Source organism: Melospiza melodia, unplaced genomic scaffold, assembly GCF_035770615.1.
Source record: "Melospiza melodia melodia isolate bMelMel2 unplaced genomic scaffold, bMelMel2.pri scaffold_54, whole genome shotgun sequence".
NCBI classification, from domain to species: Eukaryota; Metazoa; Chordata; class Aves; order Passeriformes; family Passerellidae; genus Melospiza; species Melospiza melodia.
The window spans coordinates 1,605,726-1,676,386 of NW_026948798.1; the positions used below are offsets into that span (position 1 = coordinate 1,605,726).

The 70,661-nt window shown below is 51.1% G+C and overlaps 1 long non-coding RNA gene across 1 annotated transcript; it reads left to right on the top strand.

Moving 5' to 3' along the window:
* Nucleotides 1–18,093: 18,093 nt before the first annotated feature.
* LOC134413858 (uncharacterized) lies at nt 18,094–47,060 on the top strand. Its single transcript, XR_010026600.1, has 3 exons — nt 18,094–18,196; nt 20,390–20,525; nt 46,945–47,060. It is a non-coding gene; the product is annotated as an uncharacterized LOC134413858 (long non-coding RNA).
* The last annotated feature ends 23,601 nt before the right edge of the window (nt 47,061–70,661 follow it).

The window sequence follows — 70,661 nt, forward strand, 5'->3', positions numbered from 1 at the left end:
TGATACCCCCCCTGCAATGAAACATCATCCAAGGTCAGGTCAGGAAAATACTAAGGAAACAGAGGTCTGGGTTAAGTATAAGAACCCAAGTTCAGGATTATGGGAAAAACCTGCAAAGGTATTATATTGGGGTCGGGGGTATCTTTGTGTTTCCTCACCTACAGGGCCTTTGTGGGTGCCTGCTAAGTGGACTAAACCTGTTTTTGATGCAGCCTCTGGTGGATCGCCTTACGGAGGAGGACAAGGAGCGGCTGGGGAAGAAACTGCTTCTAGTCCTACAACCACTACTGTTACAATTGAAGGGGTACTCGGAAGCGGTGGACAGAGCACTGACACATCACTACCGGACGGCCCAGGAGTTGATTGGTTTCATTGACTCATTATCAACTTTTCATTTAACAGATCCAGCGAAACTACATTGCCTTGACTGTCACAATTCACATTGTGCTGCCTGGATAGCTCTACGTTGTGGGGGTTGTAAAAGAACTTTTTGGATAGAACAATCATTATTACGGGATTTGTGGTGTCATACTTGTGAACACGAGCATACGTGGGGAAAAAGCTGGCAAGATGAATTACGGAGACAAACGGGGCAAAACGCATATATAGCTTTAAATCTTTATGAGTCTCCTGAACAGAAGGTTCTTGCTTATTATCGATGGGAAATACAATGTATTGTAAATAGAATTAAGGTTCAAAGTAAATAACATATAGTTTCTATAAGGTGTAGGAAATTAGTGCCTTTAACACAGCATTCAGTTGTAGGACCCTTCCAAGGGGATCCTGATAGAGCATTAGATTGCTGCATTGATAAGTTGAAAAAATTAAGTTTGAAAGTGGCAGGACCAGTGAAATTAGGAGCAGCAAGATTGAAGACAGATAAGAAAAAGAAGGCAAAAAAGGGAACGGTCTCATTTGAATAGGGGTATCAGTGATTGCTAATTAATATTCTATGATTAGAACAATTTTACTGTTGTGGGACCCTCGGGAGGATATAGTTGTTGAGGAGGATAACGAACAAGAACTACGATTACGAAATAAGATACACCTTGTGTTAAAGAAAGACCTTGAGCTGTTAGCCTCATATAGTAAAAAGGCTGAAGAGGCTTTGCGATCACCACCATTGAATTGGTTGCTTTGGGTTGAAGAAACAGAATTTTATACTGGTCCTTACTTACATTCGCTTCCTTGTTATGTTTGCAAAAAGGATAAAGATAAATGCTATGCATGGGTAGCTTTGCATTGTGCAGATTGTAATCAGGTTTATTGGTATTCACAGAAGTCATTGGGATATTTATGGTGTACATCTTGTTTTGGAAAGTGGATTCGAAATCATATCTGGGTTAGAGCTCTTGAACAAAGTACTGGCCTGCCAGGACGGACAGGATTACAGCTCTTTGAGAGTGCAGAACAAGTGGTTATAGCATATCTTAGGTGGAAGTTACAGGAAAACCTTAGAATATTTGAAATTACCAAAGCCTCACGCATCATAGCAGCTCGTTGCAAAGCTGATTTGCCTTCAAACTTACCTCGTGCTATACCTGTGAGCAAGGATGCTGATTTAGAATTAGATCAGTATATTCAAAAATTGACTCAGCCTTACAATAGACAATCTAGCGAACCAGGGAAAAGACAGCGAAGAAAGAAAAAACAAAGTAAGCAGAAAGAAAAATGAGGTTTGTTTTTGTAATACTGCTCAATGCTGTAGCAAGTGAAGCAGTAGGAGTAACACACTTTAGTCAACCAAGGGAAAATTTATGGGTAACGCTTGCTAATCAAACTAACCAATCATCACTTTGTCTTAGTCTTGGAGGAGTCACTAACCCATTTCGAACATGCCTGGTGGGACTTCCGGTGTGGTCTCCGGGAGAATTTTGCAGTTTGATAAACAATCAAACCTTATGTATGTCTAACATGTCAAACATCACATTGCCGGTGCAACAAGGGTATACTGCAGGTCAGAGTGATGGCTATCGTCAATGCCTACTAATCCAATCACTTAACACCTCTTTGCACTCTCCTCCTGAGGAATTGGATCTTTTTGGAAGTACAAATGCCAGCATATCTAACACTACAGCTGGTGGATGGTTTAGCTTCAAACTTTCGGGTGCTCAGAATTTAAACCAACCTAAAGAAACATGGGCCACCCTAGATTCATCCCTGAATGTGAGTGAATTCTCTCCACAGCATTACAGTCAATGTAACGGCACAAATATCACAGCACCAATGAAATTACCCACAGGAATATTTTTGATTTGTGGAGACAGGGCGTGGAATGGTATACCAGCTAAACCACAGGGTGGGCCCTGTTTTTTGGGAAAATTGTCATTGTTTCATCCTAATGTGTCCTTGCTAATGCAGCTGAGTCAAAATTCAAACAGGAGAAAACGTAGCATACATGATTTAGACTGCAGCAAGATAGGAGATCCACGATTTTGGGGCACATTCAAGCAGGTGGTGGTTTCAACTATCTTGCCAGGAGGATCTGCCAATAAAGCCATGAATTTAGCAAAACAATTAGGATGCTGGGCAAGGGATGAGCTGAACAAGACATCACAAATTCTAGACATGCTAACTGCAGATGTGCAAAGTGTTAACCATGCTGTTTTGCAAAATAGAGCTGCTGTAGATTTTTTGCTCTTAGCACAAGGGCATGGATGTGAAGAGTTCGAGGGAATGTGTTGCATGAATCTGTCTGATCATTCAGTGTCCATTCACACTAAGATAAAAGAGTTACAACAGGGACTTCACAAACTTAAGGAAGAAGATGGTTTAGGAATTGACGAATGGCTTAAAGGCTTAGGACTTGGACCGTGGCTGAGGAACCTTGTGATCTATGCTATAGGACTGCTGGGTGTAATTTTACTGTTTTTGCTTATTTTGCCTTGTATCTTTAACTGTATCCAAAACATGGTCAGCCGTACAATAGCAAAAACATGGCAAACTAATCTCCTTGCACAAGAAGAAAACGGGGGAAATGTGGAGAGCATTATTAATAATTGGTTAGCTGAGAAAGGCCACACTGATATAATGCCACTGGTTAAACTGAAGGAGAAAAGTCAGCAGTCAGCAAGCTAAAAGGAAGAGTCAGCAGCGACCTTGCTGCAACATGAGGATAGGGAGTTGAGATTAGTCCTGAATATATCCTAAGAATATGTAGAAAGTATCAAAAGTAGAACCATAGGAATGTAGAAGTAGGTGTAGGTGCTGATATGTAAGCTGACCAATCCTGAGCTCAACTTTTGCAATATGTATGAAGCTCATTATTAACTGTATTTAACCCGCCGTACTGATCAATAAAATCGAGCCTGTGATGATCAAACTGATGTCCTGGTTCCCTTCCGTCGACACCTTTCCATGTGCTAATCCTCTGTGCTACTGACTCCCTCCGTGGCTTTTGTAACCCACCTCAGCTCTTACACGCAGCGTTCTCCTCTGAGAAATAACGCTCCACTCGGGCTCGTGAGGGAGGTGAATCAGCTTTAATTAAGATTTGTCGAGCACTTTGTTGATAAGTTCTCAATAGTTGGTTGCTATTTTTTATGAGCACTCAGATATTCTTAGCACCTGCAGTGGGAAGTGACGCAAGGCTGCGGGTCTCTGGGAAGCAGCCCTGCCAAGGGAGACAGCGCCTGCTCACCGTGAGATCCATTCTGGCTGTGGTTCACGAGGCAGCTCAGCAAAACCCCAAATCCCTCTGAGTCTTTGGGAAATGTGAAACGTTCCTGAGAGCTAAGCCCTGCTTTTGCATGAGATTTGTAGCTTTTGCCTCCTCGCTGGGTTTCTCCCAAGCTGCTGGTTGGGTTTGGTGCAGCTGTGTTCTGGTGTCACCTGCTTTGTAACACCTTGTGGCAATGGCTTTTAACAACTGTCCCCTCAAATTAAGGTGTCTGGGGTGGGCAGGGCTGGGTGATGGCCCCTGTGGGCTTCAGGCATTGCAGAGGTCAGTGGGGTGGAAGGGGAGGAGGGAAGCTAGGAAACCATGCCCTCCCCCAGGGCAGCATCCCATTCCCTGCTGGCTTCTCTGCTGCAGCAGCAGGTGGCAAATGAAGCTTGATGAGCTCTGTTAGTGAGGGATAAGGAAGGCGTGAATGGAAATGGTCACAGCAGTGCTGGCTCTGTGTAGTGTGGGTGCCCCTCAGCAGGATGAGGAGCTCTGTTGTATTTTGGGGAAGAGAAGGCTGTTCATTCGGCTTTGTCACTGCTGTAGGAGTAGCCAGATGGAGGATGCTAAAAGGAAATACAGGGCTGGAACAGCCTCCTTGTCCGTGCCCCTGTCCTGAGCCAGGTGAGAGATGCTTGGCTCCAGGCTGGGCAGTGGTGGATGGTAGTGCAGATCTGGACAGGGCCCAGTTCCCTCTGGGCCTTGATGGAATCCCACTCTCAGAGCCTGACAGCCCATCTAACTTGTCCTTGCAGAAAACTGAGCAGCCAGTTTGTGTCTTGCCTTCATAGAGTGGGGAGTCCTGTGGCTGGTTTTCCTTGTGAGTAAACCCTGTTAAAATCTGAGAGCTGGGGCTGGCCCTGGAGGGAGCAGGGATGGAGAAACCCCTCCACAGCTGGTGTAGGGCAGCATGTTTTATACTGCTGACTGCTCTGCTGGCTGCCCAGACCCTCTGGTTTGTGTGTACCTCAGAGCTGATACCAGCACAGAGCCCAGAACTGGGTATTTTATGTTTCTGGATCACAGAGGGGAGCTCAGCTCTTGGAGCTGTGGTGTCACAGTGCTGGCACATTTAGTCTGGTCCCCAGTTTTCCCCAGGTTCCCTCTGTCTGGAGAACTTTACCCTGGACTCTGATGGTGTGCTTGATCTCTGTTTGTGCTGTTTCCAAGTACACTTCTTTGCATTGTTTTCTTAGCTTTTCTTTCTATTGATTTGTTGGTGTTTGGGGAACTTTTCTTCAGTTTATCAATTCCCATCATGACCTCCAGAGTGCCTCCAGCTCTTAACTCCTGGGCATCCTTTCAGGTTTTATAAAAGTGCTTTCTCTTCTTTGTTCAAACTATTAATGGAAAGGTTGAACAGAAGCAGACCTGGGCTGAGCTCCCAGGGCTCATACACAAGGATTTCTCTTGTGGTGACAGGGAATTGCTGATGGCTACCCCTCAAGTGTGTGGGGTTGAGTTGCTTTGGTTGGTCTTTTTTTTCTTATTAATGAGCACTGGGCCTCGTGAAGGTGAGCTTGCCCAGACCCAGCTCCTCTGGCTATTGAAAGCATCAGATGGATAGAGTGAAAAACCTGCTTTGTGCTGGTCAGAGGTGTGATGGGCAGGTCTCTGTAGGGGAGGATTGTGTTGTGCTCTCCTTCTGAAGACTGAGGTGATTTTTAAGAGCTTTCATGAACTTTGTTCACCTGGGGCTTCTTGCTGATGCTTGCTGGGGCTGTCCCAGCTCTGGGACAATCCTCAGCCCTGCTTCCCGTTCAGAGCTGCCTCCGCAGTGGGCTGTGCATGGGGGAAGTTGTGTCCAGCATCTCCTGCTCCCCTTTTCTCTCTATAAGTCTCTCCTCAGTGAGAGTTGGGCTTGTCTGTATGTGGCTAAGGTAGCAAAAATACATTTTTCTTCTCAAGCAATTCCAAGTTCCTTGTATGGTTGCTCTTCTCTGGAAAAGATAAAACTACCTGCTCTGGAGAAATTAATGACGCTCATTTTTATTCCTAAATAGTGTGTCATGGTGGGTGTGGTTGCAAGACACCTCACTGCACCAGGCCTCTGCTGTCACCTCAGTGCCAACTGCTTAAGGAAGAGCTGAAATAGATTTCACTGGAGCAAACATCTCTGCCTAGCTCTACCCTCCCTGAGTTCTGTGAGTACTGAGCTGCTGGGCTCAGCTGCCTGAGGTTCAAGAATTGGTCCTTTTCTGAAGTGCTGTTCCATCTTTCTTTGCACATGGGTGTAACTGTGGGGCGAAATTTGGGCCCCACTGAATTTAGGGACAACACAGGGTGTTCATGTCTTCCTCCTCTCCAGGCTGGTAACTTGTGGTACCCAGCTGTTCAATCCAGCTGTGCTTCAGGGACACCATCAACAGGATGGAGATGCTGTGCCCTCTTTCTGTTGGTCTGTGGCTGATGGTAGAGTCATGGAATCATGGAACATTCTGAGTTGGAAGGCACCTACAATCATCATTGTGTCCAACTTGGTGGATGCCCTGACCTAATTTCAGTTCCAGGGCAGAAAATTCAGTCTCCCTAAAACCTTCCTATGGCTTCTGTTGGATTCTTCCTCACTTTTCTCCAGGGGGCTGTGTGCTGTAGTTAAATATGGATGGAAAGGTTGTGTTCCACTCTGAATCTCAGTGGTGGATAAATTGCATCCCAAGTCTAGTTTGCAAAGCCCTTTGGGCTTCATGGGCTGCAGGAAGCTGTATTTTATTCTGGATGTGTGTTTGCTGATAATTCTATAGGATTTGCAGCCAGCAGGTTGTAAGGGCCCTGATTATACTGGTTCCCTGTGCAGTCAGACTCTGCCCAAATAATTCAAGTGCCTGCTGCAGAGAGAGGGAAAGGAAGATGCAAGGATGATTTAGAAATCTCTGGAGTAGAAGGGAAAAAGATGCATATGTTGATCTGAAGGAGATACCAAGCCACATATATGTCTTCCAGCATCTAAATAAAAGTCAGGATTTTTTAAATGGTTGCCTACTTAAAGCCCAAATAATTCCTTTAACGGCAGGTTTTAAAGGTTTAACCTAGTTTTAGAATTTTTATTTCAAGTATCCTTCCATAAAATTAACTTTTTGAATGCAGAATGCTTTAATGTCTTCCGTGTTGGTGCTCATTTTCAAGAAATCTCTGCACAGTTATTTCTTATGTACCAGTTAAATCTATCAGCCAAGAGATGTCAAGTGTAGCAAAAATGCTATAATAATATTATGGTCTAATAATAGTTATAATGATTCTAATTACCTGGTGCAGCTTTAAAGAGAGGCAGATTCAGAGATGAGTGCAAAGGAGGTGTTTAACCTTGAACTGCAGAGGCAGGGCTCTTCCAGAGGTGCCTGTGCTGCGCCCTCTCCCCCCATCAGACATCCCCCTCCCTTTATTTCCTCCAGCAGACTGGGAGCAGCACTCTGGTGTGTTTTTAATGTTCAGACCTCATTCTGGCTGTGCTCAAAGAGTGCTGGTGAGCTGAGGATGAGCACGTTTCCTGCAGTACCTGGGAGTGTGAAGCCTGCTCGTGTTCAGCCTCTGTCTGCCCTGCTCCTGGCGTGCTCCCACAGCCTGATGATCGTGGCACTCGAGGATTGCTCCCACCCTCGGAAGCTGCAGAGCCTCAGCAATCTCCATCCTCTCTGCAAGCTGCTTGTGCTGCTCTTAACCATTAGGGGTGGCTTTGCCACAGCCTGGGAAGCACAAAGCCAGAGTCTCCTGATGGAGAGCATTGGGGGTGTGCAGGTGAGTGGCTGAGAGTTGTTGATCCCTACAGAGGCTTTGCTGTGGGGGTAGCAGAGCACTGGGCTGGTGCTTGAGTGCTGTGCTTGCCTTGCCTTCGACAGGCTGGCCCCACAGAGCCTTGTCAGAGTCTCCTTCCCCAGCTGCTCCATGTGCCAGCCCTGTTACATCACTCCCAATGCCCTTTCACCACTATTTTTCCTTTAGGAAGGATGCTGGGCTGCATTTGCTGTGTTCCTGTGGTTTTTGCCCGATGTTGCTGAGTGCTGTTAGTGCCTTGGGGTGCCCAAGCAGGGCTTTGCTGCTGCTGTGCTTTGCCTGCAGTGCCGGAGCTGTTACGAAACAGGAACGAGATGGGACAATGCAGAGCAGTTCCTGCTGCCATGCTTTTGTCCAGCAGCTAAAAGCCTGTTCAGAGGGTTTTGTGGAAGCCTTGTTTGCTTTGGTCTTTTTTTGCTCTTTCTTTAAGTACAGACTTAAAAGAGCTGGAGACTGGAGGCCACTGTAGTTATTGTTTCTTCCTGAATAGCACAATAAATGTGCCATTTGTCAGGGTCCTTGCCTCAGAAAACATGTGGCCTGTTCCCACTGCTGTTCCCCTGGACATATGAGGAACTGCCCCTGCCTGCCTCTGGGTGCGTGGAGATTTCTCACTCCCTCATTGGGGTCAGTGCTAAAACTTGTCTTGACGTGTGACGTGTGTGGTCACTGGAAGTCACTGTGGAGGCTGTCACTGAAACAGCCTGGATTCACAGAGCAGCTTCATTTAGATGGCAGCTGATGGAGGAGCTCTGCAGAACGGCTGGGTAGGAAACCTGTGTGCAGGAGGGGACAGCTGAGGGCTGCAGTTATCGTGGGAGAAGCTCAGACATGTACAGACGTGGTGTGGCAATCCTGTGGTGGATGTGCCATGTCCCACCTGCCATGGCACCACCAGGATGCACAGGCAGCTGCTCAGGATGTTCTGGTGTCTCACAGCAGGGAGAAAGGTGCTGCAGGTGCCTCTTGGATCAGAGCTGAGGGTGTGTGAGGGAACAGCCTGCTGCTCGCTCTGACAGCAGATTTCGAGCTCTTGGCTTTGCCAATCACCTCACAGCAAACACCAAGACATGGGAGTGAAAGTCCCTGTGTCCTTTGGCTGCTGCTTGGGTGTTTGCAGAGCCAGCGTACAGTGACAGCCAGGATTGTCAAAGGAAGAACCCTCTGTGGAGCAGTGCTGCTCAATACTGAGATATGCCAGTCCATGAAATGGCTCTTCATAGGGTGTCTCACCAAAAGGATTTTCCTTTTGAGTGTCTGGATCTCCTGCTGTTGGTCTGAGCTCCAGATGAGAAACGGTGCTTTCACTGGAAGGTACTGAGGTTGCAAACAGAGTAATTGTCCCTTAGAAGAGAAAATTGGGGAGGAAACCCACTCAGAACACGTCTCTGTTCTTCCTCAGAGCAGATTTAGGAGTGCTGTGGCTGAGGGGCAATGGGGATGGAGCTGAAGTTCTGCTGAGTGAACCCCACGGCTCTGAGGAGCAGGGACCCTGGTCATGGAGCCCAGGAGGGACCTGGGAGCTTTACTGGCTCTTTAGTTCTCTCTCCACAAGCCGTGAATGCAGATCTCCTGGGGCAGCAGAGCGTTCCTTGTGAGGGGAGCCCTTGGTGCTGCGGTTCCAGTGGCACGTGCAGGGTCCCATGGCACTGCAGGCAGTCACAGGAAAGCTGTTTCATAACCTCTGCGGGGATTCATGAGATGTTCAGAGACAGGTTCTCCACTTAGTCAACGTTTTATAAGGATTTAAGGCTGAGAAGCTCTTTGAAGCACCGATGCAGCTTGTTCTGCCATGACAAGGTGGAGATGAACGCTGGCGTGACTTCCATTCCCAAGGAAAATGCTCTTTTGCACAGATCACAAGCTGTGGCTCTGCTGCTGTTTGAAGAGACCTGAGGAATCTCAGATCCAGGCACTCTGTACCACATCAAAGCCTTCCCATCTGAAGGTGAGGTGACGGGGAGCTCCAGCTGCATGTCCTTCGTGTTTGGGCAGCAGAAGGAAAGAAGGTCCCTGAACCAGGAGTTGCTTGGAGGATCAAAGCTCTGCTTAGCAGAGGCTGACAGGGCAAAAAGCCAGGATGGCAGCAGGAAGGACAAAGCCTGCAGAAGATCTGGGCCATCTGATAGCAGACCTCCAGAGGGGCCTGGGAGACCTTCTGCTGTGCTGGAGGAGGCAGACCTGCAGTGTCCTGGGCTTGACTGGAGCCATTCCGTGGTGCCTGAGGGATTGTTTAATTAAAAAGAATGCTGCACCATCACATTTCAACTGTTTTCTCCACACGTTGCTGCAAGTAACATCTAAAATAGCTCTAAAAGGCAACAAACCATTCCCCAAAGCAGGGGTGGCAGATGAACAACATGAGAGGGAAGGAATTATGTTCTCTTTCTGCTTTCTGTGTCTGTGCATTTGCTTCTGCATTTGCAGGCCTTGGGGCTTGTTTTAATTTAAATTTCCTTAGGAAAAACCCTGTTGAAGGAATGCTGCCTGCAGTGGCTGGCTGTTCTGCTTTGGCTTTGTCCTGGGGAAGTTTTGATGGTTGGGGAGCAAGAATTGCTTTTCAGTCTTGGTGGGAAATGCCTGGATAGAGGAACGGCAATGACCACAAAGTCACTTCTGGATGGTGGGACTGGCAATCTCTCAGCTCTCCCTTCATGCTCATTCCCATCCCAGGGCTTATTTAATTGCTGAACAAAGGCATCCTCTGCAACCACTGAGAAAGGCCCAGTGCAGGGATGGAAAAAAAGCAAACTTGCAACAAGCCTTTGATCCAAGCACAGGGAGCTACTGCTGCTGACCTCAGTGTTTGTAACCGTGGTGTCAGTGTTGGAATGGAGCAGCTGAGCCCCAGCGTGGGCACTGATGTGTCCAGACTGATGCAGGGACTGGGGACAAAGCCAGGACTGGTCCTGAGGGAGCCTGTGTGGCAGCAGGTTGTGTTCATCCCCAGAGAGCTCCTTCCTCCCCTTCAGGGGTGGGTTTGAGATTGGCTTGTTAGGGCTTTATCCCAGGTTTTGCTGCCAGTCTGGCAGCTCCTGACTGGGTTTGACCCATGAGGTGGATCCCAGTGGCCTCTGCCTTTTCATCTGGGAGTTTGCCACAAAACTGGAAGCATGTGGGAGCCAAGCCAGGGCTGGACATCCAGCCAGGCATTCCATGAGCTCAGTCCGCAAGCTGCTATGCCATGTTATTCCTGTGCACATACCCAGGGCATGCAGCAGGTGAGCCCCACGTTTGCTGCCCGTGTGCCATCCTGCTCCCTGCTGCTCCCGGTCCCCTGGCTTGTCACAGGGAGTCAGAGCTGTCACCACCGACTGGCGCTCTGTGGAGAGGTGAGAAAATGCATTTTTCATGAAGCTCACAGCTCGTGGCTCCTGGCAGATCAATAGGGCAGCTGGAGGAGTCCTTTGCGTGCCCACTGTTGGGGCAGCTCTGTGCCAGTGCTGTGCAGGGACTGGCAGGGGTTCCTTGGCTTGGCACTCCCCTTGGGAAGGAAACCTGCAGGCTGAGCTGGGGCTCCTGACTGAGATTCAGCCAGGGGCAGGGATGGTTGTGCTGGGCAGGCAGTGTGGTGTGGCTGCTGCTGTGGGAGTCGTGTGCTGGATCCATTGCCGCTGAATTTCTGTAACACTGAGCAGGAATTTTTTTTTTCATGGTTTCTTAACCTCTTAATTGAGTTTCTTTATAGGGAAGCTGTCATCTGACAGGGGAAGGAGGTTGTTATTTCTTATGAGAACCATGGGTGAACAGCAGGAACTTGGAAAATACAAAAAGCTGTTTCCAGAGAGGCTGGGAACAAGCCAGTTAAATCTTTGGCAATTCGTGGGCCCAGCTGCAGTGGGACATCGGGATTCTCTGGGACCTTGTTAGTGCAGCATGTGCTTTCTTTCCTGTTAGATTCTCCAAGCTTGGGAAAGCAGAGGGGATAAAAACACACGGAATGCTGGGAGACTCCTGGGATAGTGTGAGGCAACGTGTCACCTTGCAAATAGGAACTGGTGGAAAGGATAGATCTGAGGGGAGGAGAAAACATCACTTATTGTCTGTGCTGTGCATGGGAAATTGCAGCAAGGAGTGGGAGAAGGGAATAGGTATGGGTAGGATGAGAGGTGTTTTGGCTGGGATTCGGGGTGATGGGGAGGTGAAGAGGAAGGGAAAAGCTGTTTCATGTGGTGGAGGTCAGGCAGTGTGACAGCTTTTAGAAAGATGTTTGTCCTGAAGGTCCCTGTGCACTCTCATCTCCAGGCAAGTCCTGAAGTCCTAAATTGGAGCAAATCAGCACCAGTGCTGTGGTGTGGGCCCAGAGGTCCCTGCCAACCCCAGAGCTCTGAGGAGTCAGTGTCATGTGGTGTGCAGGCAGAGCAGAGCCCTGCGAGAGCAGCTGCCAGAAATTCAGAGAGATGCACTGCTTATAAATAATAAATGATAAATTCAGCCTCTGATCTCCAAGGCACGCTCTGCTTCTGCACACTCCATGCTGGCAGAGAAGATTCCCCATGCTGGACTCAGCAGTCTGTCTCTGGCATGGAGGGTCTGGGGGAGGCAGCTCAAGGAATTGGGGTCGCGCTGAGCCCCGGTGGAGCGTGGCCCCTTCTGCCAGCAGCACTAATGAGCGTGGCCCCTGTGCCACGGCCGCTAACGAGGGTGAGGGCAGCCTTGCTCAGCCTTCACACCACCCCAGCTCAAAGCTGTGCTCCTGCCCTCTGGAGAGCAGCGTTTTGTGTGAATGCAGCTTGCTGAATGAATGAATGAAGTCAATTTAAATGATAGACTAAACGATGCTTAGTGTTAAACTGTGCGAGCTGTATAAACAGCAGGGTCAGGGTTGCTGTGGCCGCGTAGAAGGGGCGGTTCTGGCTTTATCCAACACACAACAACCCCTCCCTTGCTCTTGGGGGAGCTGTGGCAGTGCTGGTGAAGCTGCTGGTGCCAGGAGCTGCCCCCACCGTGCCCAGGCACAGCTGGGCTGTCTCCTGCTGCTGGACACATCCCAGTCCTGCTCCTGGCACCTGGCAGGGCTGTCGGAGCTGTGTTGGGTGGTGCCATGGCCAAGCTGCTGCTCGAGGGGCTGATGTGAGCTGATGGCTGCACAGGTAGCCTGGAGGGGTTATTAATATTTATTGTTATTATTTGTTAGCAGCGGTTACAAAGGTTGCATGAGTGCTCAGTAGATGCCAAGCTCTGTAAACATGTGTTTGTGCCATGGTTATCCTGCCCCTGCCACCCTGTGCCCGTGTTACAATTCCCTCCTGTGGGCTGGTTCAAGTTTGGAGCAGGACCTGCTGCCCCTGCTCAGGCTGGGCCCAGCCAGCCCAGTTTATTCCTACCAGCCTCAAAGTGTGGCTTCCTTGCTGTGTGGGTTCTCTGTAGGCAGCAAGAAGGTGTTCCCACAACTTTTCCCTTTGTGTAGGAGTGTTTTTAACATGCCAGAGCAGAGTCCTAGTAGGAGTAAATGATGAGGAGCAGGCAAGAAGAATAAATGTTTTTTTAAAGCCATTTCATAGGTGACATGAATGGAATGGTCTGTGTGGCAGCTACACCCTCTCCACTGGGATCCTGGAGGTGTGAGGGGGCTGGAAAACAACTGCTGCTCCCTGGGCTGCCCTGCCTGGCTGGGGCTTTGTGCCCAGGTGGGACCCTCTGGCAGGGCTGGGGGCTCTCACTGGAGTGGGGCTGGGACACCCACTGCAGGCACAGGGGTGCTTTCCTGAGGACAGGATGCCTGGAGGAGCAGAGCTGCTGGGATCATCCTGGGCATTGGCCTCGGGTGATGGTGTGTGCAGGTTGTCCTGTGTGAAAGCACAGGGTTGTGCACACCCAGCTAGTGGCTGGGGAAGGGCATTAGAATGTGGCCTCCCAGTAATCCTCTGTGGCCTCCCAATAATCCTCTCTTTGCCGTCCAGCTGTTTCCTGTCCTAGGCATAGGCTGAATTTCAGCTCCAAGCCTCCTCTTTCTCCTGCTGCTGTAGCTGTGCGGTTGGCAAGCAGGAGGGACAGCTGGCCACAGAGTGCTCCCAAGGTGTCTGTAGCACACCAGCAAACATGAGTGCTCCTCACAGACCTGGGGACCCTCTTGCTCAGAGGAGGGAAATTGCAGGTCAGGTCAGCTGCATTTCCTTCTCTTTGTCTGTGGCACTGCACATCACTCAGCCTGTCACAGGGGCTCAGCCCTGGATGCCACCGTTGGAAGGACATTGTGTGTGAAGGGGATCTCAGCTCGCTGTGAGTGCACTCTGTGTCCTGAGAGCCTCTCCAGTCCCACAGCCCCCGTGCACGGCTGGCTGGAGCTCATTCCCTGAGCTGCTGTTGCCCAGGAAACTTCTCCTTCAGCCTCAGAGGCTGTGAGTGCCGCCAGGGCTCTGTGCCCTGCTTCAGCTGGAGGTGCCTGGGGGTTCCCATCCCTGCCCTGCTCTCACTGAGGGAGCTCTGTTGGTGCTTTGTGCTGGATGGCACAGTGTGCTGCTGGTGCTCCCCTTGCCATCTCAGTGAGGCTGGCTGGACAGAAACCTGCCCTGAGTTAACCTGCAGACAGTTTGTAAGGCTGTAATACCAATCCTGCTCCCTCAGGTCATCCCTAGGTGAAAACAAGGATTAGCTTATTGGTATTGCTTATTCTTGGAGATAATTGGTGTTTTTGTATCAGCACTGGGGTGGCAGCAGGAGCAGGACAGTGCCTGTCCCCTGTGCTGGCACTGCTGAGGGACCTCCAGTCTTGTGTCCAGTTCTGAGCTCTCATGGCAGGAAAAACATGGAGGGGCTGGAGCATGTCCAGGGAAGGGAACAGAGCTGGGAAGGGGCTGGAGAGTCCCAGCAGTGTATGGAACTGTGAGGAGCAGCTGGGAAAGGGGCTCAGCCTGGAGAAAAGGAGGCTCAGGGGAACCTTCTCCAGGAGGGAGGAGCCAGGTTGGAGTCAGGCTCTGCTCCCAGGGAATGAGGGACAAGACAAGAGGAAATTGCCTACAGGCTCAGGGTGGGCACAGCAGGAATTTCCCCATGGAAAGGGGGCTCAGGGATTGGGAGGGGCTGCCCAGGGGGGTTTGGAGTTCCCATCCCTGGAGGTGCCCAGGAAGGGCTGGAGGTGGCACTGAGTGCTCTGGGCAGGGGACGAGGTGGGGATCAGGCACAACTTGGACTCAATGGTCCTGGCAGTCTCTTGCAAGCTCAGTGATTCTGGAATTCTGCTTCCAGCTGGCTGCAAAGCCAGAGGCTGATGTTGGGGCTGAGGGGCTCTGGGCTGTCTGTGTGCTCTTCTGGAGCAGCATGTCAGGGCTCAGATGAGGCTCCGGGAGGATTTGTTGGAGTGGCACAGGACGGGCAGTGTGGGCTCTGTGCTGGGCTGTGAGGGCAGTGCTGCCAGCAGCAGGAGGCATCAATGACATGTGCTCCTCTCACTGGCTGCCTTGGGGCTGTCACCTGTGGCTGTGGGAGCTGCATTCCCGGGGCTGTGCAGCCCCCTGTGCACAGCTCTGCCCTCACTGGAATGTCCCTGCTAATGGGGAGCACAGCTCTGGGCTGTTTCTGCTGCTGTTGGTGCAGACCAGGATTTCTGGAGCTGTGGAGCAGAACCTCCCAGCCAGCAACATCCCCATCTCTGACAGGAGGGTTACTGCCAGCAGAGGAGACTTCTCAGAGTCTGACCCTTTGCTCTTTCCCTAGTGCCTGATTTTGTTTGACAAAAAGGATTATTGAGAAAAAAACAGCCCCTCCACTCTGCACAAGGGGAATTTGTGACCTTCCTAGTGCAGTTTTGCTGCTGCCTGGCTCCTGTATGTGCTGGATCCCCAAAGATGCCCTCAAATCCAAGCAAACATTCCGTGTGCAGGTGGGGTCACCACGACCACCCTTTCTGCTTCACAGGCTGTGACAGTTGTTTCTGGAAATCCACTGTATCTATAGAACATTCTGTGTGGAAATCCTCTCCTGCTCTCATTGTGTCCACAGAACATTCTGTGTGGAAATCCTCTCCTGCTCTCTGTGTGTGTCTGTCTGTAAGGAGATGTCAGCCTGTGCAGAAGCTCCTCTCCAGGAGCTCCAGAGCCCCTGTTGCACATGTCGGCTCCTCCTGCCTACCTGGGACTGAAGCAAAGTGCTAATTGTTGTGCAGATGTCATCTGCCAGGCAGGGAGGAGGCTGGAGGCTTGGAAGAGGCTGTGCTGTCATTTGCTAGCAGCCTCCTCGGTACACGTGAGCTCTGTTTTTATTGGGAGTGTGCGTTTGCTTTCAGCCACTGCTTTGTTGAATTTCTCTCTCTTTTTTTTTTTTTTTTTTTTTTTTATTTCCAGGCTTGCAGATAAAGTTTGAGGGATACATCTATTTTTCATTATTCCAGTTTTGCTGCTTGTTTTATAACTGAAAAAAACCTCAATCAAACCAAGAAACCTGTTCCTGTGTAAAAAGCTTTAGTTTGTTCTGAGGTGAGAGGGAATTAATTGTGTGTTGTGGTCACACTGGACTGAGGTCAGGACCATGGGACTGTCCAGAAGGGCACAAGGATCACGATCTGGGAGCAGAGGGAGTTTGAGGCTGTGCATTGTGCTCTGGGCGTGCCAGCTCAGGAGCCTGGGTGTTGGCTGTAGCCTGGACTTGCTTGGCCATGTCCCAGGAGAGAGCTGGAGGCTCTGGCCACAGGTTGGCTTATGAAAACAGGGAGCTTTTCTTTTACTCCAGCTGTGGTTTAATAAGGGCTTGTGGGCCCTTGAGGTGATTCTTTGACCCTTTAGGAAAGAGGAGACACTGAAGTAGGAACTGGGAGGTGATGCTTTCCTGAACTGTGTGAGTTAAGCAGGGGGATGCTCATTGCTCGGGGATGCTGTGGGTGTCAGAAATCCAGATCTGTTCCAAAACCAATTAATGAGAAAAATCCAGTTGATGTGGTTGAGGTAGCTCAAAGGAAGAGGCTGCTGCTCAGGAAGACCCTGGCTCAGGAGTTTTTGGAGGCTGCAGAAGTACATCAGGTGCACTGTTACCTCTGCTCTGTCCCTCTCCTGGTTTCCTCTTCCTTTTCTGGCAAAAACCAAGCAGGGAGAGGAAGAAATACCAAAGTGGAGTGTAGGGACAAGGTACCAGTGAAAGGGTGGAAGGAGAGGAGGCTTCCCTCCACGTCCCTGAAGGCTTCTGGGGGCAGAGGCTCTTTGGTGCCGGGAGCTGGTGGTGGGTGCTGCTGTGAGCAGGTTTTCTGCTTTGTGGGACACAAAGTGGTTGCTTCAGTGAGGGAGAGCTCTGCTATCTGATGTGCCACCCTGATGAAGCAAAGCAAGATATTTCAGACTGTGTGTAGGGGAGGAACTTCTTTAAAACCTGGATAGGAGTAGGAGCAGACTTGATGGAGGGATGGGTAATGAAGGAGTGTTTGAATGGAACTAATCAGTCCTATCTTCTTTCCAAAGACCTCATTTAGTTTAATTTAGCAGCGTGTAAATTTAGAGCAAATCAAAGGAAATACTTGTGCAGCCTGTGTGCTGGCAGGCTGCTGCACTCCCTAGCCCAGCAGAGAGCTGAAGGCTGCAGGTGGATCCCGAGCCTCATGTGAGGCACTGGGGGCACACGTGTGTGTGCTCACACGCAGGGTGGGCACAACTGCTCTGTGCCCGGGCACTGGCACCCACAGCAGCCACAGCAGCAGCCTTCATTTCCCCGTGATGTGCTCTGTGCCCCATCAGGGTGGCTCTGTACCCATCAGGGTGGCTCTGTACCCATCAGGATGGCTCTGTGCTCCATCAGGGTGGCTCTGTACCCATCAGGGTGGCTCTGTGCTCCATCAGGGTGGCTCTGTGCCCCATCAGAGTGGGTCTGTGCCCCATCAGGGTGGCTCTGTGCCCCATCAGGGTGGCTCTGTACCCATCAGGGTGGCTCTGTACCCATCAGGGTGACTCTGTGCCCCATCAGGGTGGCTCTGTACCCATCAGGGTGAGTCTATACCCATCAGGGTGGCTGTCCTCCATCAGGGTGGCTCTGTGCTCCATCAGGGTGGCTCTGTGCCCCATCAGAGTGGGTCTGTGCCCCATCAGGGTGGCTCTGTGCCCCATCAGAGTGGGTCTGTGCCATGGCTCTGCTCCCTGGAACACCTGAGCATGGTCAGAGCCAGCTCCTGGCCCCATGGCTGGGCTGAGCCTCTGCTCTGAGCAGCAGGGAAAGCCTTGTGCTGTAGGAACCACTGAGTAAACCTTGCTGACCTCTGCAAAATGTTGTTTTCCTCAAGAAAAACCTACATATGGATTAGATGAACCCCTGCTCCTTGGACAGCTGGTCGTTTTGTTTAATTTGAATTAACGCAGCTACTTCAGTGCTTAAAATGAGGCACAGGCATAAAAAGCCTTCACGGGATTGCACGGCTTTTTATTTTTCCCTCCAGTTGTCATCCATGGCACTGACACAGAGATTTAAACAAGTCTTGCAGGTCTCCTCATATTTTCCAGGAGAGATATCATCCCCTGTGGGGTCAGTATGAGTTCTTGGCATTTCCTGTCACAAACCCCATTAGCAGTGAGCCCCACGAGTCCCTGTGCTCACACCTCGAGGTGTTGTGCCTCCTGCCATGTCACACCCCTGATCCCACGCTGTGTGGCAAAGTGTTGTGTAAAGAGTCCTGAAACCTGCAAAAATGGAAAAAAAAAATACTGTTGGGTTTGTTTTGCTTTGCATTTCAGGCTGGTGGCAATGTCTCCTTGGGCCAGGCTCCTCTCCAGCATCTCCAGGGTCAGCCTGCTGCTGCTGCTGGGCTCTGTGCTCCTCTCCTGCTCCAGCCTGGGACAGAGAGTGCCTGTAAGTTTTGGCTGCTCCGCTTGACTTCAGACTGATAAAACACAGATGCTTTTTGCCTTTAAGGAAATGCCCATTATTCTTTAGGAAATGTCTTTCTCCTGCTTGAATTATGAAAACAAACCAGAAAGGGTTCTGCTGATTTCTGTGTAAATGAAGAATCGCTTGTGTGTGCTGCCCATTTTTGCTAGAAATGCTAATGAAAATGGGGTATTGCAAAGCAGCTGTGGCCAGGCAGTGACAGCAGCACTTAAATGAGCCAAGTCACATCATTTTATCCTTACTGAGCGTTTAAACCCCACACTTTTCCTGAGCAGAGCTGGTAAACATCAGCTGTCTCCATTATGTGTTTGAACAGATCCAGCACTGGGAGGCCTGGTGGTAAATTTACAATAGCCTGTATCACTAACTCCCTCTTGGATAATCACAGAGCTGTGGAAATCAGTTAAGTAATAACTGCTCCACTCACTCTTTTTTAGTCCTGTTGAGTCATGGCTCAGAAAATGTTAACATTGATTTTCATCTGCAGAACCTGGGCTTTTATGGCTGTGATTGTTCCTGAGCTTTAACCATTTGTTATAATTTAAACAATTCCAAGCCCCTGATGCACTCAGCAAAAGCAGGAGTTAAGATCTGGTTCCTTGTGCATTTCTGAAATCGCAGTCGCTTTCCACAGCTGAAATAAAAACATTCTATAGGTTTGTCAGCCTTCCTTGTGTGCTACCACAATCATGGAATTGTGCAATTGTGTAGGTTGGGAGAGACCTTTGTGATGATTGAGTACAGCCTTTAACCCAGTGCTGCCAAGGCCACCACCAGCCCACGTCCCCAAGTGCCACATCCACACTGTTGTTGCTACTCTGCGTGTTTTGCTCAGGTTGACATTTCTGTTGCTCAGAAAGACTCTTCTAGGCTGGAAACGGATATTTATATGCAGAGCATCCAAACTCTGACAGAAAATGTGCATGCATTTTTTCCCAAAGAGTGGAAGAACTGAAGGCAGAATGTGTCCCAGAATTTCCCAGTTAACCTCTGAATTTACTTACATATTTCCCTGTGAAAACATCCTAAGGATTAAGAACCAAACACTTCATGAAGTGAGCTGCAACTCCATCTTAATTGCCAACAATTAGGACTAATCATTCCCTGTAGGGTGGTTAACTCAAATTCCTCAGTGGTGACTGAATTGGTGATCTCAGAAGCTGAAAATATTCCCTTCAGCAGGCACTGAGCTGTGGGGATGATGAGCCTGGACCAGTTCATCTGTTCCTGCTGGAACCAGAACAGCCCAGATCCAGAGTCAGTGCCTGGTGTGAGAGTACAGGTCATTTCTGTGCTCTCTCCAGAGTTTTTTGTGACTCCCACCAGCTCCCTAGGGAGGCTTTCCATTGAACACCAAGGTTTCCCTCACAGCAAGGATTTTTTTCCCTGCTGCTCTTCCCTTGGTGTAACATCGAGCCGCTCGTGCTGGCTGCTCTCCCACACCTCTGCCAGCCTCGTGCTGCACTTGCCATGGAGGTGGTGATTAAATCCCTGCCTCATTGTTTTAAAAGCCTTGGAGAACACTGGAAGAGGGTGGAGAAGAGGATCCTCACATTTGTATCATGTGGGCAGCTCGGTGTGTTTTTTTCCCGTGTCCTATTTTGGAAACAGCTGAACTATTTTAGCTGAAATCTTCTCCTAGCCTGAAATAAGTGCATTTAAGAAAATGCACTTTATTATAAGAAAAAAAAAAAACAACCCAACAAAACCCAAAAAAACTCACCAAACCCCAAACCAACCAACAAGCCTTGAGGCATTCCACTCGTGTGGAAAATTTCAGCTGAAAAAGTTAAAAGTTTGACATATTTTTAGGCAAGGGAAAATGGGGTCTTACAATGTTATGCAACCCTAATAATAGCCAGGGCTCCTGCCTCTGACTGAAATACAGGTAAGGCTCTGTGAGAGCTGGTTTGAAACCTGCAACCTGCTCTGGAATAGGAAATAAGCTGCGTTGCTTTGTTCAGCACAAATGTCATGCTAGTTATGCATGTTTAACCTTTAATATACTTTAAATCTAAATTTAACCATGTGGAAAGAATCTCAGATGTCAAAAAAAAAAAAATCTGCTGGCGAGGGAAAAAATTTTGTATTCTCAGCCAGCACTAAATTACCCAGATGCAATTGCTAATGAGCTGAATCTCTTCTCTCCAAAAGGAGTTAGCCCTTACAAAAATAGAAGAGAGCGACATAAAAGATGACAGTGGGAAGGAGCTGGGGACAGAGGATGACGCTGATCCTGAAGTCCTGGAAGTGTTTTACCCCACGGGTCAGTGGCAAACCCTGCGTCCAGGTAACTGCTAATTATAGCATGCCTCTGGAACCCACCTGCCAGCACTGACAGGAGCCTTGCAGACGCTCCAAGAGCTGTTTGTGCCCATGACAATGTGTGCTTTTGCTGGTGCTCACACAGAGAGGAGGACTCGGTGACCCAGTGCAGGGACTGGAGGTGGTGAGCAAAGCGTCCAAGGAGGGGAGAGGTCGCTCCAGGGCTTTCAGGTCACTGGAGCAGGAGGAGTGGGCTGCCAGCCCCCTGTGGGTGGGGGGCTGTCTCTGTCACTGGCTCCACAGCCCTTTCTCTCTTCATTTGTCAAAGGCCAGGTTTTATAACGTTAGTTGGCACGTGGATTCCCAGGTCTGCTGTGCTCCGGTGTGGCGCTGCTCAGTGGCAAGCTGATTAGGAGCTGTCTGGAGCACTGCACAGCCTTTTAACAATGGCTTTTCTGTTTCTGTTTGAAAGCTAGCTTTTATTTCCATCTGTGCAACCACAAAAAATCTCTTCCCTTTCTTTGGGTTGGTGTCTTTCATTAGACATGCCTGGGACTCTGTGGTGAGAGGAGCCCAGCAGAGCAGCTTGGCCTCTGTGTGCTGAGAAGGCTCTGGAGGGGCCAAACCCATTCAAACACACACAGATGCACATGTGCATACATATTTCAACAATTAGCCTGTCTCTGGGATCCTGAACGAGCTGTTTAATGCACTTGTGCTTTGGTGTCCTCATGTATATGCATGTGTAATACCTTCCCACCTCACAAGGGTGAACTAAGTAGTAATTAATTTTTATAAAGTGCTCTGAATTTAAGAGCTTTATCTTGTGCTCAGTATTATCATTGAAAGAATAAGTATGGGTTCCTTTTGTCTTGAAATTTCTGCCAGATATAGAAGAATGACTTTTCCAAATGTAAATCTTTGTTTAACATAAATGGCTACAAAAGCCCCTGCATTCCACAGAGCTGCAGTATATACTTATATTCCATTTCTGTACCATTATGTATGGAAGGCGTGTGGTGTCCCTGCTCATTATTCAGCCTGGCAGATCCCCACCAGCTTTGTTGGAGCAGAACATGTACATACTTGCAATCATTAGAAACCTCATTGCAGGGTTTGTTCACAAGCACCTTCTCCACTGCTCGGGTGCCTTATTCCGCTTCATTTTTGTAGTTATTCCATGTTGGGCACATGCAGTGAAGGGCTTGTGGAAGTGGAGAGCTTGTCAGTATTCACAGAGGAGAGTAATTTTGGTTACTCTTGTAGAGACTTAAATGGTGTCCTGCCTTATGTTCTGACTGCTACAGACCCCAGCACTGGGGATGTGGCACAAAGAGGAGCCGGCCTTGGTCTCCTGCTGCCAGCCTGGGTTTCTGTCTCCTGGGGCTCTTCTGCAGTGAAATCCCTGTGAGGACTGGCACTGACACCTTCAGCACGTGTTAGCCAAGGCTGGGGCCCTGCTGCCAGCATGAGCCCATCCCTGTAGCCTCTGGCCACACTTTCCCAGTGTGAGCTCAGCTCTGGCTGGCAGGGAGCTGACTGGCACAGCTGCTGCTGTGGCTGCACAGGGATTCACCTTTTGGTGCTGCAGAAGAGCCACGCAACTTGGCAGCGTGTCCATCCCACTGGTTCTGCATCTTGCCATGTTTTCCATGTGGCTGCACTCACTGGCAGCTGAGCAGAGCCTGGCTGGGCTCAGGGTTTGCCTGCTGCTGCCCATGTCTCCAGGACACCCCCACTCCCTCTCCCGTTGTATCCCTGCGGCAAACTAGGCCAGTCTCTCTGGGGGAAGCAAATTCAAGTGTTTGAATTTAGAATTTGGATCTACAGTTCTGAGCACTGGGAGGGAGCTTGGAGCTGCGTTTCCCCCATCTCACTCCTGTTTCAACTGTTCCTGTTCTGAGCTCATGCAGGATTTTGTGCTTCTCTACAATGGCGCAGCAGCTCATCTTTTATAGATGTGTTCCCAGTTTTCCTCTGGTGAGTTTCCAGTTCCGTGTTGCTAATTGCATCAATCCACATTTCCACCGGGACTGCAGCAGTGTCATCAACCTCTAACCTGTCAAATCCCTCCCCAAATTCGATTGTTGTTGTGTCTGTAATGCTTTGGGCGCTTGTTCCTCGCTGTCTACAGTGTGAGCTGGATTTTGATCAAGTGATTCCTTGCACTATGAGCATGCTTCAAGCTGCTGGAGGTGGCTGGATGCAAACACAGAGAGACAGTTGCCCTAAGAGCTGTGCTGCCTGTAATCTGGAAGCAAGATCAGTTGTCTCTTCTGCCAGGCAGCTGGAGCTGACAGCTCTGGAAAGGTTGGTGAAACTTCCCAAAGCCCTTTAACACTTCGTTAGGCATTGCTTCTTTCTCACTTGGCACTAAATAATGCACCAGGTGCAGGCTCAGACTGAAGGGAGATGTGTGCCCCAGAGAGGCTTCCAGCGCCTCTGCTCTTAGACTTTTGGGCATCATCTGTGGGGCTTTTCCTTCTGTCCATGGTTGGAGTCCACAGGAACCTGGAGGTTTTTTGGGGTTTAGTGAGTGGGATTGCTGTTTCCTCTGAATGAAGGTTCACACCCCTGCTCTGACTCCTCATGGTCAGGTAACAGAGTTTGTTTGAAGTTGTGCTTCCTCTGCAGTCTTTTTTCTTTCAGAATACACTTTCTCCATGTGACAGTACCCTTGGGAGCTGGAACATATTTTACTTTTGTTATTTGGGCACCAAATTTCCCAATATTTTGTTCAGCATTCCTAATGATGATTGGAAGTTGGATTTTTCTGGCCATCTAGTTGTATCACTGAGCAGCAGATTTTCCACCCAGCAGTGGTTGGAAATTTTCCACCCAGCAGTGGCTCCTCTGGGGAGAGTTTGCTGTGAAGATTCAGAGCAAGGATATTAGAGGCAGGGGTTTAATTGGGAAAGGAAAAGGGCATTAATCGCCCCCCAGCAGTGGTGAGTGGAGAGCTGGGGCTGCACAGGGCTCTGCTCTGCCCATCCCCGTGGCAGCAGTCCTTTGCTGCTCCCTAATGTGGCAGAAACCCTCTGGCAGCTTTTCCAGCTAACAGTTGGGAGTTAGTGAGTCCAGTTTCCAATCCAGATGGACAAGTGAGAACCTCCACTGCCAAAATATCAAAATATTTCCAGATTGCTCTGCAGAGAGGCAGCAGTGGGGCACAGAGACTGCCTTTGCTGCAGAGCAGCTCCCTGCAGACTGGAGGGATGGAGCAGAGCCTGGCACCGTGACTGGCACGGTGCAGCGTGGATCTCTCTGGGCTTTGGATGGATGTCTCAGGGCAGAGCAGGGAGCTCAGCTGGCCTGCACCTTCAGCAGTGGTTAAAGCTCTGCCTTGCAGAGCTGAACCTGCAGTGACTCCCCACTGTTTGTGCTGCCCAGAGTAATTTTCTGCAGTGCCCAATGATTTCCCAGTTAAAAACCAAGGAGCCACAGCTGCTGCTGCTGGTCAGGCTGCCAGAGTGAAGCTGATGTGAGCATGCTGTTGGTGCTGCTTCTGCAAAGATGAAACCATCTCATGTTCAGCAGGGAGCCAGTGATACATTGCTTGGCATTTAAATATCCATGGCTGCAGCTCCCAAGGATCCTCAGGCTACCTTTGCTGCTCCTGCTTGTCACAGGTTTTCTCCCGTCTCATTTGCTGCTCAAACAAGGTTTTACACCTGTGGGAGCCCAGTTCTGCAGGCAGCCACAGCAGGGAGGCATTTTCAGGGCTGCTTTGAAGGGCTTGTTGTGCAAGGACAGGGCTGAGGATGGGCAGTACCTCGGCCCAGCTTCACTGCCAGTCTGTCCCCCAGGGGATTCCAGTGGCCAAATGAGGCAGCGCTGATTTGGCTGACAGGAGGTTCCTGAGGCAGGGGAGGCAGGAGGCAGCAGGATCTGTGCCAGGCCTGTGCCACAGCCCGTGGGGGTGACCTGGCTGCTGCTGAGGGTCCCCTCACACCTTGTCTGCTCCTGCTGCTTGCTGGGATGTCCTAAGCTGCAACAACTCTTGCTAATTGCTCTGCTGAATTCATCACTGTCCAAACCATTGGCTTCTCACTGACCCAGACCTAACTGACACAGTGGTGGGCAGGTCTCTGAAATATTTATGGCAGCACAGTCAAGAGAGGGCTGTGAAATACAGAGTGAAACCACCAGGGTATGCTTGTTTTTGCAAAGTTTGACATGTCTAATCCAGGAAATAGGAGCCTCATCAGATCAGCACGGTTTTGCATACAGAGGGAAGGCAAATGGAAGTTTAAAAACCTCATCTATACTAGATGAAATGCTTCTTCTCCACGTTTCTTTATAAAACGACTTGTTAGTGATGTGCAGATGGGAGGAATCTCGACTCTGGAGTTGTTATAATCTTGTCTGGCCAGCAACAGGAGAGCTGGAGGATGATTCCAGCAGGTAGGAAAGGCCAGGCTGACTTGAGAGCAAATGTTCAGTGCTTGGAAGCTGAGTTATAGTCCCTGGTAGTTCTCCCTCTACTTGTTTTCAATCTTCTAGCATAGGAGGCTTTCCATCTCCTTAATTTATCTCCTGCCTGTCCTTTTTATTGCCAGCTGCCTTCATGGGCTCCTCTCTCAGCTTCCTACCCTTGTGAGCTTTCCTTTGCCCCTCATCCTCACATCACAGGAGGCACAGTGTCCCTAACACTTGTGCCTAATTCCAAGTCCTTGGCAGAAGTGCCAGGGCTGAAGCTCCAGGTGCTGCTCCTGCCTGGCGTGTGGGGCAGTGCCAGGCAGATGGGGCTCACCAAGCACACCCTCCATGCCCTGGTCCTGCTCTGGGTAAGAGGGACCGTGGTGTTTCCCTCCAGCTGGTGGTGAAAGGACAGGATTGGGGCTCAGGAGATGCTGGGACAGTGATCAGACAGGGGTTCCCAGCCCCCTGCTCCAGCAGGAGGATGTGTTTGAAGGATGCCAGCTCTGGGCAGGGAATCACAGCACAAATGTCCTGCCCTGCAGCTTGGTTTCAGCCTTTCTGTACAGAATTGGGACCCCCAATTCCATGAATTGGGAGCCAGCTTTTGCCCCCCAAATGCAGGTAAAACTTCTCTTCTGTCATTTGCAGAAGTGGCAGTGTCCTGGCAGCACTGATGTGGTGAGAAAGAGCCCTACAATGCTTGCTCAGGTGTAGGAGCAGAGTGGGCTTGGGGTGGGTTTTTGGTGTGTCAGGTCAGTCCTGTCCCTTGCTGGCCATGATGTTACTGGTTTCAAACTGGTTACAAAAGACTTTTGCAGGGATGCTCCTTCTGCCAAAAACTAACTGTGCTTCTGAGCAGCCAGAATAAAATCCGAGCTTCTGTAACAGAGCCATGGGCTAGGCTGTGGGCACTGCCAAAACAAGGGTGCAGGGCTGTGTTTCCATGAGCCAAGCCATGGCTCCTGCTAGTGGTTTGTGGAATTCTGAGCCCTGCAGGGTATTCCAGGTGGTCAGGAGTGGCCATAAACCAGGGGATGAGGTGCTGAGAGTCAAGCAGTGGTTTTAGTGCAACAGGAGGAGATTAAGCTGCAGCTTTCAGAATAATTTCAAACTTCACTTTAATGATGCTCAGGCTGCTGGTGGTGTAATAGCAGCAGACATCAGCAGTGGAACCATTCCCGTGGTTTAATGTACATTGTTTGGTGGGGGAAAAGTGCTTTGAAGGAAGAGAGACTGTTTCCCAGGGAAGACATCTCTCATTCCTTGCTTTTATCTCCTCCCTGCCAAGCTGGGGATGCTGTGAGCCTGTGAGCTGCTGAGGTGCTCAAATGTGTGCTGGGTGATGAGGAATATCTTGCTCTGGTTTTTATGTGCAAGTAGGCTGGATTTGCTGCAATAGCTCCAATAACCTTCGTGTGGCTGTTTAGAAGGATGAACCTCATTAAAGAAGAGGTATTTAATAACAGGCCTATTTTTATCTCTGTCTTTATCTAACAGTCTGCACATTTATTTCAAGCTTGTAACCGTGCTTTGGAAAAAAAATGTTTTCCCTCCTCTGAAATGTTTTGGCAGTGCCTCCAGCCTTGGTTATCTTGAATTTCAGTCTGGCTAGCATCCCTCCTCCTTCCAAAGCCAGCAAGCCACAGCAGGCCCAAAGTTCCAACATTTTCCTTGGGAAATGGGAAATTCCTGGGGGAATATGCTTTCAAAACATGGGACTTGGGTCCCAGGGTTACTGAAACAGTTATGAAGGTTTGATCAAACATAATCACAGCAATTCCCTCAGGCTTCAAATGTGTGATCTTGTGTGGGACAGGCACTGCAGGCACTGCAGTGTTTGGTGTTTGCTGCAGGATGTGACTGACCACACACTCTGGGAGAGGCTGGCAGCTCTGGGGTCAGGCATTCCTGCAGAGATTTTTTTGTCCTAAATTTGTCAACTTTATTCTGTAATTTCATAAATTAAACCCTGACCTATAGATATCTTGCAGACATTGTGTGTTCAGCCCATTCTCCTGTGTTTGCTGTCATTTGCTGGTGGTGAAGGAGGCAGCCCCAGCCCTGAGGGGATGCACCATCTTTCCACCTCCTTCCACATCTGTCCCTTTGGCATTGCTGTCTCTGTACCCAGACCCTGCCCTGACTGAAGGTTTGCTGGAGCACAGGTGTCTGAGCCTGTGGCCAGGATGACCATTTCTGAGCCCTTTTCCCAGGATACATGTGGCCATATGCTCCAGGAGCTGCTGGATTTGGGCCCTGGGATGTGTGTGGCAGTTGTTACAAAAGAACTTGGCTCTAGGGGCTAATCCCTGGTTTTTCCTTGCTGTTCAGTCTGCATCATATACATCCCTTACCCACAGTTTTGCAGAATTATCTTTTTCCATAATTAGGGAGTGTTTTCCATGGTCTTGCTCAGGCCCTTCCTCCCTTCAGTTTCCCCCGTGGGTTAAGGCCTGACTTACTGAAACTTCCACAGAGCTGATTCTGGGCGGGCAGGGACAAGGCCAGAGGGTTTTCAGCAGTCAGCACAGTCAGATGGCTCCTGTGAGGAATATTTCACTTGCTCCTTCACAGCTCTTGCCTGCAAATTGTCCTCTTGCTCAGATGGGGCTCCAGTTTCTTTTTTTTCTCCTTTTTCTTTCCCAAGTTATTCAGTTTTCCACACATTTATTTATAGGGTCACACAAGCAACAGGTCTGCTTTTTCCACAGATCCTTCCAGAGCCACGTGCTGTGCCTGCTCCATTCTGGTGCAAATCACCTTCTCCTCTGAGGAAAACTCAGAATATCCATCCAACTGTCTTGACTGAGCGAGGCATTTTCTCTGAACCCTGCCCTCTGTTCATTTCAGAATCTGCAGGGAATTTGGGACATAAATTAAAAAGCTATTTGATGCTCCTTGAGGTCTAGAAGCTGGTTTTGCATTTGTTCTTACTTGAAAGCACACTGAGACAAATGGCTCTGCTTTACTGAAGCTGCTTCCTTTGGCATCCTGAGGAAGCTTCCCAGTTAAAAAATAAATATGGCTCTGTTTTTCCAGCCCTGCTTTACTAGCAAAAGCTGGGGAAGGAAATGTAATCTCCTTGGGTCTGTCCTGATTTTTTGTACAGCTAATTCCCATTTATTGGAAGAACTCTTCCACACCAGAATAACGTTTAATTTTTTATTATGTGTTTACATTTTGGAAGGAGTAAGGGTGGTGATGTTGGAAATTCTAATGAGGGACAACATGTCTGATTCAAAAGACTCAGGCTCCTCTCTCCTGATTTTTCTGCCTGATCCTTCAGACTGCAGGAAGTTTTGCTTGGGTCATTCACTTGCAGCAGGATGTTATGTGAATACAGAATTAATGTGTGCAGCCTGTCACTTGGAATTGCTGCTGTTCTGCTGCTGGAGAGCTCCCAGGGTTGCAGAGTCCTTGCAAGCAGCAATAACAGGAATGTGCCAGTGATCCTGCAAAGCCAGAGGAGGAGCAGGGAGCTGCAAGTCTTCCCCATCACTGCAGGGTGTGAATAAATAGATCTAATCAAAAATTTACATGTTAGCCCTGGACCAGGGTTTATTTTCAGGATGTGTCAGTCAGCCCAAGCAAAACCTCTGCATCTCAGGCTGGTGGTGTTTCTAAAAGCACCTCTAAGTGATCACTGAGGCTGGATTTTAAACTGCATTTACATTATGATAGAATCTGCTACTTTCCTTATCTGAAACAAAGCCTACCTGATCTTCATTAATTACACTATCATTTCACCTAACCAGGATGCTACTAATTACAGTTATCTGTCTGTTCTTCACCAGATAATACACAAAAAAATTGTTATCCCTGGCTGTATCTGGATTAGCTGGAGCTGTAAGGGGGGTGCACATGGTGATGGGTTTTACAGCTGGAGTGCAGGTATTTATAGACTGTCTGAGGAAATGCTGGATGAGTGGCTGCTGCCCCACTGGCTGTGCTGCCATCCCAGCAGAAAAACATACAGAAAACACTGCTTAAACACAGAAAAATGGTTACTGCAGGGTGGCTGGAGCAGGCCATCTCCACAAGAGAGGTGTTGGAGTCCTGGGACATCCCAGACCCACCTAAGCCCAGCCCTAGGGCTGGAGGGGACACTGCTGGAGCAGGGGTTGATCCCAGAGGTGTTTCCAGGCTCAGCTATCAGGGACTGTCTGGCAGTGCCTTTTTTGAGACAGAAAATCTCACAGTGGCTTCACAGAGGGCTGCAAGCCCTGGTGGTGGTGCTGACTGCTGCCCCACTAACATCAGCTGCAGTCTGAGCAGGGCAAGCACAGAAAGGGCTCCTCTGAAAAGAGGCAGCAGGAAATGTCTGAGCTGCTGGGGAGCTGCGGGTCCAGAGGGCTGGAGCCAGGAGCCACAGGCTGCCGGGAAGGGGGTCCATGAGGGCAGAGCCTTTGCTGGAAGAGAAGCCAAGGGGCTTTCACTTGACTCCTGTTTCATCATCCTTCCACACACTGATCTCTTCAGATGCTCTCCAAACCTTTGGTTTGCTTTCTGAAGGGGAAAGGACTTGTCCTGGAGGAGGAGCAGAGCCAGGCTGCTGAGGAGAGCTGGTCGCTGGCAGCTGGCAAGAGGGGAGGGACACGGAGGCCAGAGCGGGGACACTGGGTGAGGAGATGTTCACACTCAGCTCCATCCACTGTGAGTGCCAAACACACCTGCACTCCTGTTTGTACTGTTAGCTGTACTTGATAAACTGATAGATGTGAGTTTGGGCATTTTTGTTACCTTTTTTGTATTCTGAAGAGAACTAAAGATGGTTCACATGATTTTTTTTGTGCCTTCTGCAGTGCAGGTGATACAGGCAGGGATGGAACAGCAGCATCTTTATACTTGTCAAGTCTCCATCCACACCCAAGGCACTGCCTGAAGCTCAAAGTGATCTTCTTGCAGGCTTAGAACACTACACCAGCAGGGAGAACAAGAAACTCAGTGGAGATTATGCTCCAGAAAAACTGTATTCGTGGCCCAAAAGCTAAATATGGAACCATGGAAGTGCACACTGCAGTGGTAGGGGAGGTGGGAATGCTGAATGGGGAGGTTTCCTGCCCTTCTGGCACCAGGAACCAGGGGTCCTCTGGTTCTCCATAGTTCTCCTTGAGGATCTCTGGTTCTCTATGGTTCTCCTTGAGGATCTCTGGTTCTCCATGTTCCTCCTTGAGGATCTCTGGTTCTCCATGGTTTTCCATGAGGATCTCTGGTTCTCCATAAGGATCCCTGGTTCCCCATGGTTCCCCCCAGGGCTGTGCTGGTGCCTTGCCCGGAGCTTGCTGTGACAGCAGGCAGCAGTTTCAGGTGAGGCTGCTCTGCTGGCAGGGCCTTGGTGTTCCCAGCAGGGCAGGGCAGGGATGCTCCTGTCCCAGCAGGACACTGGGCATGCAGGTACCACCCCACAGCAGCTGCTCCTCCTCTGCATCACTTCCAGGGGCAAAACTCCTGTCCTGCTGCGTGGCAGGGAGCCCTGCAGAGCCAGCACGGAGGGGACAGGCTGGACAGCAGCTGGGCAGCACTGGTTTAATCCTTTTTGCCTGTTCCTGCCATGGAAGCTGTGTACTGGGTGAGATGTGTGTGTTTGGGGAGGGCTGGCCCGACCATTAGCCTGTCAGGGTTTGCAACACTGGCAGCTGGGGAGAAAACTGTTATTAAGTGTAACGTGGCACCTTGGAGACAGAAGCGTGGGGAGACAATAAATACAGCCTTCCAAAATGCCATTTTATGGTGTCACTCTTCAGAATTTATTAAGACTTAGTTGCAGCCATGCCTGCAGCCTCCTGTGCTGGAATCCATAAATTGTGTTCATTATCTCCAGCACTTGCTCTGACCTGCTGTGTTTTACAAGGGGGAGACACTGGAGGCATGGGGACACCCCAGCTGCTTTCTGCAGCCGTTCCCCTGGTGCCAATCCAGCTTTTCTGGGATTGCTGGGACACCCCAGGCAGTGCTTGGCTGCGTGGATGGACCCCAGGTGTGATGTGGTGGTCGAAGAGAACACTGAGGGACTGAGGAGCTGCCAAAATCACCACAGCTCCACAGGGAGCAGGGAAGCAGCTGGGTGAGGGGGGAGCCATGGGCATGTTGGAGCACACTGGCACATTGTCACTCCACTGTGAGACCACCCCAGCAGTCTTGGATGTGTTGAGGATGCTGGAGGTGGAAAAGGGTTCACAGGAGCTCCCTGAACTGCAGACAGGGAGATGCTACACCCCTGCTTGGCGTCCTCTTGCACCAGTGTTCTCAAATGAAAACACAAATGAAATAGTGCTCCTTTCGCCCACTTTTTGTCATGACAAATCTCAGCAGCAGCATGTTTGTGTACCTTCATCCTTATCCTCAGCATTTAGGTCCAGGATGGAGGAAAACAAGTTCAAGCTCAACCTCCTGTTAATTTATTATGTTCCTTGTGCTTAAGGGTAAAATTTAAGTTGCCAAAAGCAGATGTTTGCATGCTCTTTTTTTAGCTCTCAAAGTACTTTCTGTGCTTCATTGATGGACGTCCCTGTTACATTAATAGCTGGGCTTTGCAGAAAGCTGTTATTACCAGGAGAATCTGGTGTGGGTTTCAGTTTTTCTTCTTGCATTGAAAATCCATTATTAATGTCTTTCTGAGGGAAAAGAAAATAAAGGTTTCAATTCAGGCATTTTGCTTTGCTTTCTCAGGCTTCTTCTCAACTGTCTTTACAGTGGTGCTTTTAAAATCAATATTACAATTGTTCTTTATATTTTACTGAGTGGTTGAGGATTTCTGCATCTTGTTGTTGATTTCTGATTGTACTGCAGGACATGTAGGTGCACACAGGTTGTTCTGTGATGGATAACTTCATATGTGTCTTCCTAATCATCACTGAGTTGCCTTTTGCATGTTCCCTGTTGCTGGATGCGGCTGCTGAGCTTGGAAGGCACCAGGAGAGCTCTGAGTGCATTCCTGAGACACCAAACTTGTGACTTCTCATTTAATTCAGTTTGGTTTTCAATCAGACACAGGGGTTGCATGAGGCTTGTGGGGTCTCCTCTTTTGTGTAGTCTTTGCAGAGTTCTTCTGCCCTTGCTTTTCAGGCAGCTTCATGTTGTGTGTTGTAGGAGCAAAACAAGTCATTGTCCTGGCTTTGTGTGGGGTGGTCATAAAGCACCTTTAGCTTCCAGCACTGACCTTGGCCCTTGGGGCAGCTCTGCAGGCTGATCTCAGCATTTCAGAGGTGCAGAGTCATTGGATCCCAGAATGGTTTGGGTTGGAAGGGAACCTTGAAGCTCATCCAATTCCAATCCCCTGCCATGGCAGGGTGTGGTGGTTTGACCAGGAAGAAGTGGGAATTCTGGGATGTTGTGGTCAAACCAATGGGTGCTTGGATTTTGATATTGGCACCTGGGGTAGCCAGTGGGTTTTAGGACACACCTCCGAGAACACCCAGGGGTTAAAAGCAGAGCTTCGGCCCCGGGAGGCTCTCTTGGGACTTCGAGGGACGCAGGTCGGAGCTCTCCCCTGTCCAGCCGCTGCTGCTGGGCGGGGGCGGGGCAGCCATGCGGTAGGCCTGGGCCTGGACAGAGATGGGAGTGAGGAGGCCTTGGAGGATGGAAGGGTGGAGAGCAACAAGAGACATCGGGCAGCCATTCCCCCCCCCCCCCCCCCCCCTTGGAGACAGACAGAGAGAGAGAGAGAGTGCAGCCTGTGTTACCTTGAAATTCAGTAAATATGTGCTGGCAGCAGGCAGCCCAGCTGAGGAGATGGGGGGGGGTGCAGCCAGGAGTCCAGCCGCCTGGAGGAGTTTTTTAACCCTTTTTGGACAATGAAAACCTTACAGAACATTAACCCTTCCTAGACGAGTGATAAGAGTGGAGGAGGATGAAGGAAATGAACGAGTGATGGAGGTCTGGACCAGAGAGAGAGAGTGAGAGATGTTGAAAGAATGGAGAAGATGGAGTGGCATTTTATGCTGGACTCTTTTGTGTAGTCATGGACAGAGCTATGTTTCCGTGAGATACAGAGACTGAGTCCAGCGGGAGAAATGTCCCAGAGACAAAGAAGAGTTAGTGTGGGTACCCCTCAGCCCCAGGGGGTATATAAAATATGGGGGGGACAGATGTCCCAGAGGTGAGAAGGTGAGATACTGTGCTTTTCTGGAACTGGACAAAGCATCCTTAAAAAAAGACAACCCTGGAAGCAGCCCTGATCCCTGTTCGGTGGTGAGAGCACCAGAACAAGGACGGAAAAGGCCACCATGACACATGGAAGGACTCCCTCTCCTCTTGAGGAACTGAAAGTTTGAGCAATCTAAAGGGTGGTGTTGGACCTAGAATTGGTGATTTTGGAGGATGTATTGTATTGGGAATTTAGGGGGGAGGAGGGGGAGAGTGTTTTTTTTGTGAGGTTTTCATTCTCCTCGTGTTTTTTTTTCCCTCTTTTGTGTGTAGTTTTGTAGTTTAGTAATTGTTTGTGTGTAGCTTGGTTAATAAACTTTTCTGTATGTTGAAGTTTGGAGCCTGCTTTGCTTATTCCTGGTCACATCTCACAGCAGACACCGGGGAGAAGGTGTACTCATGGGGGCTCTGGCTTTGCCAGGCCCAAACCATAACACAGGGACACCTCCCACTGTCCCAGGCTGCTCCAGCCCCAGTGTCCAGCCTGGCCCTGGGCACTGCCAGGGATCCAGGGGCAGCCCCAGTTGCTCTGGGCACCCTGTGCCAGGGCCTGCCCACCCTCCCAGGGAACAATTCCTGATTCCCAATATCCCATCCATCCCTGCCCTCTGGCAGTGGAAGCCATTCCCTGTGTCCTGGCACTCCAGGCCCCTGTAAAGGTTCAAGTCTCAATGAAGCAATGCAGAAGCCCAGTGTGCATTGGTAACTGCTGTAAAGCTGGATTTGCAGACTGAGGCTCTTGGAGCACATCAGCACTGATGGCACAATCTGTGTGAGAGCTTGTTGGCACCAGAGGAACCTGTGAGGAGTGACAGGACTGTGGCCAGCACGGGTGCTCCAAAATGCTTCCGTGGCTCCAGGTGGGTGTACAGGGGAAGAGCTCTGTGTGTGTGTGGGCACAGTCCTTCCCAGCTCTGCATGCCCTGGCACAGGCTCCACATCTGCCAGGGGCTGTGGCTGTGCCAACAGGCACTCTGCAGAGGGTTGGCTGTGCACAAACCTCTGCTGGCTGGAGTGGGCTGTTTGCTCCTCAGGCTTATCCTGGACAGGCTCCTGCACCTTCACACATGGAGGCTACACCTGGCTTCTGAGGAACTGGTTGTTGCAGTTTGTCTGTCCGTGCTGGGGACCAGGACAAACACCGGCACAGGAGCTGGTCCTGTGTCCCCGGGATAGCAGGGCTCGGTGGTGGCAGCGCTGGCAGGAGACACGGCAGAGCTTGGGAGGGGACGGGGCTGGCACCCATAACAATGGGCAGGCTCTGACACTGCTGCTGGAACTCACTTAGCAATTCTGTTGATGTTCTGGAAACGAAAATATAATTCAGGCCACCTTCTCCTCCAAGCTGACCCTGAGAATCTGGGAGAAGAGCTACTGAATAATTAGGGGCTTTTTTTTTCTCCCCCCTTTTTGCTGGAGTTACTGCTCAGTGTTGAACTGTCCTCTACAGTGTCATCACTTCCCTTGAACTTACTGCTCCGAGTGTACTTAGCATTAATATAATTACGTAAATTGCAGTCCCATTAATCACTGGGGACTGCAGCACATCCTTGATGTGCTGTTTCATGGCTGGCTTGGCTGGTGGGAACCCCTGGCTAGGGATGGGGGCTGTGGCTGGAGCACTCCCCCTCTGCTCCTGAGCCTGGTTTAGCTGAGCTTTGTGTGTCTCACCCTGCAGGATCTGGAGTGTTTGCCAGCACTGCCATGATTGCAGCCTTGCTGCTGCAGAGGAGAAAAGGGAAAGGTGGGTTTGTCCCAAGGGAGTTTGGCTGGACCACATCCCTGCTGCTGTCCCTGTGATTTGGGTCTGTGGGGTCCCAAAATGCAGAGCCCAGCCTCGTGGCTTGGCAGTGAACACCCAGAGCCCATGCTCTGTGCAGGGTCTGCTGCAGGGCTGTTCGATGATGCTGTGCTTCTGTCTCTGTGGCAGAGCTCTCAGCCTTCCTGGCAATGTAAATTCTCCTGGCTGCATGCTAAAATTACACTGAGTTATTGATTTATCTTTGAGAGGATTTCCTTCCCGAGGGACATTTCTGGCTGCTGTAGTGATTTAGTTCTCCTGCAAGGGCAGAATCCGTGGCAGAGCAGAGCCACCCTCCTGCCCTCGAGCCTGCAGCTCAGGGTCACGCTCCCTCAGGCTTCCTCTGCAAGCTGATTCCTTTTCCAAGGCTGGGACAAGGTTACATGGCTGTTATTTCAGTGTAATAACTGCAAATAAAAGGGCATTTTCAACTTTCTACTGCAGAAGCTGCAAGTCTGGGACAAGCCTTTGTGCCATGGCACCAGCATTCTCCTGGGCATGTCTCCAACCCAGCTCCAAGGCTGGCACGTGGGACATGTGGAGCCATGCCAGCCTTAATATACTTGGACTCCTGGGAATGTTTTAGTTCCTCAGAGTGGGGTATGATGGGAGCAGGCGCTTGCAACACTTTTCTCCTGAAGCTTCAGGGTACAGCCTCTCTTTTCTTTGCTTTCTATTGACTCACCATGGAGCATCTCTGAAAACCAGGCCAGGTGAGTTCCTGCTGCTGGTCCTGAGGAAGCCAAGACAGTTCTTTTCTTCTATCCCCAGTTTTCTCCCCTTGGCCCTGAAAGCCCCCCCACCAACTATGGCTCAGCTGGTGAGCACCATCAGTAGAAGGACCTGACCCTTCAGGACATGGCCCAATGTTTCAGATACTCTGTGGTTGGAAAATGCCCAGCTCTGTGTCCTTGGGTGCCCATTTGAAGCATGTCCCTGTGGGTTCCTGTATCTAACCCCACTTTCTAGTGGATTTGGCACCAATCTCAGCTGCACACTGATAAAATGGGAGGCTGCTCGTGCATGTGGTGTTATAAAACAGCATCCACCAATTAGGCCCAGGGAGAACGTCAATTTATTTTCCTGTGAACCAAGTGTGGCACAGCTCCTTCCTTTCCCAGTGATCTATCTGTGAGATAAAACACATCTTTAGTGTCTATCTTAAATACTGCAGTGTTGGCAAGTTCTCTTGACAGAAATTAGGCTAATGTCCCTTACGGCTGCGTTAGCCGTAGAAACAAGGCTTTAAATTGAAGCTTCACAAAGCGCTATTCCAGCACCCTCTCCAAGGCATCTTCTTATTCCAGCTTTTATTATCCAAATTTGTTCTCACTCTGCCTTGGCAGCAGGGCTGGCAGGCAGCTCTGCCCATCCATCCTGCTGGTCTGGCAGCCAGGGGTGGGAGCAGCATCTCCGGGCTGGCCCGGGCAGTGGTGGCCAAGCCCTGCGGAGCCCTCGGCCCCGGGATGCTCCGGCTTGGGGGGCACCACTGCTGGGACGGGGCTGGGGCCTGGGTGAGGGGAGGCAGCTGACACCCATCGAGCACAGAGGGGATCCAAGGCAGTCAGCCGCACGCCCTGACAGAGGCACAGCGTGTCCTGAAACGCTTCCACTGCGAGCTGGAGCTGGGAGAAGGGAGTTTGTGTTGTGCATGTCTCATCCTTGCAATTTCAGCGCTGAGTTACAGACTCAGAAGCTGAGGACAGGAACAGGGAGTGCTGAGGCCTGGTCATGAATCCCCTTCTTGAGCTTCCCAGCCCTCCCCTGGAAAATAGTTTCCTTTTTAGCTCCTTTACCCTCCTCAAGTTGAGACCTTTTAGCCTTTAACTCCTTGTTTCCAACAACAGATTAATCATGGCTGTTTTAAACCTCCTGATTCTCACACTGGTGTTGGTCCTGATGGATTATCCCTCCCTATTGTGTCCTTTCTGTGCCTCCACATTGCCAGGTTTTTTGGTGGCCCTCTCCTGAGTCACTGAGAGAGGAGGAGAGGCTCTCTGAGAGTGACACATGTGGGAGACACAATGGTTGATGATGTTCTGGAGGTGCTAACCTCCATCATAGTAAAGAAGCCTCTCTCAAAAGGTATTAAATGCCTAAAATCCCACAAAATTAATATCATCCTCAGTTCCTTTTGTCAGGTTCTCAATTCTCCTGGTCAGCTGCCTTGTTCTTCTCTGCCTACATCCTGCATTGATCTTCTCTGAACGTAGCCAAGCCTTCAGCATCCCAGATGGGCTTTCTGGAGTAACAAATAGACCTGAGGAATGACAATTATTGAATGGATTGTAGCATTAGCTTGGGGATAAATATTGTAGGGAGTTGGAAAGGGATTAAAACTGGCATTTGTAAGTAAGCTTCTCATGGATGTTGACTTGGGGACATGGTGAGACAAAGGTCACTGCAGTGTCTCTGCAGCCTGGTGTGCCATTTGAGAGATGAGATATCAGTGTGGCTGGATACGTTTGGTCTCTCTGTTTCTTCTGCTCGGACCTTTGTGGGATTAAACTCTCTAAACTGCTGCAGTTCACAGACTTCAAGCCCAGTATCAGAAGAAAAAATAAATCAAGTGCCTTGTATTAAATCCTGAGCACATGGCTCCTGCTGCACCCAGGGCTGTGGTAACTCACTGCAGTGCCTGCCTTGAAACTGGGGAGAAGGCTTTGCTGGCAAAGTGAAAACAGGTTGTGCCCACTCTACAAAAGGACACCCCTTTTTCTTTCTGCCCTGTGGTTATTTTTTCCTGGTGTGTTTGCTGCTGTTGCACTGAAGGCAGAGCAGCCCTCCCAGGAGGGAGGTGGAGAATGGAGCACTTGTTGGAGGAGCTCTTTGCCACAGGAAGCATTTCCCTCCTGCAGCAGCAGCAGCAGCAGCAGCAGCAGGTACATCAGCAGATGCTGCAGCAGTGCCCCCATCAGAGGCCCTGTATTTCCCCCTGGAGCCCTCCTGTCACCCCTCCTTCCCTGAGATCCCTCCTCCCCAGGCTCCTCGCTGGCTTCCACCTTCAATTCCATCACTTCCAGACTTCCCAGGGGACCCAGGCACCTCATGGGAGGGCCACGCTGTGCCCTGTGTGTGACGGACACCCCTCCTGTCCTTGTGGCTCCCCTGCACGGGAGGGATGAGGTTTGGTGTGTGTTCAGCAGGCTCAGCTCTGGGCATGAGGCTGGGCCCCCTGGTGTGCCACCACCATCATCATCGTCACCTTGGCTGCCATGGAGGGTGGGTGGCAGTCACAGGGACCTGCTCTGGCACTGCCAGGCCCTGCCTGTCCCCACGTCCCTGCCTGTCCCAGGGGCTCGCCTGCCCCTCCTTCCCCCTTGCTGCAGGAGCTGCAGGAGAAGCCAAGTGGATTGGGCAGGCGGTGTGAGGAGAGAGCCCAGCCCAGCCTCCCCCACAGGGTGCCTCTGTTTGAATAGCAGCGTTCAGAGCACTCAGCACCCACTGATCAGCTGGGAGAACATAAATCCCAGTGCCACAGGAGAGCCCTGGCTCAGGGAAAAGGGCCAGTTGTGAGCGCCGTCCAGCCCAGTGTCCAAATGGAATGGTGCTTTCACATCTCTTATCAAGGGTTACTTAGTGGAGAGCCCCTTCCTTGTGAGGCTTTGTTCTCTGCTAGCTGTGGATTGAATCACGGGAGGAGGGATTGGTTCTGGCATCATTTTAAAAATATTTTCATTCTATTTGCTGAGGGGAACAAATTACAGAGAAGACCTCTCAGCACTGTGACAAAAGAGTGGCTCTAAAACCCTTTTCAGCCTAACAAGTGTTTGAGCTGAAGGCCTGATGGATGGTGCTTAAAGATGTGGTTACTGCAGCAAGGTTGGCATTACAAATCCCTGGGTGCAAGAAAGTTCTCCCAAGGTTACTGTGGGGGTGTGACTCCCTGTAATCCTGGTGTGAGGAGCCCTTAACACCCTGAGTCCACCAGTGAGCTCTGTGGCATCAGGCACGGGAGAGCAGCAGCACAGCAAGCACCAGTGGGTCACTTGTCTCTTGCTAAATGAGAAACTGCAACGGGATCAGCCCTTTTGGGGTGGCATCACTGTGGCAGGAGGGCTGGAACTGGATGATCTTTAAGGTCCCTTCCAACCAAACCGTTCCACAATTCTTTCCCTGCCCCTGTTCAAGTGGGGTTCAAGCAGAAAGCAGTGCTGCTGCTTTGGGACCTGTGAGGAGCCTGGGCAGGAGCACACCTGCTGTTGGGATGTACCAGAACAGGGTGGCTTTGGGGCTTTCTCAGGAATGCCTTTGCTGCCAGCAGCTGTGCTGGATGTTGGACAGGGGACAGATTCACCCTTGGCAAGCTTGAAAGCATTTCAGATGGCTTGTGTCCCTGCTCCAGTGCAGCACAGAACAAAATCAAATGTTGGAGAAGATGTCATACTTAGACATCACCATTCTGACAGGTTGATTTCCAGGATGTTTATTAACATAGCTTGGAATGTCACAGAAAGGTTTGTCAGATAAACTAGCCAGCTGAAGTTCTTACATGAGACTTCCTTGGTTTTGTTGAGGTGCTTTGAACTCTTCATTTAGTCTCTCAACAATTCATCCCATTCAGGCCTTTCTGGAAGAGCCTCTGCAAGGTCTGTGGCTGGGGGATCAGGCCCTGCCTGCTCCCTGTGTGTCTGGGTGTGGAATCCTTTGGATCCCTCAGGGCAATCCCCAGGGCCTTGCCCTAAATTATGCTACAGAGTCTCCACCTAGGCTGCAAGAGAAAACTTCCCCATGGAGCCTTGCACAACACTATGAACCACCCCAATTCCTTTCCCCATATGTCCCAAACTCTGGTAGTTTCTCCTTTCCCTGTTCCCTCATTGGCTGTGGTATCCCTGGTGGCTGGCTCTGTGTCTCCCCTGTAGGGCAGTGCCCTTTGCCCTGCCCTTTGTGCCACCCCAGTGCCTTTGGGCCATTGGCCACTGACCCCTAATTAACCCTGTGCACACCACATGGCCAGCTCTTTTGTCTCTGATTCCCCTTTGGCGTGCTGGAATAAACCTTTGCTGGAATTTTTCATACAAAAGGCCCTTCTGCCTCTCGTGGCTGAACTGGCCATGGTGAGTGTGGTGTGTGGACTTGGCTGCTCTCCCTGAATGTTCACCCAAGCAGCTTTTCCAAGGAGATGCTTATTGGGAAATAGGCAACAGCACCCACCATCTAAACCCCTGTGTTGCTCCGTCTGGGTGCCCTGGGAGGCAGGAGGAAGCAGCAGTGCCAATTGTTTGCTCATGCTGTAAGGACAGAACTCCTCTCTGAGGGTTTCCTCTGCAACCCCAGGAAGAGAAGGACATCTCTGTCCTTGTCAGCCCTCTGGGCAATGATCAGACAGAACAGTGCTGAAACCAGGCTGGCAGCACCAGGGCTGGTCACTCGCAGGCAGAGGCAGCCCAGCTCCTCCAGCCCGAGCTGGGCAGCGCCTGGGAGAGGTGGCACCATGGCACTGGGCATGGTGCATCACCCCAGGGGTTCCTCCTGCATCCCATCCCCTGCAGAGCCCCTGCTGTCCCTGGTTACCTGAGCAATGGAGAGGCAGTGCCCAGGCTGGTGCTGCTCTGAGGAGATGCTGCACTCAGCAGGCAGCTCTGGCTCCCCGGCAGTACCGTGGGAGGAGGAGCTGCCCAGGGAGTGCATTTGTAAAGCATTTCTTCCCCAGGAAGAGGAGTTTGTCACAGGAGTTTGTACTTGGCATGTGCACACAGGTGTCTGAGCTTCCTCCCTGCCTGAGGTGGGGAATGCTGGGGGTGTGGGGGCAGCTGCTGGGGGAGCTTCCAGGCCTGGTGCTGTGAAACCTCCCCACCAGCTATCAGGAGGAGGTGACACAGAGCATATTAATGACATTTTCCAGTGGCACTTAATTGGGAGGAGCAGTAAAAGCCAGACAGTGAACTAATGCAAAAGGCTGAGTGAAGAAGGGACAGAAAGAAATGAGATTCAAGTTCTGGGCCTCTTCTTCCCATCAGTAATCCATCTCATTCTTACCTGTGTCTGTTACATGTCTTCCTTTTGCATGTGTAAAAATGTTCTGTTTTGAAGTAACAAACAATCTGGAGAGTGGTAGACTTGCCTTTGTAGGAAAGAAGGGAAAGAAAAACGGAGGCAGGCTTTGCTGCTTCCTTGCTCAGCAGCTCTAACCAGAGTCTGGGGTCAGGGTGTGAGCTGAGCCCCCAGACTGGGTCTGGCTCCTCTGTTTTCCTCTGAGCATGCTGGTGTGGGACATCCCATCCACCCAGGCACAGCTGGAGTCAGGCACAGTGTCCCCATGTGCCACCAGCACGGGATGCCCCAGCCTCTGCCGGGTCCCCAGCCCTGGCACTGGTGGCTCCTGGAGCTGGGGACGCAGCTCTGGGGAGCTCTGCTGCTCACTGGGATTTGTCTCCTGGTGGTTTTTAATCATTATTTTATTAAGGGAGAAGGTGTGGTGCCATCAGATAACTTATTAGGGATGCTCTGGCAGTGTGATTATTTCAGTACTGCGGCACTGCCAGTGTGTTTTGCTGGAACATTCACATATTGATTCCAGATTCCTTTTTTGCCTGTACTAGAAAGAAAGTCCCTTTTCCCTCACTCCCTGCGTGGAGAGAAACAAAGAGTAAAGGAAGGTAGATGTTATCTGAGGCTTGCTCACACACCGAGGTAATTTTTGAGAGTTGCAGAGCCACTTACTGACTCATAACTGGGGTTTGTTTTCAAACCCTTGATAGATTTTTGAATTCTCTTACAATGGCAAACACGGATGCTCACTTGGGGACAAGCCAGGAATCTGCCTCAGTGAGCTGGATCACCTTTGTTCTGCTTGCTCCAGCCTTCCCAGGGGACATTCCTGTGCCAAGGGGGACAGGGTGGTGCTGCAGGGGGAGAGTCTCCTGTCCCTCTTGGGCTCCTCTTGATGGGCAGTCAGTGGCTGTCAGCTTTGTCCAAGGGGTGGGGATGGGATGGGATGGGATGGGATGGGATGGGATGGGATGGGATGGGATGGGATGGGATGGGATGGGATGGGATGGGATGGGATGGGATGGGATGGGATGGGATGGGATGGGATGGGATGGGATGGGATGGGATGGGATGGGGAAGCCACTCTCAGGAGTGCAGTGAGTTACTGCACAACCTTGGTGAGAGGTTTGCAGGTCAGTGTGTGATGTACAACTTGCCAGCCTGTAGCTGTGCAGTGAGCTGGTGCTCAGCCCTGTCCCCATGCTGGAACACAAATCCACCTGTGGAATGTGGAATGATGTGCTGGAAAGGAGCCCAGGATGAGACCTTTCTCCTTTAGTGAGGAAACACAACTGATCATTTGGTTGCTCTAGAAGAAGAGAGATGGGGTTCTTTGGTTATCACTGTGTGCTGCATATTCCACCAGCAGCCCTCTGCTTTTACTAATGCGGTGCACAACGTGCCTGATCCTCCCTCAGTTGTGAGCCTGGTGGAAGCATGTCCTGTTTTCCATTTGTTTATTAATTTATCATCTTGTTTTTAGCCTCTGCAAAGCTTGATATTGGTATAGAGCCTGGGAAAGGTGCACAGAGCAGAGTAACAGATAGTTGTGATTTGGTTACAAGGCAATAATTTAAGTGGACAGGTTTAGCTGATAACATAAAGAGAGAAATCGCTTTGGTTTATAAATGTCAGCAGAGCCCCTGTGAGGGAGCTGCTGCCTGGTGCTGCTGCTCCAGCCAATATATTATAAGGAGATATAAACAGATGTCTGAAAAAATCTGGCTGACCGAGATTAAAAGAATGGGGCTATAAATTAAAGTCTTCCTCGGCGTCTCTTTAAGCATCTTTATGGACAGAGTGCATCCAAATGGAGGAGTGCCAGTGCTCAGAGGGACCTGCAGGTGCTTTGGGCTGCAGAGGCAGCACCCAGGGGTGGGGACAGCTCGTGGGGACAACAGTGTCAGTCAGAGCTGGCATGGGAGACCAAAGCCTGTCCTGGTGCTTCTGCAGCTGATAAAGGGATTAAATCAGGAGCAGGAATAACACCATCCCTGCAGTGTCGCCACAGGATCAGTGTCTCCTGTTTGGAAAATAAACGCTGTCGCTCTGCTTTGACATTTTTTTCCAAAAAAGACCTTGTCATTTGTGCAGTGACAAGGGTTTTATCCTTTGGGAGTACTTTTCCTGTTGGACACTGTCTTTTTGGCTGTGAGGCAGCTGAGTGACTGAGGAGCAGGTGGGAGGCACGTCCCCAGCAGCGGCACTGGGAGCTCTGCTCACACCCTGGGGCTTTCTCCTGATCCATCATCCCAGGGCAATGCAATAACACCTATTCCAACTGAGAGCAGGTTCAGATTGGATATTAGGGAGGAATTCTTCCCTGTGAGGGTGGGCAGGCCCTGGCACAGGGAGGCCAGAGCAGCTGTGGCTGCCCCTGGATCCCTGGCAGTGCCCAAGGCCAGGCTGGACACTGGGACAGTGGGAGGTGTCCCTGCCATGGCAGGGGATGGCACTGGATGAGCTTTAAGGTTCCTTTCCACCCAAGTCATTCTGTGAGTCTGTGATCTTATTTTTAATTGATTTTAATTTATTTTAGTTGTGGTTAAAAAAATCCCAAGAGTGGGATATTTTTTAATTGGTAAGGGTTCCAAACCAATTGTGGGAGCAGGAATTTGCTGCTTCCCTCTCCACAGCTGGAACCCTTCTGGCAGGTTTGTGGAGGGGATTTCACTGCTATTTCTGCTCACTGGGTAGTTGATTTAAAGCTGGAAAATTAACCAGAATGGAAACTCTTCTTTCCCTTTATGAGGAACAAGGGATGAGGTCTGGCAGCTGTAGGATTTGCAGCTCTCAGGGAAGAGGGACAATTCAGTAACACATCTATGCAGTGCCTACCTGTGGATACACATATTTTATTTGTCTGAGGTGTCAAGGAGAAAAAATGTTATGAAATGGCTTAAATGAAAACGTGGTTTTGTATTTTTTCAATTGAGTTTCATTTCTCAAATGCAACTTAATGCAAACAATAAGTAAGAAATTAATTTCTCTTGGGAAAAAGCTGTTAACAGAATGGTTCTGTTTCAGCAGCATGTGAAGCTGTGTAATTGCTTACACATGTATTGCTCCAGTGTGTGCTCCCAGTTGTTGAATAGTATCAAATTATAGGAATCAAAGAGAATCAACTATTTTTAAGGGAAATGTCTAGAAGCTACATACTGAAACATGATTAAAATTCAAGATTTCCAACTTACTTGTCTAAATCAGCAATTTTAATCACATTATTCAAGCCAACCTACCCTCAAACACACTTTTGACTTCAAAATACCCCAAACTAAATAAGACAGAAGACCTTCCTTGAACAGCTGTAACATTTTTATGTGTCAGTGTCAATCTTTTTATTGAAAACAGAGATGTTTTTCGTGGTTTATTTATTAAAGCAGCACATTTGTCCTGTTGTGCCATGAGCCTGGGTCGCTGTGCTGGGTGGGGAGGGGAAATCTCTGGAGCACCAAGAGCTGCTTAAACACATCAGGGCTGTGAGTTTTGCTCTGGGGTTCGGATGCTCCTGGTTAAATCCCATTTAGTGTGCAAAGGAGGAGCAGGAAGGGTTTGTGCCTTGGCTGATGCAGCCTCGGGGATTTGGCTGTGCTGGGGGTGCAGCTCATGAGCACCAGGCCTGGGTTTGGTTTTGTTTTCTGCTTGCTGATTAGACAGATGAGCAATGCCATGGTTGACTCTCACATTTAAAAGGCAAATGTTAACAGAAGTTTAATAGTTGTGTTTTACCCCATTGTGTTGTTGTCAGGGATGCCCTGGGTTTGGGACATTTGGGAGGGTCACTCGTTCCTGTGGCAGCACCTGAGCCCCACTCAAAGTGTCAGGAAGGGATTTCCACCCCTGGGCAGGGAAGGAGGAGTCGATGGACAGAACTTTGGGGGGCTAAAGGGTTAAAAGGTGAAACCTCCATGGTGTGGGTGAGCACATGGTGGGGAAAATCCTCTGCTCCCAGCACTGTCATATTGTCTCTATTCAGTCTTCTGTTTTATTTTTGATAGGGTTTTAATAAACCTTTTAAATTTTTTGGAAGTGAGTAGCATTTCTCACACTGAGAATAGAAGGCTGGGCCCCCCAGTCCCCCACCCTTCTGGAGCCTGCTCCTGTGCTTTCCCTTTGGGTGATTCCCTCGATGGGATTCCATCCACATTCCAATACTCCCTGTCAGGCTGCTGTGGCTGGATGCAGCTGGAGCTGTGCTGTGCTCCCTGTCAGGGGCCATTCCCGGCTGTGTGACAGCCCAGAGCTGCCACAGCCACTGCTGGGGCTGTGACCTGGCCTGCCCAGCGCTGGTGGCACGGTCAGGAACGCTTTGGGCTTTGGGGGGAGGCAGCCAGCCGGGCCCTGGCTGTGTCTGCGGAGGAGGGGATCGTCCTCCCGCCTCCCGTTCAGCCCGCGATGGCATTTCATCCTTCAGAGCCTGGCCTGGAAGGGACCTCACAGCTCACCTTGTTCCACCTCCCTGCCGTGGGCAGAGACGTCTCCCACTAGAGCAGGTCAGCATTGGCTGTGTTTTCCTTGCTGGCAGAGCCCTGTCCTGGTGTTGCCCGAGCCGGGGACAGGAGATGTGGTGTTGGCCTTTTCATGGAGATCCTACAAACTCCTTTCTGACCAGCACTCCACTGCCAGCAAGGGGCACACATTGGTGAGGGCACCAAATTCCTGCAGAGCCCAATTTCTCAGCGTGGGAGGATGCTCCCATAGATAGACAGAGATTAAAGGTCCTGTGTATCACAAATTTAAGGAGCAGGAGAAGGTTGGGATCTGTCCATGGAAAGCATTCCAAGTGTGGAGGAGGAACATGTAGCCTATCCTCCCCTAAAACGGGGAGATAATCACACCTCTCCTCTCACATATGCAACCAATGCAGCTTCCAGTGGACAGGACTGATGGGGAGAAAGAGAGTCTACCAGAAATACAAACCTTGTTTTAATAGGAAATCCTCCAAGATGGATTTTCCTGCATTTTCTAAAAGCATTTATACCTATTGGATGACTACAGGCTTTGAAATGTTTCTGTCTGAATTGTGACAAACATCCCAGTCTTACACAGGAGGGACCAGGTCCTTTGATCAGGGAAATGTCTCTTTGGTCTTCAACAGGGAGGGATCAATCCAGCTGTTCCCAAGACCAGAGTTTTTATCTGTGAGTACATGTAATTATTCTACAAAATAATTACCCTTGCCTTCACTTCCCTTTGGTAGGAGATGCTCCCTGTCTCCTGCAAGCTGTTACTCTATCCCAGGTATCATTTTAGGTAAAAGGAAGAGAGAAAGGAAAGGCTGAATAAGAAATCCTCCCCAGAAGGGGGAAGATGAGCAGCTTTGGTCTGTCTGTCCATCTGTGAGCAGCTCTGTGGCTGTTCACCTGCATCCTTGCTGTCCTGGGCAGGCAGAATTCCTGCATTAGGAGAAGAAGAAATGCCATCAAGAGGTAGCAACAAAATATTGCCTCCCCTTGACCCCAGTGCTGGGCTGGCCATTGAGATGTGTTTGTGGTGAAAACCACTCTGAATTTCATATCTTTTCTGCATTTAAAACTGAAGCTTAATGTATTCTGTGTATTTTTGTTGGCAGATAGTAGTGATCATAAATTCCTTTTAATACAGTATTTCTACACCAGCACAGCCTTGATGTGCAGCGTACCTGGCTGTACTCTGTGGGATGCTTTGATTTCCCTTTGGCAGCTGCATTTTATTCTGTCTGCCCCAATCAGACACAATTCCCCTTTCTCCATGTAGCCTCCAAATCCACTCCCGGTGTGGAGTTTTAGTGCTCTGCTAGGACCTGGGCTAGAAGGGAGGGAATCAGTGTCTGCTGGGCTCAGGGTTCCACCTCCACTGTGGATCAGAGCCAGCCTGGCAGCAGAGGGACACCTTGGGTGGCTCAGGGTGGCAATTCTGGGAGGGAAAAGCAGCACTTTAGGGGCGCTGCTGCATGGGAGGAGGTCAGTGGTAGATATCCCACTTCTCACTGTATGGGATGGGGAGGAGCTGCTCCCAAGGAGGAGCACATGTCTTCAGTTCCCAGTTCCTCCCCAAGCTGGAGCAGTGCAGTGCTCTGAAATAACGTGACCTTTGCTTGCAGGTCAGGCTGTTCCTGCAGAGTCACACGTGCGGCTGAACCTGCAGAGGAGAGAGAGAGAAGCCAAACTCCCGGACAGAGAATATGGGGAAGGTGACATGAGAGAAGAGAGAAGAAGAAAAAGGTACAGACATACAAGGCTTTGGGTTGGGTGGGCTGTGGGATTCATGCCTTTTATTAGAGGCCAGGTTCCCTGGTACACTCAATTCCTGCACCTTCCTGATACTTCATTGCTGGGTGAGGAGCTCAGCAGTGCTGAAAGCAGAGGCCTGTCCTTTGTGTTCCATTTGGGATGGCAGTGGAAGTGCCTTGAGTGCACTTTCAGAGCACTTCATGGCTTCTCAGGCCACGACATCAAAACAGTTTCCACACAGCCTGTGGAGTTCTGGCAAAGTCTTTGGGTTGTCCTTGATTTGCTGTATTTGGAGTGTGATGGTTCTCTCTGTGCTTTTTAGGCCGAGACACTTGTAGGAGTCTGTCTTTTGGAATTTATCTGCTGCAATCTAAAAACCTTTCTCCCGTACTGCGGTGATGACATCTTGTACTGCAACATGCAAAATGATTTGAGCTTCTGCTCAAACTAATGTTGCCTTAGCTAGGCTAACATCAGGGTGTAAGGATATTCTAATGGTTGATGCTTCGGCCGTTTGTGCAATGGTAGGTTTTGGGGACAGTGACATGAGAGATGAGACAAAGAGGAAAAAGAAACATGCAGGTCATTGGGTTAGATAGCCTGTGGAATTTATGCCATTTATTGGAGACCAGAATCTCTGGAGCACATAATTCCTGCCTCTTTCTGAGATTTCATTGCTGGGTGAGGAGCTCAGCAGTGCTGAAAGCTGATGCCTGTCCTTTGTGATCCCTTTGGGATGGCAGTGGAAGTGCCCTGAGTGCACAATCAGAGGCAACTTCATGGCTACTCATGCCATGACAACAAAAATAATATGCAAGGAGGCTTCCTAGAATGACATTTAGTCCTTTGAAATATCTGCAGGCAGTGGTCTGGAAATGCTTTCTGAGCCTGCTCCTTGGGATCATCTGTGAGGGGCTGAGGGCTGGCCTGAGCCCGGTGCTGTGTCCCACTGGGAGCAGCCGCACAGGCTCACGTGCAGAGCAGGCACTGCCAGAGGCCCTGGAGATCTCACCTGCCCTGCAGCCACCATTGTCAAGGTGCTGTAAACATCAGCTAGTGCTGACTTTCCTCTTGGACCCCGTGGTGTAGTCACTATGGGGAATTTCTTTCCTGAAGCCCGTGGGATTTCCCCCTGGCAGGTGTGATGGGGATGCTCGGGGAGTGTGGGGCTTTGGGGGCAGCTGCCGGGACAGGGGCTGAGCTCGGGGCCCTGTTGGGCCCATGGCCCCCAGCAGCAGCAGCAGCAGCAGCAGCCCCAGGGCCCAAAGCCGCGTGCCCCCTGCCCAGCACAGGCTGCCCTGTCCCTGCAGCTGTCACCCGAGTGGGGCCCAGGGGCCAGTGGCCGCTGGCAGCAGCAGGAATGTGGGCAGGGTGAGGATGCCCTGGCCTGGCTTTTGTCTCTGGAACAATGCGGGCTCAGGGCAGTGCAGAGCAGGCTGGGAAGCAGAGCCCAGGGCCTTTGGAGGCTGCAAGGCTTAAAGATCAGCCCCTGCAGCAGCCCAGATGCAGGTGGCCCAGTTGCCAAGCCTGTGGTGACCTTGAGAGCATGCAGGTGGATTTTGCAGGGCTGTGGCCTGCTTGTGGGTCTGGGCACAGGAGTGCCTGTGGCTGCAGCAGGAAGGGTGGCTGAAGGTTTGCTGCCTGCTTTGGTGGCATGGCTGCAGGGGCCAGTGCTGTGAGAGCCCCCTGTGTGAGAGCTGGTGAGAGCTGAGCTCTTGGGGACAGCGCTGTGCCCCAGGCCAGGAAGAGCAGCAGTGCCCAGTGCCAGGAGTGGTGTCAGTGGGAGCCCCTGTGCACAGGGACCCCCAGCCCCGGGGTGGCCGTGCCAGCACCCCCAGGGACCTCCAGCCCCGAGAATGCGGAACAAGTGGAACCCACAAGTGTGCAAAGGCTGCCTTTGCCCAAAGGAATGGCCAAGAGAAGTCAGGTTTGAAAAAGAAACAGGATTTATTTGCCGAAGATCGGCAAATCTAGGATTTACAGAACATGTGTCATTATAACAATTGTTATAACGACAACAGCAACAATGTACAGAACATATTTACATGGGATCCGATGGGCTAACAATCTTCAAAACGTATTTACAGAAATCTTCTAATGTGGTCAACATATTTACAGGAACTTCTAAACTTTCAAACGTATTTACAAAGGCATCGGATCTGTGCCATCTTGAGCATGAGCCCTGGAAGAAAGGAAGCAGCAGAGCTGGACTCAGCCGCCAGCACTGGGCCCAGCAGGGCTGGCAGCTGGGCCCCAGGGGCTGGGCCGGGGCTGGCAGGGCTGGCGTGGCCCCAGGCAAGCACAGGGCAGGCCGGGGCTGGTGCTTGTGGCAGCACAATCCAGGCCCCCTGCGGGCACCGTGTCCCTGAGCGGGGCCATCCAGCCCAGCCCCAGCCTGGCGTCAGGGGACCCGGTGTGTGTGTGGGCAGGGCGTGGGAAGCATCTGCCTGTCTTACCTGTGGGGCTCCATCTTCATCCAAGGACCATGGGCTCCTCCTCGTTCTCATCAACTTCCATCTCTTCGGTGTCATCCTCCGCATCCACCTCCATCTCTTCGGTGTTGTCTTCCACTTCTACTTCCATGTCCTCAACAGTGGAGGACATGGAAGTAGAGGAGGAGTCCACCTCCATCATCTCTTCCTCATCCAGGCCCAGGTCCACTTCCATCTCCTCCACAGTGTCTCTGTCAATCTGCAAGAGGCAGCACAATCTCCCAGTGGGCTTCCTGTCCCACACCATCCATTCCCACATGGCTGCAGCCTGCCCAAGCCAGGTGTCCCCTGCCTGGCATGGCACTGTACCTCCACGGGCACAGCAGTGCACATCCTGCTGGGATCGGCGCTCCAGATCAGGCGGCAGGAAAAGCCCAGGCAGCAGACGCAGATCAGCGCTGAGGGTCAGAGCGCAGAGCGAGCGGCAACTACCCTTGGTAGCCGGTGAAGTGTCTGCTGTGCTCGTTTCTGGGTCCTGGACGTTCCACCTGGAACCCTCTGTGAGCTGTGATGTCACTGAAGTTTCAGGGGCGCTGCGCAGTGGGAGATGGGGATGGCAGAATGATCAAATCCTTGAATGGTTTGGCCTGGATGGGACCCTTAAGATGATCTGGTTCCAAGCTGAGCAAGTTCCCAGCAGAGCAGGTGGCTGCGGCCCCTGTCCCACCTGGCCTTGGATGTTGCTGCGGATGGGGCATCCACAGCCTCTCTGCACTGGTCCCTGTGTCAGGGACAAGGACCCTGAGAGTAAAGAACTTCTTCCCATCATCAAATCTCCTCTACCTCTTGCAGTTTGATCCCATTCCCCCTTGTCCTGTCACTTCAGTTCCTGACCAAGAGTCGTCTCCTAATTCCCTGGGTCAGGCTGTTCCTGCAGGGTCACACGTGTGGCTGGACCTGCAGACAGGACAGGGAAGCCAAGTTCCCAGTAAGAGAAAATGGGGAAAATAACACGTGAGACGAGAGAAGACGGAAAATGTAGAAAAATGCAAGGCATTGGTTGGGGTGGGCAACGGGATTCATGCCGTGCATTAGAGGCCACGTTCCCTCGTGCACTCAGTTTCTGTGTTCCCGCCTGCCCACAGCCAGCCTCTGTGAGGGACCTGCACTCCCAGAGCTGGGAGCGCACTTGCTTAAACTGCTGGTGAAAAAGGCGAGTGAGGGATCTTTGTGTGGAACTGCAAACACTGTGGATTGCCCTGAAGAGGGTCTAGGAAGGTGACAAATTGGGGCTGGGCACACAGATGGAAAATGGGAGAAAAATCAGGGTAGCATTGCAGTGAGCCAAGACCAAAACTGTAGAAGAGAGGGGAGAACCTTCCAGGGGGTGTACATATAAGGAAAACACAGCAGTTTAACTCGGTGATACGAAACAAACGAGCTGTATCATCCAGGGCCTGCAAATGCCCATGGGCGGCACCATTGCATTCAGAGCGGTGTCTCTCTTTTTCCTTGGTCACTTTGCCCTGAGGTATTACAGTTCCAGTGGTAGGCCCCTGGGCCCTCACAACTCCCCCCTTTTTGTTGTCTACAGGGAAGGTTTCTGCCCTAGAATTTTGGAGGCATTTAGCAAAATAGGACGAAATAACCAACACAATGAATACAATAAACAAAGTCCACACAAGAGTCTTAACTAAAGATGAAAGCCAGCCTTTCATCCCCCCTTTGTTTGGGAAGTCCAGTGAACCAGTCGTAGTTGCCTTCCATCTGGATCTTTTTTCCTTGATCTTTTAGGAGCTGGATGCCCTGGTATACTGACTCCCTATGTGAGAACAGGTAGAAAAAGCACATGCCTTCAAATGCCTGACAGGCATGGCCATGGACAAGAAATTGTGGCTTGTCTGTGGAAGCACCCCGCTGAAGGCATGTGGCTCAGTGAGGAGCATCCAGATTCCTGCTGCAGCAGCAACCAACGGCAGCATCCTCTGACTTTGGCAATTTAGTATCTGGAGGCGTTGGTGGCCAAAAATTAAACAGATAAAGTGATCAGGAGATGAAATTTAAGTTCTGGTGCCGCTAAACTTTCTCTCCCGTAAGCCAAGGGTGTGAGCACAGCTTATTAGAAGAATCATGGATCAATGCTAAAATACAATTTTTACAAATGTTAAGACATAGATCCTGGTTAGTGGTGTCTGAGCTACCTTGGTCTTGGTGTGTGTGGTCAACGCTGCTTAGGAGATCTTCTTCTGTCCTTCTCCTTCTTCTTTTCCAGGCTGCTGCTGTCCCTCTTAGGCTTCCATTCTGTTCTTCTGGTGGTGGCTCTGGTGTTTGCCTCACCGTTCCCAGAAAGAGTTTTTATGTATTTTGCTGGGATCGATCTTAGGAGTGTTGCTGTAAAGACAAGGGCATCTTCTCTTCCCCAAGTATTTAATGGGAAAAGGCCCATAAATTTGTTTAGATTCGGGGTCATTGATCAATACAGGTGGCTGTTCTTTTAATTGGGCTGCAGCTGAATTAGTAAACTGCCTGATGACTGGGGGAGTTGGCTCCATAATTGAGTTGGTTAAAAAAGTTGAATACGTAAAAGGCCTTGGCCAGTCTCTCAATGGAAGATAATATCTGGACTCCCCAGCTTAGTTGATCAAGGATCCTTTTGATGGCTCGGTGGGCCCTTTTGGCAATGGACTGTCGTGTGCTGGAGTGTGGCATGCCTGTGACATGTTTTATACCCCAGTGGACAGAAACTTGTTGGAATCAGTGTGAGGTATATGCAGGAGCACTATCAGTTTTAATTTCCTATGGAACTGCTAAGGTGGAAAAAACTAAAAAGTAATATTTTATAGCATCTTTGATTTTTCACCAGCATGGGCAGAGGCAAAAATCCCAGTGGAACAGGTGTCGATTGAGACATGGATGTATTTTAGTCTGGTGAAAGGGGCTTAGTGTGTGATGTCTGATTGCCAGATGTGGAGACTCTCTAGTGCTCTTGGATTGACTGCAGCTCTGACAGAAGCAAGGCCATGTTCCTGACAATTTGGGCAGGTGGCTACAATGGATCTTGCCGGGTCTCGGGTAATTTTGAACATCCTGTGCATCACAGAAATGGTTTGATGGTAGAGTTAATGGCTGGTCTTTGCCTGTTTAAAGACTGTCTAAGGTGTATTGCAGTGGTTCAGATGTTTGAAGTAGGCAATTGAGGTGCTCTGGAGTGAGAAGTAAGTATATATTCACAAGGTCTCTTCCTGCAAGGGAGCACTGATGTTTTCTAGCTTTCCTGAATAATTGTGTAATACCTTTCTGTTGGATTGTTATCATTTTAGTAGGTTGGTGTGCTCTGAAGATGCATTCAATTTGTATTTGGGGATCTGAGATAGTTGAGTCCCCCTGAAACAATACTGAATGGAATTTTGGACTCACAACAAGGATTGCCAGGGAGAAAGGAGAAGTAGTGTGGTGACTGTGTGCCTGTTTAGTTTGAATCTCCCAGGATACTTTTTTACAGCTGCGTTTGCCTCCAGTGTCAGTGATCACGGGAATCGAGTCCTTCACTGCCTTTAAGGAGCAGCAGGAACAGTGGCGTGAGATCTTCTGTGGTGATTCCCAGCAGTGACCATACCCAACTGATGCTTCCACAGAGCTGGTGGAATTCATGCAGAGTCTTTGGGTTGTCCTTCATGTGCAGTTTTTAGCCTGTGATGGTTCTCTCTGTGCATTTTTGGCCGAGATACTTCCAGGGGGCTGTCTTTTGGACTTTATCTGTTGCAATCTCAAAACCTTTCTGCTGTACCGCAGTGATGACATCCTGTACTGCAAAGTCCAAAATGATCACAGCTTCTGCACAAACTAATATATGGTCCATGTAATGAACAATGATAGCATTAGGACATCTTTTCCGGCCTTGCGAAAGAAATTGGGCTGCAAGGCATTGACATGTAGTTGGGTTCTTTTTCATTCCCTTGAGGCAATACAGTCCACTGGTACCTCTGTTAAGGTGCTTGTCGATTTGGGGACAGAAAAAGCAAACAAGGAGCTTTCATTGGGGTGCAAGAAGAAGTCAAAAAAGCAGTCATTTAGAAGTATAACACGTATCTACCAGTCTCGGGGTATCATGGAGGCTGAGGGCAGGCTGGGCAGGAGGGCACCCATGTCCTCAATGACCTCGTTGATTTTCCTGAAGTCCTGCAGCAGCCGCTTCTTGTCTTTGCCAGGCTTTCATATGGTAAGGACAGGGGCATTGCTGGGGCTGGTAGATGGTACAATGTGGCCCATAGACAGCTGCTCCTGCACGTGGGACTTCAGGACCTTTAACTTTCTGCCTGGGAGGGGCCACTGATCCACCCATATGGGGTTGTTGGTCTTCCAGGTTGACTGAAGGGTGGCACACTACTCAGTGGCCCCGTCTAGAAATGCTGAGGTATTGATAGGATCTCTAGCCCTGTTCCCCATTGGGACAAGAGGTCTTCTTCTCAAATTGTTATTGGTGCCTGGGTGATGAATGATCTTATTGTAGCAACTGTGCCCTCAGGACCTTCCATGCAGATGGTACCTTGACTCCAGAAGCTGGTAGTGGCTCTCCCGATGGCTAAAATTACCCCAGCAGCTGGAACCAGGGGCCATTCTTTTAGCCAATCAGAGCAGGAAGTTTTCATGATGTCAGCTCCTGTATCTAATAAGTCGTGAAAGACATCTCTTTCTCGCTTTAAATGACCAAGCACACTTTAGAATGGGACTGTTTCTGCCTGTTGTCTGTGCCCACACCACCATTGGATGAGATGGTGTGGTGATCATGTCCCGTAGGAGGTAGGCACTGCCTATAACTGCTCCTTTTGCAATGAAAAGTGGACAGTATAAGCATAGAGCCTGGACAGTTATCTCCTGCAAAGACGTCAAGGCGAGTACCTCAGGTAGTATAGTTAATGTCTCCATCCCTTCCCTGGTGTTGGTTTAAATCAAAATGTTTTTGGGCCATCCTTTAGGCCTGTATTTGCATTTTGGAATATGGTGAACATAAATATCGTGGATTGGCATTGAAAAGGCTCTTACCAGCTGCCTGTGGGTTCCAGGGCAGAGCTGTCTTCTGTCGAGTTTTCTGCAGTGATTGAGCTGTCCTGATGGATCTGAGAAGGTCATTGTGCTGGTTCTCCACGGTGTTGGGGAGAATGGGGCGGAACGGCCTCGCGTTTGGTGTCATCGTGCGGGGCCTTTCTGTGTCTGTGTGGGGTTTCCCGCAGGCCAGCGGTTTTGCTGGTGTTGTAAAGCATGTGGACGAGGGGGGCAGTGGCTGTGACACCTAGAAGGTCCCTCGTAATAGCATGTATTTTTACAATTCTATTGAGAATGCCTCATCTGTCCACATTTAAAGCAAGATCCTTTTTCATGTGTGTGCCAGGGAATAAGCTGGGAGGCTACTAGCACCTCTACTACACCGTGACAGGAAGCATTATCTCGGCTAGCATCACAGTATAAGGATGCCCTAATGGTGCATGCCTCGACCATTTGTGCAATGGTAGGCTTTCTGTTGAGGGGTAGAGAAGGTAAAATGTCTTTAAAGGTGTTGTTAGCATTTGTTTCAGCAAGTTTAGTAAGCAGTACCTTCCTGGGTTTTGGATGTTCAACTTTCTTCTCTATTGCTTGTGTAAGGTGATCAATAAATTTTAGAAGGGAATTCCCAGGTCCCTGCAGGTCTCTTCTAACAGAGCTCAGGGAAGGTCTATTGAATTAGGTTTAGTGAAATCTTCCTCCCTGGCTAGATGGTCTAGTGTTAGGTATGCCCGCCTGTCTTCTCTAGCATAGTCTTTTAATAGTTGTTGTAGTAGTTTTTTCCCCATTCCTTCCCACAGAATAATATCAGTTGGAGAAAGTAGGATGTGCATAAAATGGCGCAAATTGTGGGGCAACAACACATGTATTGGATAGATGTTATTTAACAAATGATTAATATAGGGCAAGCCCCTCCCATGGTATTGCGCTGCTTTATAAAGGTTTTTCATCTGCTATGTATGAGAGCTTCCAATTGGGGCTTAGTCCCCCTCTGCTACTGCAGCAGTGCTGCTTGTATTTTAGCTACCAATTCCCAGTCCCCCTCTTCAGCTGCCAGCTTCCACATTCTTGTCCAAGAATCTTCAGGCTCATGCTGAAGGTGAGATGAACCTTCCCTCTCCTCTCCAGAAGAGGGAACTTGGTCTCTGGCAGAGGAGCGGGGCCTTGGGGTGCCTGGCCAGGCCCGGTGTTGTGGGCCTTTGGTAGACAAGATGGCGGCCTTCCGGTTACCGCCCCTCACACTTCCGGCTCCAACAGTGTGGGATCCGCAAGGGGCTGAGTTGGAGGGGATAGGGCACGGGATTAGGCAAGGAAGCGCTGGATCCCAATGCAGGGGTGGTTCCTGACGCAGGGGTGGGATCCAACACAGGGGGAGGATTTGATGAGAGAGCTGGGGGTGGGAGGGAGTTTGACATTGACGACCCCCTCCAGAGGAGGGACTCCATTTTGTGGGCTATCTGAGGGGGATCCAGTGAGGAGAGGTACTGGAGAATGGGTTAGGGTAGAATCCAGGCCTGTGTGATCCGTACAGATGTGGGGAGGGGGTAGAGAAAGAGGGGAGATGTCAGACAGCAGGTGGCTCATCTGTGCTTTACAGCAGTTTCTGTCTCTCATCCTAATGGTGTCAGTGGGTTCAGGAATGCTGTGGGCAGAATGCAAAGACTGGATTGAATATAAGAACTTTGAACTCTTCAGAAAACTCCATAAAACATGTGAAAAATTGTGGAAAATGTTGCGACTCTTATCACTCCCTGAGTTTTCTAAAAATAGAGTCTTTCCCTAACTCAGTCCCAAAATGCTACATGATGAACTGAATCAACAGAAATGTCTGGGAGCTCCGTAAACAGCCAATGAACAAATGACTTCCAACTTTCCTTAGTAAAAGTCTTCCACTCTGAAAGGAGAACCTCCCAAACTCGAACATATATGTTCCTCTGGTCTTTGGATAATTTGTTACCCAGAGCTGCCCCTGATGTAAAGGGTGGCCCACCCACAGGACTAAAATATCACCCAAAGATCCTGCACTGCTGGTGGCTGTCCCCCAGCTCACTGCTCTGGTGGCTCTGGATGCAGGTGTTTCAAAATATCCCGTGGGCTTTGTCCATCGAGTCGGCCCTCTTGCTGCTGGAGGGTGCCAACGCTGCCTTCAGCAAGCCCTGATAAAACTCAGCTCTCACTCCAGGGCGGAGGCTGACCCAAGGCGTCTTCTGTCCCGTGACGGTGGAACAGTCGAATCGTCACTGGAATCGCTCTCAGGAATTCTCAAAGAAGGTCCCTGTTTGGGCACCCCTTGTTGTGGCATGTCCACAGCCAGCCTCTGTGAGAGACGTGCACTCCCAGAGCTGGGAGCAGGCTTGCTTGAATGGATGATGGATGAGGCAAGAGAGGAGCATTTGTGTGGAACTCAAAACAGTGTGGTTTGTGCTGGAGAGGGTCCAGGAAGGGAGAGAAAAAGGGGCTGGGCACACAAGGCGTTATATGCGGGAAAAAGGACCTTGTATGCAGTAACTTAGGACCAATAGAGGATAAGAAAGGGGAGAACACCTAGGGGAGTACATATAAGGAAAGAAAAAACTTCATGATATCATGAAAATTACCTGAATCCCCATGACCCTACAAAAGCCAATGGGAAAGATCATTGCTTTAGAGGGGTGCCGCAACTTACTTAAGTTCGTCATAGTACTAATGAGGTATTAGAGTTGCAGTGGTAGGCCCCTGGACCTCCAAAAAAAATACTACTTCCTGAGACTTCATTGCTGACTTCAATGAGGAGCTCAGCAGTGCTGAAAGGAGAGGCCTGTCCTTTGTGTTCCCTTTGGGATGGCAGTGGAAGTGCCCTGAGTGCACATTCAGAGGCAACTTCATGGCTTCTCATGCCACAACACCAAAACGAAATGTGCAAGGTGACTTCTTTGAATGACATGTAGTCCTTTGAAATATCTACAGGAAGTGGTCTGGAAATGCTTTGTGAGCCTGTTCCTTGGGATCAGCTGTAAGGGGCTGAGGGCTGGCCTGAGCCCGGTGCTGTGTCCCACTGGGAGCAGCCGCAAATGCTCACGTGCAGAGCAGGCACTGCCAGAGGCCCTGGAGATCTCACCTGCCCTGCAGCCACCTTTGTCAAGGTGCTGTAAACATCAGCTGGTGCTGACTTTCCCCTTGGACCCCGTGGTGTAGTCACTATGGGGAATTTCCTTCCTGAATCCCGTGGGATTTCCCCCTGGCAGGTGTGATGGGGATGCTCGGGGAGTGTGGGGCTTTGGGGGCAGCTGCCCGGGCAGGGACTGAGCTCGGGGCCCTGTTGGGCCCATGGCCCCCAGCAGCAGCAGCAGCAGCAGCAGCAGCAGCAGCCGCCCCAGGGCCCAAAGCCCCGTGCCCCCTGCCCAGCACAGGCTGCCCTGTCCCTGCAGCTGTCACCCGCGTGGGACCCAGGGGCCAGTGGCCGCTGGCAGCAGCAGGAATGCGGGCAGGGTGAGGATGCCCTGGCCTGGCTTTTGTCTCTGGAACAATGCGGGCTCAGGGCAGTGCAGAGCAGGCTGGGAAGCAGAGCCCAGGGCCTTTGGAGGCTGCAAGGCTTAAAGAGCAGCCCCTGCAGCAGCCCAGATGCAGGTGGCCCAGTTGCCAAGCCTGTGGTGACCTTGAGAGCATGCAGGTGGATTTTTCAGGGCTGTGGCCTGCTTGTGGCTCTGGGCCCAGGAGTGCCTGTGGCTGCAGCAGGAAGGGTGGCTGAAGGTTTGCTGCCTGCTTTGGTGGCATGGCTGCAGGGGCCAGTGCTGTGAGAGACCGCTGTGTGAGAGCTGGTGAGAGCTGAGCTCTTGGGGACAGCGCTGTGCCCCAGGCCAGGAAGAGCAGCAGTGCCCAGTGCCAGGAGTGGTGTCAGTGGGAGCCCCTGTGCACAGGGATCCCCAGCCCCGGGGTGGCCGTGCCAGCACCCCCAGGGACCTCCAGCCCCGAGAATGCGGAACAAGTGGAACCCACAAGTGTGCAAAGGCTGCCTTTGCCCAAAGGAATGGCCAAGAGAAGTCAGGTTTGAAAAAGAAACAGGATTTATTTGCCGAAGATCGGCAAATCTAGGATTTACAGAACATGTGTCATTATAACAATTGTTATAACGACAACAGCAACAATGTACAGAACATATTTACATGGGATCCGATGGGCTAACAATCTTCAAAACGTATTTACAGAAATCTTCTAATGTGGTCAACATATTTACAGGAACTTCTAAACTTTCAAACGTATTTACAAAGGCATCGGATCTGTGCCATCTTGAGCATGAGCCCTGGAAGAAAGGAAGCAGCAGAGCTGGACTCAGCCGCCAGCACTGGGCCCAGCAGGGCTGGCAGCTGGGCCCCAGGGGCTGGGCCGGGGCTGGCAGGGCTGGCGTGGCCCCAGGCAAGCACAGGGCAGGCCGGGGCTGGTGCTTGTGGCAGCACAATCCAGGCCCCCTGCGGGCACCGTGTCCCTGAGCGGGGCCATCCAGCCCAGCCCCAGCCTGGCGTCAGGGGACCCGGTGTGTGTGTGGGCAGGGCGTGGGAAGCATCTGCCTGTCTTACCTGTGGGGCTCCATCTTCATCCAAGGACCATGGGCTCCTCCTCGTTCTCATCGACTTCCATCTCTTCGGTGTCATCCTCCGCATCCACCTCCATCTCTTCGGTGTTGTCTTCCACTTCTACTTCCATGTCCTCAACAGTGGAGGACATGGAAGTAGAGGAGGAGTCCACCTCCATCATCTCTTCCTCATCCAGGCCCAGGTCCACTTCCATCTCCTCCACAGTGTCTCTGTCAATCTGCAAGAGGCAGCACAATCTCCCAGTGGGCTTCCTGTCCCACACCATCCATTCCCACATGGCTGCAGCCTGCCCAAGCCGGGTGCCCCCTGCCTGGCATGGCACTGTACCTCCACGGGCACAGCAGAGCACATCCTGCTGGGATTGGCGCTCCAGAGCTGGCAACGGGAAAAGCCCAGGCAGCAGACGCAGATCAGCGCTGAGGGTCAGAGCGCAGGGTGAGTGGCAAATGACCCTTGGCAGCCAGTGGAGTGTCTGCTGTGCTCGTTTCTGGGTCCTGGATGTTCCACCTGGAACCCTCTGTGAGCTGTGATGTCACTGACGTTTCATGGGCGCTGTGCAGTGGGAGATGGGGATGGCAGAATGATCAAATCCTTGAATGATTTGGCTTGGAAGGGACCCTCAAGATGATCTGGTTCCAAGATGAGCAATGTCTCAGGTTGCTGCGGCCCCTGTCCCACCTGGCCTTGGATGTTGCTGCGGATGGGGCATCCACAGCCTCTCTGCACTGGTCCCTGTGTCAGGGACAAGCACCCTGAGAGTAAAGAACTTCTTCCCATCATCAAATCTGATCCTCTTCATTCAGTTTGATCCCATTCCTCCGTGTCCTGTCACTGCATATCCTGACAAAGAGTCCTCTGCCACTTCCCTGTGGGTCAGGCTGTTCCTGCGGGGTTATGCATGTATCTTAACTTGCATTCAGGAGAGAGAGAAGCCACGTACCCAGTCAGAGAAAATGGGGAAAGTGGCTTGAGAAGTGACGAAGATAGAAAAAGTAGAGACATTCAAGCATTGTTTTGGGTTGCGTGGGCTGTGAGACTCATGCCTTTCATTAGAGGCCACGTTCCCTCGTGCACTCAGTTCTTGTGCTGCAGCCTGTCCACAGCCAGCCTGTGTGAGGGACCTGCACTAACAGAGCTGGGAGCACACCTGCTTAAACGGCTTGTTAATGAGGTGAGTGTGGGATTTTTTGTGGAACTCTAACCACTGTGGATTGCCATTAAGAGGGTCCAGGGAGGGAGACCAAAATGGGGCTGCGCACACAATATGGGGGTGAACAGTGCAGGATCATTACAGTAAGCCAGGACCAAATGGATACAAGAGAGTTGGAACATTCCAAGGGAGTACATATAAGGAATATGCAGCAGTTGAACTGGGTGATACGGACAAAACGTGCTGCGTCAACATGAGCCTGCAAATGCCCATGGGCGACATCATTGCATTCAGAGCGGTGTCTCTCTTTTACCTTGGTCACTTTGCCCTGAGGTATTACAGTTCCAATGGTAGGCCCCTGGGCCCTCACATCCCCCCCTTTTTGTTGTCTAGAAAGAAGGCTTCTGCCATAGAGTTTTGCAAGCATTTAGCAAAAAAGGATAATATAACCAACACGATGAATACAAAATCAAAGCCCACAAAACAGTCTGAACTAAAGATGAAAGCCAGCCTCGCATACCCCTGTGTTTGGAAACCCAGTGAACCAGTCGTTGTTTCCTTCTATCTGGATCTTGTTTCCTTGATCTTTTAGGAGCTGGATGCCCTGGTATACTGACTCCCTATGTGAGAACAGGTAGAAAAAGCACATGCCTTCAAATGCCTGACAGGCATGGCCATGGACAAGAAATTGTGGCTTGTCTGTGGTGGCACCCAGCTGAAGGCATGCGGCTCAGAGAGGAGCATCCAGATTCCTGCTGCAGCAGCAACCAATGGCAGCATCCTCTGACTTTGGCAATTTAGTATCTGGAGGCTTGGGTGTCCTAAAAGCAAACAGATAAAGTGAGTAGAAGATGAAACTTAAGTTGTGGTCCCACTAAACTTTCTCTTCTGTAAGCCAAGGGTGTGAACACAGCTTATTAGAAGAATCATGTATCAATGCTAAAATACAATTTTTACAAATGTTAAGACATAGATCCTGGTTAGTGGTGTCTGAGCTACCTTGGTCTTGGTGTGTGTGGTCAACGCTGCTTAGGAGATCTTCTTCTGTCCTTCTCCTTCTTCTTTTCCAGGCTGCTGCTGTCCCTCTTAGCTTCCATTCTGTTCTTCTGATGGTGGCTCTGGTGTTTGCCTCACCGATCCCAGAAAGAGTTTTTATGTATTTTGCTGGGATCGATCTTAGGAGTGTTGCTGTAAAGACAAGGGCATCTTCTCTTCCCCAAGTATTTAATGGGAAAGGGCCCATAAATTTGTTTAGATTCAGGGTCTTTGATCAACACAGGTTGCTGTTGTTTTAATTGGGCTGCAGCTGAATTAGTAAACTGCCTGATGACTGGGGGAGTTGTCTCCATAAATGGGTTGTTCAAAAAGTTGAATACATAAAAGGCCTTGGCCAGTCTCTCAATGGAAGATAATATCTGTAGTACCCCTCTCAGCTGATCAAGGATCCTTTTGATGGAACATTGGGCCCTCTCGGCTATGGACTTTCCTGTGGCGGAGTGTGGCATGCCTGTGACATGTTTTATACCCCAGTGGACAGAAACTTGTTTGAATCAGTGTGAGGTATATGCAGGAGCACTATCAGTTTTAATTTCCTGTGGAACTGTTAAGGTGGAAAAAACTAAAAAGTAATATTTTATAGCCTCTTTTGACTTTTCACCAGCGTGGGCAGAGGCAAAAATCCCAGTGGAAGAGGTGTCGATTGAGACGTGGATGTATTTTAGTCTGCCGACAGGTGCCTAGTGTGTGATGTCTGATTGCCAGATGTGGAGACTCTCTAGTGCTCTTGGATTGACTGCAGCTCTGACAGAAGCAAGGCCATGTTCCTGACAATTTGGGCAGGTGGCTACAATGGATCTTGCCGGGTCTCGGGTAATTTTTAACATCCTGAGCAGCACAGAAATGGTTTGATGGTAGAATTGGTGGCTAATCTTTGCCTGTTTAAAGACTGTCTGAGGCTTATTACGGTGGTTCAGATGTTTGAAGTAGGCAATTGAGGTGCTCTGGAGTGAGAAGTAAGTATATATTCACAAGGTCTCTTCCTGCAAGGGAGCACTGATGTTTTCTAGCTTTCCTGATTAGTTGTGTAATAACACTCTGTTGGATTGTTATCATTTTAGTAGGTTGGTGTGCTCTGAAGACACATTCAATTTGTATTTGGGGATCTGAGATTGTTGAGTCCCCCTGAAACAATAATGTATGGAATTTTGGACTTACACCAAGGATTGCCAGGGAGAAAGGAAAATCAGGGTGGTGTCTGTGTGCCTGTTTAGTGGGCTTCCCTGTCCTCATTGTTGCACTCACTGTGTACTGTCACTGTAACCCTCTTCTACTTGCTCCACTTTGACGCCACATTGCTCACCGGGCCCTCACAGTGGTAGTTGCCGCTGTGGTGCTGCTGCAGAGGGGACCGGGACAGCTCGGTGCCATTGTGGAGCCCCTCCAGTTTTTTCCCCTCATGGTAAAATGACACCAAGATGACCGTGTTGTTCCGCCAGCCCTGTCAGCGCAGTGTCACCGTGTCCCCGTCCAGCAGTGTCCCTGCTGGCACCTGCAGCACCAGCCAGTCTAGGGAACAGAGGAGTCCTGTCATACCTGATGGCACCGGGACCCCCTCATTAGGTGCACCAGGGGTCCCCACTTCCAACAAAGGGTTCCCCCAGACTGGATGCTCTGGGATGTCCCCAGAGCAGGGGACAGGCTCTGGCCACACAGGAGGTAATCCATGGAGCTGAGCCCACCCAGAGCCCTTGGGGTCCCTGCAGGTGCCAGTCTGGAGACACCTGAAGCCCCCTCACCATCTAAGACTCTCACAGCAGGGCTACGCCTGGTGCCGGGTCTGTCACATTTGTACGTGCCACTCTCGGTGACAGTGAGGCGGTCAGGTCCCTCCTGCCACCAGCGCCGTCTGTTCTTGTACCGGGTGGTGGCACTGGCGGTCCCCGAGCCCTGGCAGGTCAGTGACACCCGGACCCACATCACCGCCGGCCTCCAGGGAGGCTCCACCAGGAGCTGGGTGGTCTGGGCACCTGTGGGTGACAGGGGACACCAGCCTGCCAGGGCCAGCGTGAGGCTGGGGACAGCAGGGTGGGGCCATGGCATCCCCTGAGGACTCACCAGTGAGGCTGAGGGTCTGGGCTGGAAGGAAGGACAGAGCTGGGTGAGGGTGGCCCTGCAGGGAAAACAGCACAGGGGCAAGGGGTGTGGGGACTGTCCCCAAACTGTCCCTGTGGGGACAGCAGTTCTTGTGGGAAAATGTGTCTGGGTGGTCCCCAAAAGATTTGGCAAGGCAGGGGGACATGTCTGTGTCACAGCCACCCATGCACGACATCCCTGTTGCACAGACACCTTGGGAACAGGGACACTGAGGCCACTTCGGGCTGAGGCAGAATATGGGGACACCGTGGACATCTCGGGGAAGAGATGCTGGTCCAGGTCACCCCCACCAGCTCATGATCCCATCCCCATTAGCCCATCCCCATGGCCACATCCTCACCATTCTTGTCCCCTTCTGTCCATTCATCCCAGTTCCCTTGTCCCTATGCCCAGAGCTACCTCAGCCCAAAGGTGCCAGTCCCCACATTCCTGTCCCCACATCCCCATCCCCACATTCCTGCCCCCCTTTTCCTGTCCCCAAAGCCACCCTACATCCCCAGTCCCACCAAGGTCCACTGTGGGTAACATGGCTCTGCTGGCATTGGGGACCTCAGGGGACCCTGCAGCCCCCCTGTGCCCCCTGTCCTCCCCATCCCTGGGGTGTCAGGCCTGTGCCTGGGGCACTCACCCCACTATTGCAGCAACTTGATAAGGGTTTCTCAGGGTGAGAGAGATGGAAGAGAATCTTGGTTCATGATCAGAAGGCTGGATTTATTGACATATGAAATATAATACATTATGACTATACTAAAAAGAATAGAGAGAAAAGTTGCAGAAGCTGCTAAGCTAAGAATAGAATAGAATCCAAAAACAAGAGAGTTCTCTGTGACTCTGTTCCAGAGAGCTTGCCCTGTGATTGGCCCTTAATTGTACACATGGAACATGAGCCAATCTCAGGTGCACCTATTGCATTTCACAGCAGCTGATAATTATTGTTTGCATTCTCTTTCTGGGGCCTCAGCTTCCCAGAAGATGAAAAAATCCCAAAGAAAGGATTTCTATGAAAAAATGTCTGTGACACCCCACAGGAGCAGCGCCACCTTCCCGGCCATCCCAGTGTCCCCAGCCATGTGCACTGGCTGTCACTCGCTGCTGTGGCCACCGCTGCCCTGGCTGGCGGCTCTTCGGATGAAGGAGAAAGAAGCGAGGTCACGTCCGTCCCCTTGGTGGGGGCACGGTGGCCACAAGCTGGGCACAGGCTGGGGACAAGACTGTATGGCACATGGTGGGAAATGGGGTTCTCATGAGTGGGGAGCTCAGGGGGTTTAGGGACCTGAGGATGGGTGTCCAGGGGAATGGGGGATCCCAGGGAGGGGGTCCCTGGGAATGGGGGTCCTGAAGATGGGGAAATCACTGAAGATTGAGGTGCCATGGGAATGGAGGTTCCTTTTGATGTTTCTTTACTTGCTACTTCTCAATATGTTCTTCTCATACAGATCAGATACCCCACCAGTACATTAAATCAACATTAGCTATTTCACAAAATTATCTGAGTTATTCTCATCATTGTCACTTAGTTACACAAATAAAGGCATTAGCTACTTCTGCAACAGTTAATGTTATAACACACAGCACATTGTCTCTATCTTGATCTTTTGTGAGAGCCTAAACTATAACATAATATTCACACTGAAATATATATTCTACACAGGGATTAGGGTAAAAAGGTGAAAAATAGTAGTGTATCAAAAGCAGTTAAAAATAGATTACAAACTGTATTATGTCAAAATAATTGGGGGAAACCAATATACTGAAAGCCAATGACTACATAGTTATTCATAATGGGGAGAAGGTGTATGGAAAGGTTTATTAGACTTCTTATCTGCTCTGATTTTGACAGCAATAAATTCAATTCATATCTCTAATTCCGAGGCAGTTTTACCAGTGACAGGATTTGATGAGTGATCTCTCCTGGACCTTGTCTCAACCCAGGAACCCTTTGCTCAATTTTCTCTCCCATCCAGGTGCGGAGGGCAGTGAGAGAGCGGCTGTGGTGGGTGCCGGGCATCCGGCCACTGTCCATGCACGGCAAGGCAGGGAGGAGGAGGAGGAGGGTCCAGGTCAGGCTGTTGAGCAGATTGCTGTGGGATTTGCAGTAATGCTGGAGCTCTCTCAGTCCCTTGGGCACAGGGACAAAATTATATATTGCTGCATTTCCAGACTGGTTTCCCCACAGCTGCCCCTGCAGGGTGGGTTTCTAGCCTGCCCTGCTCTGAATACCATTAAAGGCCCTCACAGAGCCACTGCTTGGACTCCCTTTGGGGTTTGTGCTTCTTGCAGGGCTGAGAAAACCACAGGCAGGCCTTTTTCCACCCACAGAATTCTCACCTCGGCAGCAGCTCTAGAGGGGCCAGAATCAAAGCCAAGGGGGCAGGGGGACCCTCAGGTGCTGGCTGCCACCTGGGGCTGGCCAGAGCAGGGCTGGGCAATGGCCATCCCTGTGCAGTGGGGCTGGGCCATGGCTGGGCCCCACCCTTGGATGGCCACTGGCTTCAAGGAGCAGGAGTTTGGGAGCTCCTTCCTGGCCAGGGCTCCATTGCCCAGCTGCTCTTGCTGGCTCAGATCCTGCAGGGGACGAGCAAGAATGGAGAAGTCTGGAGCCCCCCGGAGCTGCCATGCTCCAGGACAGGACCCTCTTGTCCAGCATGTGTCCCCCCTGGGACAGGATCCCCCCAGGACAGGAGACCCCTGGATGTGCCCCACCATGAGAGAGCCCACTCCCCCCTTCCCCCCCCCCCCCCCCCCCCCAGTGACACTCAGCACAAACGGCCTCTTCCTTCTGTGCAGGAGAGAGAAAGTGAAAATGTTGGGGAGGCACAGCCGTACACCCCCATCTCCCACAGCCTCCTCAGCCCTCCCTGCAGACCCCTCACCCCTGCTTCCCCCACCCTGGGCTTCCCCCAACCCTTTCCTTTCTCAGATGTCCCTCAGGATCATCAAGACACAAACTGGGGGGTTGTGAAATTGAGGGGTAAAATGATGGAAATGGAAAAAAAGAGAGGGAAAAGTCCTTGGGGGCTGAGGAGCACAGATCCAGAGAGGGGGCTGTGATGGGCCCTGGGTCACCCCAAAATCTGAGGCACCCAGGGAAGGAGCTGTGAACCACAGGTCCTCCCAGCCACTGCTTATCTCTGGCACCCCCCATTCCCCAGGGAAGCCAGCCATAGCACCCCCATTCCTTCAGCCCCCTGTCCCTGGAAGCCCCATCCCAGTACTCACATTCCTCAGGATTTCCTTGGCCCAGGAACCCCATTCCCAAGGAACCCTCTCCTGTTGCAGTTCCTGTTTTAGCTATCCCAGTTCCTCCCTCAGGTGTGCCAACAACCTCTTCCTTCCCCTCCCCCTTGCCCCCTTGCTAAGTGCTGTCTGTCAATCTTAACATTCCAGCTAGAGCATTGTCTGATTGGCAAACTTCAAAAGATGCCCCTCAGCCCTGGGGACATTGGGCTATCCAGGTGTCACTTTTCTCCTGAGACTTCCCCCCTCCTACCTCCTTGGTGGCATACCTACCCCTTCCGTCCCCCTCTCCCGGGCTTAAAAGACAGGGGCGACCACAGGGTTCTGGGTTCTGTTGGAGCTGTTGAAACATTCAGAGGTCTGTGACCTAGAAATAAAGCTCTGCATGAAAACCCTCCAGCAGGACCCATCTCCTTTTTCCTTCACCATTGCCTAAAGCCTTTCCACCAGAGGTAAAACTGAGTTCCTGCTTTCCTGGACTTGTCCCAAGCGCCAGCTGCAATACCCAGCTAGCCGGGGGTGTCTCTGGTGTGAGACCACCACAGCTGCTGCCTTTGGTCCAGCAGCAAGGCCAGACAAGCCCATGCACGTTTCATCCAGCAATATTGGCTCCCCCATTCATTCCATCCCCAAAAATCCCCCTTCCCACGCTACCTTGAAATTCCCAGGACCCCCTATTCCACCAGCACGTTCCTCCCATGAGTCTGGAGACCAGGTTCTTCTGGGACTCTCATATCTGAGTCCCCCCAGCCCTGGGGACCCCCATTCCCCTTGCACCCCAATCTCTGGTGACTTCCCCTCCTCAGGACCCCCATTCCCCTGGGCACCCATCCCTGAGATCCCCTCAACCCTCCACTCCTGAGAACTCCATCTCCCACCTTTTGCCACCCAGTTTTGTTTCCAGACTGTCTCCATCCTGCCCACAGCCTGTCCCCAGCTTGTGGCCACACTGCCTCCAACCCGAGCCACGAACACGTGAGGATGAGACGTGACCTCCCTTCTTTCTCCTTCACCCTTAGAGCTGCCAGCCAGGGGAGCAGTGGCCACAGCAGCAAGTGACAGCCAGTGCACATGGCTGGGGACACCGGGATGGCCGGGAAAGTGATGCTGCTCCTGTGGGATGAGTGCACTGGGCACGGGCCTGACACCCCAGGGATGGGCCCTGGTGAGGCAGAGACTTGTGGGGAGGGGGCACAGGGGTGCTTCAGGGTCCCCTGAAGTGCCCAATAGCACCAGAGTCAGTGTAGGTGGTGACCGGGGCCATGGGGTGGCCGTGGGGACAGGACAGCGGGTATGGAACTGTAGGGACAGGAATGTGGAGAGAGGCATCCTGGGGCTGGGGCAGCTGTGGGCAGAGGGACAGGGACACAGGGATGCAGGGACAAGGACAACAGCGCCTGTCACCTTCACCTGGCTGTGGAATGGCTAGAAGGTGGCCCATGGTCCCTTTCTGGAGCTCAGGGCTGTGGCTGTGGGACATTGGGGCACCTACCAGTGCATGGACATCAACCAGCTGGATGGGCACTGTGTGTCCTCAGAGCTGGCACTGGAGGTGACACTGCATGGTCGCAGGGACACAGGTGGGGTCACAAAGGACCCCTTATGGGCTGCAGCAGCCCCGGGATTCTGGGTGACCCTGATGTGTCCCTCTCTGTCCCCAGCAGTGGCAACAGGGGTCATTGGGTCACTTCCATTCCTGGTCCTCCTCGTGGGTGTCACTGGGGGCTGGCACAGGTGTCACTGCCTGGGTGGGTGACAATGGATATGGATGGGTGACAATAGATATGGATGGGGATCCTCTGGTCAAAGGGAGGTCCCCAGGTAGGGGGCAGACAAAGGGACAGCAACAAGTGACTTTGGCTGGGGATTCCAGAGGATCTTCAGGTGCTCCTGTATCATTCCAGGAGGGTCTTGAGGAATATTATGATGGGACTCGGAGCTCCTGGTTGGGCTCGGGAGGTATTGGAGGGTCGTGCAGAGATTTTGAGAGGGCTTTGGGAATCCTGGGACAGTTTACGGGGTGCCCCTCCCTGTATGGGGAAGCTTGGGTTTCTGGCGGTTCAGCAGTAAAAGGGGGGTTGGTGGTACCAGGATGATTCAGGGGTTTTGTGGGGCTTCAGGGTGCTCAGGAGTGCTGGGGACATTCAAAGGTCCAGTGGGGGTTCAGGAGTCCCAGGGAGGTTTGGAGGTCCTGAGGACCCCCAGGGGTTCAAGGGCTCTGGGGACTCCATTGTCACCTTCTCCAGCCTTTCCCTTGCAGCTGCCAGGAAGCCCCAGGAGAAGTGAGTGAGACACTCCAGCCAGGACCCTTTTTTCTCCCTCTAGAGATTCCTTTCGACACCCCCTTTTCCCCACAGCCCCCCCCAAACCGCTTTGGAGGAGGGGAGGTGCTGGACACCAAAGATGTGATCACCAAGAGGGCAGGAAGTGAGTATGGGGGACAGGGACAGCAAGGAGAGAACAAAACCAACAGCAACAGAATTCAGAATCCAAAGGGTCAGAAAAGGAACAATTTCCAGGGAATGCCCCTTACAAGAGACCCTCATGGTCAGAGCGTGAATCCAGTGGAGAGTGGACACAGACAGGGACTGTAGGGGCTGGAACCAAGTGCCAGCACCACTGAGAGAGGCTGTGCAGGACCTCCAGGACAAGCTGGAGTCTGAGGCAAACAAGTGGTGTCCCCATGGACATTGCCAAAGCCTTTGTCACCATTCCTTTGGCAGAGGGCAGGACACAGCTTGCCTTGACCTGGAGAGGTGTCCAGAGCTGCTGGAACTGACTGGAGACTCAGCCCCACCCTGTGCCATGGCCTGATCCTGACTGCCCTGGAAAAAGGGGAGACTCTGGAACCCCCACAGGACCTTTGTGACATCCTCGTGTGGGGAACACAGCAGAGGAAGGGTTTGGGACAGGGGACAAGAGAATCCAGAGCCTCCTGAAGGCTGCTTTGGCCATCAGAGCAAGGAAGGTCCAGGGCTCTGCCAGGTTCCTCTGGCGGAGGAAATGTCCTGGGGGAAATGTCCAGGGCTTGTTCCCTTTTGGTGGCTTTCCCTGGAAATCTTTCCTTTTGTGACCCTTTGGATTCTGAATTTTGTGAACTGAGAAGGATTGGTTCAACAACCTGACTGGGACCCTCTTTCTTCCTGAGCTGAACAGGGCAGAGCTGAAGAAACAAAAACCATTTCTCCTGGTTTAATCAAAAAGCTGAGTTTAGGTCCTGTAAGAGGGACAAGGGTCCTGTGCCCCCTGGCACTGGGGGAGGGAATGGGGAGCCCCTGGGGCTACTGGGAGCACGGGGAGCACTGGAACGGGGAGCTCTGGGCAGCCTCACATGGGAGCCCCCACTTGTGGCCACCCCCTGGGCACAGTGGGCACCCATGGGAGCTGGGGTGGGGGGGACACACAGGGGGTGCTCTTGGATAGGGACCTCAGTGCCCCCAGTGTCCCCAGTGTCACAGCATGTACTCGCAGATGTCACTAGGGTCCCACTGTCATCCGTGGGATCCCGGCACCTCCGAGCAGGTCACCTGGGGGATGAGGCACAGGGGGGCCCTGTGAGAGACACTGGTTGTGGGGAACTGGGTGGGGTGACACCCGTGGGTGATATGTCCCTGTCACTCCCCGTACTCACCCTCTGCCCACTCGATGCCCACAATGTGGGAGTCCAGCACTGCCCCCTCCTCTGCGGGGGGTTCTGTGGGGATAAGGGGGGTCTGGGTGGTGTCTGAGGAGGGGGAAAGGGGAGTCCCAGCCTCAGCCCCCAACTCACCTGTCCTGGGGCTTCCTAGTGGCTGCAAGGGAAAGGGGAGGGGGTGACCGAGGGGACCCCAGGAGCCCTGAACCTTCCTGGGACCACAGCAGCACCAACCACCCATGGGATCCCCAAATCCCCACTGCAGCCCCGATTCCCAATGGATCCAAGATTCCCCAGGACACTCTGAGCACCCCTGAACTCCCCAGAACTTCTGCACCACAGCAGGGTCCCCAAACACCCCAGTGTCCCT